The following is a 72,089-nucleotide window of genomic DNA, read 5'->3' on the forward strand; positions in this document are numbered from 1 at the left end:
TTAAATGTAGACAAATCAACATCTATGATATTCTGGAAAAGATCAAAACTAACTACCCAGCCCTCTCTGAACTTGTCAGTCAATGGGTTGCAGCTAAGACAAGTGATGCAAGCCAGGTTACTGGGCGTCACCTTGGATTCTTACTTGTCTTGGTCAGCTCATATTGATGGAATGATAGCTAAAATGGGGAATGGTATTGCAATGTCCAGAAAATGTATGTCATATATTCCTATGTCCATTGCTAAGCAGGTTGTCCAGTCTCTTGTTCTGTGCCATTTAGAAAACTGTCCAATTATATGGTCGTCTGCATCACAAAAAGACCTTCGTAAGCTTCAAGTGGCACAAAATAGGGCAGCGAGGACTGTCCTCCAGTGCTCTCTTAAGGCTAACGTGGCCCTGATGCATACACGCCTTTCTTGGCTTACAGTTGACGACAAAATCAAACTACGATTAACTTTAATATTGTGGAATGCAGTATTTATGAAACAGCCACAGTTTCTCTCTGAGCAGCTTGTTTTTGTAGGAAGTGGACACTTATATGCCACCAGGCAGGCACTAGGTGGTGACATAAAACTTCCGCTTCCCAGGACAAATTTTCTGAAACGCACATCACTTTACAGAGCAATATCTATTTGGAATCGACTCTCTGTCTCATCACGCAGAATTCAGAACAAATACAAATTTAAGAGGACAGTAACCCAAGAACTGCTGCAAATGATCTTGTGAAAGCTGGAAATTGTCATGTTCTTTCATTTCGTAATATTTTGAATGTAATTGCAATGTTTGAATTCTTTTGATTGTAATTTGTGTTGTTATTGCTTTGTGTAATTTTATGTTGTGAATATTTTAAAGAGGACCCCAGGAAGATTAGCTGCCATTAAATGGGCCGCTAATGGGGATCCTAATAAAACAATAAAACAATAAGCTCGGTCTCTGCGGTCCTCAGACAAGGACCTGCTCGCTGTCCCTAAATCCAGGCTACGGACGTTTGGTGATAGAGCGTTCTGTGTGGGTGCGCCATCACTCTGGAACAAACTTCCTCATGCCATCCGCTCTGCACCTACCCTGGCAACTTTCAAAGAACAGCTTAAAACACACCTCTTCGCTGAGGCATATGGGCTATAGCTGCCCTGGTTTTACTCCCCTTTATTACCCCCCCCCCCCCCTCCTCTTTGCTGTTTGTTAAGCGTCCTTGGGCTTTGTGAAAGGCGCTATATAAATTAAAGTTATTATTATTATTATTATTACGTAAATTTGATCAACTTTATTACATACATTTGTAATATTTCACAATAATTTTAGTTAAGTGTCTTATGGGCCATTGTAAAACAGTTTCCACATTACCCTGGTGCTCTTTCATTTGTTGATGCACTTGAGACCTTCAAGATTGTAACTTATCTTTTTTTTTAAGCACTTGTAATTTCCTCATGCCTACCTTAAAAGCTCAGGAAGGTTTTTTTGTTCTAGCACTGAATCTCCTGTTGTCACAGTGGGCTAAGTGAAATAAACTAACAATAAATCATTGCGTAACATGAAGTATCAGTAAACTTAAAGGGGGGGTGAAATACTTTTTCATGCATACTGAGTTTTTTACACTGTTAAAGAGTTGGATTCCCATGCTAAACATGGACAAAGTTTCAAAAATTAAGTTGTACGTTTGATGGAGTAAAAATACTCCTTCCGGTTTGTCACAAGTTTCTGAAAGTTTTTTTCGAGTATGGGCATATGTGACGTCAGACGCGACGGAATTTCCTTATACGGGTCCTAAGGGCACTTCTCCCGGAAGGGCGCGCACGCACCCGTAGACCAGAGCGAGAGGGCGAAAGCAGTACGCCCATCAAAGCGCTGTGCTCGCTGCAGTCACAGGACTTTGTTTGTTCCCTGCATTTCGACGATAATTGTTTTATAAACAAGGCCCAGTTCGACGCCGGATTTGCAGATCATCTAATGCTTAAGGATGGAGCAGTCCCAACGATAAAGGTTCACGGTCGTGCGTTGGAACCGCAGGCGGTGAGTAAAACTGCTTCAAATGTCTGTGTGTTGTTAGCTATTGGCGCGTAAGCACCGCCCACACGGCACGCCTCCAGCCGCTCATTTTTTTCCGGAAAGACTCGGTACAGCCTATTTTTCTTCTATAAATATAATAAAACTAAAGACTTTTTGGAGAAATGAAGGATGCAATATTGCATCCTTCATTTCTCCAAAAAGTCTTCAGTTGAAATAGGTACTATTTTACTTAATAAAATAATTAAGTATTTAATTTATTTAATCTTTACTCTATAGGTACTCAAGATTAACATGAGATTGACTGAAACTGACCCCCCCCCCCCCTCCCTTTAAATAATTTAGTAACCTTAATGTAAGTAAACATTGTTCTGTTAAAATGTACCAAAAAAGAGCTTACCATCATATTGTGCTGTGAGACACAGGGAAATCAAAGCCCATTTAAACATAGTTGTTCTGTGCTGTAAAAGAGCAGAAAGAACTGTGCTCTCTCTGTGCTTCTCACAGCTCTACTTTAAAGGGCACCTATTATGACCCTTTTCACAAGATGTAAAACAAGTCTCTGTCCCCAGAGTATGTATGTGAAGTTTTAGCTCAAAATACCCAACAGATATTTTTTTACAGCATGTTTAAATTGTCATTTTTTGGGGCTCAGAAAAACTTGCCGTTTTAGTGTGTATCCCTTTAAATGCAAATGAACTGCTGCTGCCGCCGGCCCAAAAGGCGGAGCCTCATGAGCTCGCGCTCAGAACCAGGACAATCTCATCTAATGATATCAGACCTGAAACTCTCAGTTGCTGTGTTCATTTCGACTCGGAGTCGGACAATAATGCCCACAGAGCCAGAGAATATATACTGTATGGAGATTGAACAGGTGTAGTTTAGCTTAATTATGGTTATAACTTATTTGCCATCTGCTTTTATCGACTATTAATACAAGCCTGCTGTAGCAGACCTCGTCCGAATGATGACCAAAATATACTGATGAGTTCAATTAAGTTTATTGTACATGACACAAAAGATGAAGCATTAGTTTTACTCCAGAAAATCACTATTCACCTTATTCCGGAAGTAGCACTGGGTGGCGCCATCCGCGTAATCTCACTTCCTGGTTTAGCTACTTAGCGCTTTGTTTGCCCTGGTCCAATCTGTTATCTGTCTTGATATAAGTAGTAGATAGACTATAATATTATAGCCAAATGCGTTGGCCTATGGTTATTAACAGCTGCTGCAACGTACTAAAGTACATTTCACTTGAAGCTTTTGAAACAATGCCACAATCAAATTATTTAATAGCTGTGTATTTCTAATAGCTATTACTTAGTTATGAAGATGTGCACAAACTACATGTAAAGTTTGAAACATTATTACACCACAGTTTGTTTGCTTAATCACCAGATACATTTGCAGTGTATAGCCAACAGATGAGAAAAAAATAGCCACGAACTGGTGTAGAAAGAAAGCCTCAACTAGATGAACAAGAGGGTAACGTTAGCTTAGCTAACTGCAATTTCTTATGCTTTGATCTCTAACACAAGTAATGGCTGTAAAATAAATCCAGCGACTGAATTCTAGAGGACCATAGCTTTCAAACAAGGTATAGCATGTGTATGTGTCCTGTAGTGAGACCATTACAACATTAGATGTTTGTGGCTAATGTAGGCTAAACACTACACATCGGCCGGGCTGCGATCAGACAGGCAGACGGGTCATATAAACACCTAAAAGTCGTTTAAAAATTACCCCGAGAAACAGTGCATTGCTGTGCTGTTGGTACACACGTACATAGCACATTTGGCACAAATTAGCTTATCTTATGTGACATTTTATCAGTGAGACTTCTCTGCAGTTCTCCTCGAAATTGAATGAGGGTCCGCTAAACCGGAAGTTGGTTTACAACGGAAGTACTGGACAGAAGTAAAAGTGGGCGGGGCGGAATAAGGTGAATAAGAGCAGCTAAATAAACACAGTATAAGATGTGAGCATTTAAGTCTTATCCAAAACTCTCTCTCTACCTTTCATTAGTTAGTTAAACTTTATTGTCCTTAAAGGCAATTCTTTGTGTAGACAGCAATAGGAACAGTAGTATACACATACACATATTAACAACACAACACAACACAACACATCAATTACCTTGAATTACAAAAAATCATTTAAAAACTTAATTGCCGCCGGTATGAAAGAATTTCTATATCTATTTGATTTACACAGGGGGAGTCTAAATCTCCGCCCTGAAGGAAGGAGTTGAAATTCAGCACACAATGGATGAGTAACATCAGAAAGCACTACCTGGCCCTTCCTAATTGTCCTGCACTCATAAATCTGTGAGATAGTCCTTAAATCGGTCCCCACTATCTTACTGCACATTGTCACAATGCTTGTCAGCTTCCTCCTGTTCTTTAAATTAAGGTTACCATACCAGCAGACGATGGAAAAACTTAAAATGGCTTCAATGAAGCATGTATAAAACATTTTCATAAAAGAAACATCCATGTTAAAAAGTCGAAGTTTCCTTAAAAAATGCATACGCTGAAGTGCTTTTCCTCTAATTATATCAGTGTTTTCCTCAAATTGTAGTTTATCGTCAATTATAGTCCCTAAATATTTATATTGTTTGACTACTTCTACCTGCTGTCCCTTTATGATCAACCCGTTCTCATCAATCTGCGTATAAATAACACGACTTTACACTTTCAAATTGCGTGCAATGCATACGCCAAAATCCAATTTTGCGTGCATATGATACGCCAATCCTTCCCATTAACTTCGATGGAGAGCAGATGCGTCTAAATACCACGCATCACCTTCAACTGCAATGACGTCACCAGCGAGGCTCAGTTCGACCAGTTTGCCTGCACCTGATGCGCGTACCGTTACACCTTCAAACAGGTAAGTAAGGGCACAAAACCTTTTTTTCTTTCTTTTTTTTATGAGATCACGGTGTTAACTGTATTATTTTAATTATTTCAGTGTTTCTGTGGCCATGTGTCAAAATGGCAGCGTAATGCGTTAAAATGAGTTGTTAGTGGAACCGTGGGCTGCTCCGTTAGCACAGATGGTATCCTACCATTGACATTAGCCTAAGCTAACTTCTACTGTATGCCTGTTGCAGTTTGAAATACATAAAAAAACCGTTTTTAATCATGTTTTGACATGGCTGATGACAGCACTACAAAACAACAGACTGAATTAGTGTTTGCTAACGGTTTTAGCTAAAGTGGTTAGCCTAAGCCTACGGGACCCCCCAGGGGTCAATAATATTGTGGACTAATCAGTGCGCATGGACTTCTAAACCGGATTTATTCCCAAATTGTGGGCAACAGGGACTGGGTGGGTGGGAGGGAGGGAGGGAGGGAGGTGTTTCTCTAACGCAAGATCCAGGAGGCGGGGTTGGATCCAGATCCAACTCCTCCCACCTTACATAAACCTAAACCTACCAATCTACCAATCTCTACCCCCTGGATCTCGTGTACTGCAGTGAGGTGCTACTGGGAACCTCCGGGAGACTTGGGATGTCTGCCATTGTGTCATTCCCACTATTTCACAATAGTTATTGGGTAACATTACTGTCACACAACCTTATCTGTCCTCAAGAATATGGAAGTTCCATTAATTAGAGAAGGTAGTAGTAAGCCAATGCTTCCAAAGTATTACTTAGTGCATTGCTTCAATTTCTACATGGATGTAGTACTGTTATAATGCTACTAATTACACATTTTTGCCAAAAATGTACACATTAATATTACAAAAGTTACTTGTCATTTCCATAAAATAAGTTACTTTGTGATATTACCCTATAATGTGTGTTGTGAAAAGTGCTACCCATACTCACTTTGTATCACACACTTAGCCTACTTTACTTTGCAGTTCAATATCATTAACATCAATTGGAATACTTAAGTTTATATGCAGTTTGTCTGATGTGTTCTATGTCACCCATCCCTAGGTCCAACACAATTTATCCATGGTGGACAATAAAGACAAATTTATGTCGTTTTTTATCTTTATAGCGACATTGGAAAGGCATAGGATATGCTCACATCAATCCCTCCCACAGAATTAAATATTTTGTTACGTGGCATGTCGATAATTATAATTTATTTTTGTTTTGTTTGTAGTGAAAATGCCAGGTGGATCAACTCTTCGACAGTGCACCCATTGCCTGGAAAAGATAAATTGTGCCAATAGAAGATGCACCAAGGTAAATAATGTACAATAGGCTATTGAACTGTCTAACTGCTAACCCCCATTTTCATGCATTAAAGCCAGAGTCATTAAGTCCAAATTAAAATAAACTTTATTGGCATTAAATATCTCAGTATTTGTTTCCCATGCAATAGAGTGACAATAAAACAGGAGTTTGCAGTGGAGACATTAAGTTCATCATACAAAAGACAGAAAGAGTTTTTTTTGTTACTCTATAAATTTGCATCACAGTAGGTATTTTTCAAAATGTTACATTTCCCACCTGATGGAAAGGTACCTGCTGTTATTGAAATTTTGACTATTGGTTCCTTTAAATAACATCCTCTTACAAGGCTACATATTTGACATTGAATCTGTCTATTACAGACAGTACTTAGTATTGCGGTGAATCTCAACTGTGGTCACTCAGTTCTTTTAGATTATCCATATTTTAAGAAAATGGCAAGATCTCCACTAGCGCATATCATAATGACAACTTAAAGGGATAGTTCACCCAAAAATAAAAATTGTCATTGTTTACTCACCCTCAAAGTTGTTCCAAACCTGGATGAGTTTCTTTCTTCTGCTGAACACAAATTAAGATATTTTAAAGAATGTTGGTAATCAAACAGTTGAAGCACCCATTGACTTCCATTGTAGGAAAAAAAAATACAATGGAAGTCAATGGGTGCTTCAACTGTTTGATTACCAACATTCTTTAAAATATCTTCATTTGTGTTCAGCAGAAGAAAGAAACTCATCCAGGTTTGGAACAACTTTGAGGGTCAAAATTGTCATTTTTGGGTGAACTATCCCTTTAAGTTATAATGTCTGTGGCCAGATAATGGACATTCGTATTTTCCATTAAAATATGGATGCATATCTAACTAGGTTTTAGCATTATGCCTTTTAATATTATTAAAATGTGACGGTGCATTGACTCAGCTGCATATTTAGTCTGTCTGTTCAATGAATTGCATAAACTTGATATCCAAGTTATTATTTAGGCCCTTGTAAATAGAGGGCTAGAAAATCAGCATTGCTTGATCAACTGGACCCCAGTTTAGATTATTTTTTTTTTTAATTCCCGTGAGTCATGCCGCTCTCTCTTGTCTCTCTCCCTTACTCAGTGTGGGAAGCTGCTGGACATGAAGCCCAGGCAGACGGCCCGTATGAAAGGATTCCGGGCCAGAGCCAAGGAATGGGCACAAAAAGTCAAAAAGTCCCGCAATCAGGCAAAGATTTTTGACAACAGTGCCCTGCTGGTAATACAATTTTTGTCTTTCTCTTTTGGTCAGGCATTTCAGGTTCCTGTCAACATTACAGAAATATAGAATTGTATTTACATTGTGCAAGGAAGCAGCAACTATGGTAATGTCATGCAGTTATGTGTCATGATGTCATCAACCCAACTGCATTTGCAATATTTCAGATAATAATGAGCTAGTCCATATATAAATATTAAAACAATACACAGAATTTAGCCCTGCCTATAACTTGTATTCATTCAGCCCCAGTATCCAAGGCCACTTTACACTAAGAGGTTTTTCTTTTGGTTCACTGCACTGTAACAAAAAAAAAAAACTGTGAAATGTAAGCCAGCACAGGGTGCCGAACGTTTACCATTAATTAATGAAAATATTGGTTAAAGATCGTTAAAAAAGAAATGGTCAATGACTGCCAGAAGCGTTTGCAAAACAAAAACTGTAAAATTAAGGTAAAATATCCTAATTCATAAGTGTTTTACAAAAAACAGTTATTTTACAGGTAGTTCCAAGATGATTATTGTGAAACATTCTCTATAAAATGTAAATCTCTTGCAGTTAACAATTAGCTAGCAACAGCACATATGAATGAACTGATATAACTATCATTCCATCAGCAACTACAGGACAAATCAGTTATTTCCTGTAAAATTTGGATTTTTTTTTACAGTGTGGTCATGCAGTAGAGTAGGTTAAGACACTTGCTGATGCAGGGGCAGTACAGAATCTTTTAGAGAGAAAGTTTGATTTCTTACAGGAAAAGATACATTTGCATATGCCTCAGTTACTCCAGAAAGGACATTCACCCTTATAAAAACTAGGGGTGTAACAATATATCGTGTCACAATAAATCGCAATACAAAAATGCAACAATATGTATCGTGGATAGTGACAATATGTATTGTGTATAGTTAGTGTTAGTCAGAACTTCATGAAACTACTATATAATGTTGAATATAATGTATAGTGATGCAATGGGAGAATATGTGTGGGTCCTGATAATGTCAAATGTCTGATGTTACCAGTAAAAAGTGGCCAACATTTTTAAATACATCTAGTCAGTAACAGAGTGCAAACATATTCATCTAAAATGATTCTGTATTTTCAGCTTCAGAATCATAAATATTTTTTGTCCTGTGCATCAGCACCAAGGCCAAGCCTATTAATTACATCCACAATATATTAAATTTATCTTTTAATCAACAGCACATTTTTTGTTAACCTTGTACATGTCTTGAAGTATCGCAATAGTATCGTATCGTGAGTTCAGTATCGTGATATGTATTGAATTGTAACATGAGGGTATCGTTACACCCCTAATAAAACCCATACTAACTTTTTTAGACAGCTTGTATGTGTATAATAATAATAACGTCTTTCTTGCCTTTGTAACCCTGTCTTAGAAATATCTGTGTGTTTGCTTATTGTTTTTCTATGTTAAGGTGGAGAAACTGAAGGCCCTTGGGTACTTTCCCCTCCTGCTGTGGGGAAAGTACAGACCACAAAACAAAAAGTGGATGGCCCAGCTCCAGTTCCCCTTTGAGCTGCCAGTGGTAGCGCATGCAGTCCTGGAGAAGATATTGTGCCTATTTGAAGGTTTGTTAGAAGGTAGGTCACATCACAACATCAGTACATTCATGACTCTCTATTAAGATTGATCCTGTATTGTGTACCTATCCAGTTGGATTGGTTTTAAATGTCAGTACAGAGAATTTTTCACACAATCTAGATTGCTGGTGGTGGGTAATTTTGTTCTACTTATCTTTTGTCTTAAACTTTTTATATTTTTCTTTGGTTACTCACATTTTGAACCACATACTGCATCTTAAATGTCTTGTTTTGTTTTATTTTTTTATCACAGCATGTGATCTTGAAAGAGAGGAGGTGGGACAGCAAGAGAGGACAGGAGAAGAAGATGAGGCAGAAAGAGAAATAGATGATGAAGACCAGAGAGGACATGAGGGGCAACGTGAAATAGGAGAGACTGAGAGGAGGGACATGCAGGAGATGGAGATAGAGGCACAGGAAGACAGAGTAGAGAGTGAGAGAGTGAAGAGAGGAGAGATAGAGGTACAGGAAGAGAGAGTAGAGAGAGGAGAGATAGATGTACAGGAAGACCAAGTGGAGAGACAAGAGATGGAGAGACAGGAAGACTTCGAAGAGCTGGGACTGATGGAGACAGACAAGCAGAGAGAACAGGCAGAGGAAATGGGGAAAAAAGAGATTGAGGCGAAGAAGAAAGTAGTAGCAGCAAACAGGTAAGTGTCAATACAGAATAGAAGAGGCAGAGCATTAAGGGCAATCTTGACTATGTAGAATATGAGATACAGAATGGTAAAGAATGTGTCCATGTACAAAAAGAAGTAGCACACCACACTAGACTCGGAAGTCAGATGGTATTTCACAAGTTGCTCTTTTTCTAGTACTTTTTCTAATAACGTGGAGTTATTTGTATGGCAGTAGTTTGGCATCCGGTGTGCCATAATGCAGTGTGGCAATGCCCAATGGTGAAGTCATCAGAGAAAGTGTCAACAGATTGTCCTGCATTGCGGTGTACTCGCAAGCATTCACCTGGTTTGCAAGGCAGACACCACACACCTCTATGGCAATTTACACATGTTTTTTGTTTCTCTATACAGGAAGTCAGCTGTCAAGATTTCTGCTAAAAGGAAAAGTAAAAGAAGCCAAAACAATGATGATGGTAGGAAAAATGCTATGAAGTATTTTTAATTCAAAATTAATTAAATACTAAGTCCTAAACTCTTAACTAATCCTAATCTAATAGCTTTTTGGCCCACAATATAATATCTTTTTATTGCTAGTTTAGTACATTACAGGCCTGATAACAAATTAATAAAAATAAATAAAACTATTAACGTAATATTAGTTGAAAATGTTTTTTACTTGCTTAATTGACTCATTTTACATTGGAGTTTTTGGGGCTTCGGAATAATCCAGGGAAATTATGATGTGCATTTACTTCTGGTCTTATATTTCAAAGAGAAATGCATACAATACCCTTTCTGTGGGTTTATATGGTTACATTGCAATGGTTTGTACTTAATTTGTTAATTTTTCTTTATAGCTTGCCAGTATCACAGCACATTGGACATTTTCCCAGTGCAATATGTGTCCAAGACACGTGAAAAAAAGGTGAGCAGCTATACGGAGAACATTCTGTATGACTGTAAGTGCATAAATTGATACTATACTACACCAGGAGAATAGTGCTGAAATTGTTGCCTTTTGTCAGAAAAGTCTAAATAAAAAGTAGTTAACATGTTAAATCATTTGCTGTTAGAGCATTCTAAATATTAAACCAAAACTTTGATGTTTTGGTAATTATATGGCAATTGATTTTTAGAGGCTGGGACGAAAAATTAAATGAAATATTTAATTATAAAATAAAAGTATGACTTTGGTTTGTCTTTTACCCTCTTCCCAAGGGCTGTAAAGAAGTCTTGGTCCATTGGCTCCCGTGTCCGTCATGGTAACATCAGCTTTCTTGTTTAACTGTCTTATGAGTTGTCCTTAAAGGGACAGTTAACCTAATTAAGAAGCCTGTCTGATTTACCATGAATTGGGAGTTATTTAAGTTTATGTAATAAGCACCTGGACCAGTGTTACATTTCTTTTTGGGAAGTCAGGTGGGCTGCTTAATTCGGATGAACTAAGGCCTCTCCACATGTGGCATCTGTTTTTGCCTACAGAGAGATTAAGCTACACAACTACAACATACATGTACAGTTTAAAATGTCATTACAAAGTGACAATAATTTAATTTGGATATAAATATACATTCTCTTCTGCTTTCTCCACCCCATTCTGTCAGGGAAATATGTAGAAGCCTAACAGGGTTTAGAAACCATGTCAGAGGCTATCCTTATATTTAACCTATTTCAGAAATTAAATACATAATTTCTGTACGTTTTATTTTGCCATTTCTTTCAGCCTAAAGGCCTGGCCCCCATCTTGGGAACCGCAGGAGAACATCAGAATGACTGTGTCATAAAGGAAGGTCTGCTAAAAATACTGTTGTCACATTGATGGTGCAAAGAAACAAATGTTGTGAAACATATGAAATAACACTTATTTTTAACAATAAAAGTTCTGTTGTGGGTTTTGTTGTTGTTGTTTCTCCCTCTCTGAAAACAAGGAATTGACATTGTTACTGGAGTACTTGAGGGTGTATAAATATCTTTTCATCATCCAAAAGGCCAATCGTTGTATTGTGCAGTTTGCCTTTTCACAACCTTCCACCCAGAAAAACTAGTTTGCATTGTCTGGCACTTCCTATGAGCATTTCACAATAAAAGTACTGTTGCAGGTTTTGTTGTTGTTTCTCCCTCTCTGAAAACATGGAATTGTCATTGTTACTGGAGTACTTGAGGGTGTATAAATATCTTTCATTTTGTCCTATGAGAAAGTTTCATTTTCACCTCATTCTGGCCCCATATATTCAAGCTAGTTAATAAAGCACAAGCACACCTGCATGTACAATAGTAACCCCCAAAACCTTCAAATACCAAAATAATAGAACATTACAAACAAATAGATATCCCCCTATATTCATATTGAGCAAAACATATGACATAACACTTATTTTTAACATTTACTGTATTTTAAGTCTGTTGTAACCACTTATTGTAACTCATTCCGTGACTGGGTGTATATATGTGTGTATAATACATTCACATTTATGGGAACAGGTATGTGCAATATATGTACACAATAAAGGATAAAACTTTGTGAAAATTACATGTAATGCTATTTTTGTCTTCATTTATAAATATTTAATATGTATCAATATATAGCCATACATGGTCAATGCATATATTGCAGTGTTTTGACAAATATAAGCACTAGTTGCGCATATGTATATATGAAAGGTATTATGTCATATATTAGGCTATTATATTTTGCAGTATATTCCCATAATTTTTTGTTTCGTAAGGGTAACCTTTTTAATCCTTGTAGTACTCAAGGTATATAGCCAGCTTTGGTGTTAAGAATAACCTTACAGTTGCATTTTGTTTTCATAATCTTCGTTCAGTGAATGCATATTATCTTTAGTTGTATCTTCGTTGCTATGGTGGTTGCTATTGATGTTGCTATCGCTGAAACCACGTAGCTTGCATTACGTAGGCTACTTCCGTCTTCACAGACACCCGCTTTTTTAATGATATCTTCAACATTTCTCCACAGAAAAACAAATTGATAACTCAACAATACGTTATGTTCATGTTAAGGCTATCACTTTTAATAATTTCTCCTTGGAAAATGAGAAAACAGTTTTTTTTTTTTCAGTTTTTGGTAGCATAGGGTTACGGAAGTGCTTTGTGTTGTGGGCGGAGTTTGCGCGTTATACTGTTTTGGCTAAAATATCTGAAATAAACCAACATATCTACTTTTTGTTAACATAGATCATCTAGATGCAGTGTAATTACTAGTTCGGCTGTACTAGATATTTAATATATTCAGTAGATATATCTTTTTACAACCCTATTTTACAACCCTACTTTGCAAACCAGAAGAACTACAACTGTAGAGCTGATTTGTATCAAGCTGCATGGTGTGGATATAAGGGAATTGTAGTTTTTAAAACATTAGTGTTTTTCTTACAATTGGAGGTTGTAAATAGTGAGTTGGGAGTATAGTGGGGGGTTTAGTGGGATGGTAAACACATCTATGTAATCAGATTTTAAATATCTAATTGTTAAATGGGGTCAAATTAATTAACCCATATTTTATCCATATTTGGTTAACTGCCCCCAGTAGTTGACTATACTCAGGTCAAAAGTTCTCTATAACAGTTGGTATGGGACCATAAGGGGATCTGTAGCCCCTTTTGTTGTTGAATTATAAGCCTTCAAACATGCACCGAGGTGAAGTTTCAAAGGTCAGTGTTTCAAAGCAGGAGCCATGTAGAATCTTCATACTAACATATGTTACTCTCCAGGTCACGGCCTTTCCAACGATGTATTTGGTTCAGCTATACAACAAAGTTTTAATTTTCTAATTTTTCTGACACAAGCCATCTCAGGTCTAGTTTCAGGGAGCATGCAGACTCAATATATAAAATAAAGCTTTTTGTTTGTTTCTGACTGTGTAAACATATTTACACACACACGCACACACACACGCACGCACACACACGCACACGTTTGTATCTATCTTTGTGAGGACATTCATTGACAATGCAATCTCTATGTCCTTACCCTAACCTTACCCATCACAACTAAGTGTCTGACCTGAACCCTGACCCTAAACCTGCCCAAATCCTCATTATAACCTGATCCCTAAAACCAGCTCTTGACCCTCAAACTGACCTTTACATGCTCTCAGAAAGTGAGGACCGGTCAAAATGTCCTCACTTTACTCTCTATCCTCACTCCGATGGTCTAAAACTCAAACTGGTCCTCACAAAGATAGTTGTACAAGTACACACACACACACACAGCTTATATGAATATCTATTTATCCTAATGCTGCTATGATGGTTAAAAACACACACACACACACACACACACACACACACACACACACACACACACACACACACACACACACACACACACTAAAAGACCATGGTCTATGATGGGTAGTCGTCTCCTCTTGTACTTAGAAACATTATTATTGGGATTTAAAAACAAGAGTTCATTGCACATACTGTTGGCCCTGTTGCATCCTCTGTATTTATTTCTGTTTAAAGGTTTTTTTGATCTCTACGAAAAAGGGCAAATAGTTTTCTATTTACATTTTCCTCCTTCCAACACCTGTCACTGTGAGAAACTACAAACCCCATTTCCAGAAAAGTTAGGATATTTGTGCATCAGTGCCCATTGCATGGGTGAGAAGGTAAATTGCATAACTGATTATTAATATTGCCATGTTGTTTGTATTCAAAGCAATCTGACCCAACCCTGCTAACCGATCATCTGTATAACATGTGATTAACTATATGGTTGATATATATTTAGACAATAACTACAATGGTTTTACATAGTCAGTATTTAAGTATATTACACTGCCAGTAACTATCAGATGTATGAAACTTACATACTGTACACTATCTTAATATGTGAGCTGGTGTGACTGTGACCTCTACTGTTCCAAAATGTTGGCACTTCAGGTTGAATCTGAAAGCTCCCAGTTCTCTCTTTTTGTAAGGGTTGATGTGTGATGAGCCAAAGTCAACTCATTAGTCTGATGACAAATCAAATTTGTATTTCTGTTTCCATACACATATATACAGGTATCAGCAAATATTTACAGACATTATCAGTTGCAAACATAACCATGCTTATTACATGAGTATAATCTGAGCATATGTAGCAAAATACAGATAACTGCAGGAACAAACAACTGAGGAGTCACTTTGTCACTTTCAATCTAACTCACTTACAAAAACAGGATCTTTTGTCAAGACTTTAGAAACCTTTTCAAGTCATCAAAGTACAAGTCAAAGCAAAAGGGATTACAACTGTGACTTGAGTCCCAAGTCAAGTGACTTGAGTCCCCACCTCAGCATCATTATCTTCCTCATCATCATCATCATCATCATCATCAGCTGAGGTCACGTTGCCAGTCCATTTCCTCCATTTCCCCTTCATCTTCTTCCACCAGCCTAGGAGTTGGTTCGAGAATGCCTCTGTATGTGCATGCTACAGTCTGCTGCTTGAGTCTGAGGTTATGCAGTCTTCTCTTAAGTAGACTGATGAGGCCTTTGGACGCCTCCTCTGTGAATCCATTGGGATAGCCTATAAGTCCACAAATGAAGAGTAATGGAATTACCGTCACACTAAACATTTTATCAGAGAGAGCTTATTTATGTTAGAACAAATGTTAAATACAAAGTCAAACTGGAAAATAAAAATTGGATAAAATAATCTTTGAAGGCCATATATCCTTAGTTCTTGAGCCAATACTAGCATGATTGCTTTTTCACTTGAAAATAGTTTGACCTATGAATTTTAAAGTGCATAAAGCCATATAGTTTGATTTACACTTACTTCCTGTTTTTATGCAATCTGAAATGGTGGCTATCAGTGTCTGGACCTTTGCAACGGAGTCCTTAAGGTACTGACAGTGCTGCATCATCTCCTTCACAAGGATCTGCTTTTCTTCTGTCAGTCGTGAGACCAGCATTAGTTGGTCAAAAAGCTTCTTCTTGGCGAGAATGTCTATACCATCTGAAGGAATGAAAAGATCATACATTAATAAACTAATTTGATGATGATACATTTTAAATAAACACAAAGTTAAATATTAATACAACACCTGTGTTTTGTTCCTGCCAAGGCCAGATCATGCTCTCTGCAGCTTTGTTGGAGAGTTTCTGCACAACTGAGTGTGTGTCCACAGGATCACCATCAGGTTGTTTGTTGTATCTCTGGATCTCATCTAGCAAGCGCTTCTTTTCTTGGGCAATCTTCTGAGTAATCTTCTGACGCCTTTTGTTGCGATCTGTAATAAGAGCAAAAACAATGGTATTACAAAAGAGCTGCCATGGCATTTAATGAACAGAAACAATATAACTTCCATCTGCATCACATACATTTACTAATACATACCATTCTGTCTATAAAGGTAGTGCTTCTTCTGACAAATGCTCACAAAGAGTGCGTCGATGGAGATCTGCAAACCACGAGCATCAACAGAACTGGCTGCTGCATTTCCTAAATTCAAGTTAAGAAGAAAGAGAAAAGTTTCAAACACCCTTAAAGGTATAGCGGAGGATCTTTCCGAATTTTAGATAAGAACCGCCCTCTCCACTTTTTGAAAAAATGCACATGCGCAACACTCTACCTGCTCCCGAGAGGGAACGCCTATTAAACGTGTGCGAGGTTCTCCTCGTGCACGCTCTGTTTAAAAGTTGCTGTCGGCATCGCTCATACAAGATTACTTTCCAAAAGAAGATTTGCACTTTTTCTCCAAAAAGCATGCCAAACTTTACCTGTCGAGTAGAAACTTCGCGACTGAGGCATCAGTGGGAAGCCCAACCTGTGTTTTCAGAGCACGCCATCGTGTGAAACAATCTCCCAAAAACACTCTGATCTTGTTTCTCTCTTCTGAGGCCTTTCTCTTCTCATACAGTTCGTACAAACTTTTTCTCTTGCGACCCTCAGACATTTTCAAAGGACCCGGTGAAACGGCGAGCTTCAATGAATGGCTTAGCTCTAGCTCACCACACATAAACACCTGAAAGTGCGCATGCGCAGAAAGCGAAAACTAAGGGACGAGCACGTACGACGGCCTTACGTAAACATATCACCAGAATGATTGACACTTAGGTGGACCAATAGTTTACACTACCCACCCGGAAAAAGAAAATCCTCCGCTATACCTTTAAGTTTTCTTAATTGCACATAGTACAGCAGCAACAGACACACTTTAGGACAATGTTTAATTTGGACAGAAATATCTATCTCGTATGTTTTTCTCATACCGTACTGGACACTGACTGCATGTTTCAGCAACAATTAGGGACCAAGCAACATAGGCCAAGAGGCATAGGCATCTAATCTGTGTGATATCTTTATTATCATCACTTTTCAAGAGTCTGTGTTTATGAGAGTCCATAGTCCACAGTCTTTCTTTATGAAAGTCATTGATGGGGGATTATGTCCCCTATCCATTCCACACATCGAATTTGGTGACCCCATGACCTTTATTGTAGCTCCACCAATAGGCCAAACTTAAAAAAAAAAAAAAAAAAAACATCTCCTCTGAACTGACAGAAGTAACACGTGGTGCTCTTGCGGATTAAGAAAAAAGTGAAAACCTTAGGTTCATAGCTTCTCATTGGAAACAGAAACTAGATCTGTAGAAAACTGAGGGAGGGGTTCTAGCAGAACAATCACAGCGTTTGCGTCCGCATAGAATTGACGCGTTGTTACATTTTTGGAGAGGTGCACGTCAGGGTACGCTGAAGGGTACGCGCGCTACACACAGCCTACAACGTAGCTACGGCGGGAGTTCGACGCAGAAGTATAAATTGGGCTTTACTGGCACATTGTGCTTGGTCTGTCATTTCCTACCTCAAATAATATTGTTCCATTTTGGTCTGATTTGCATGAACATGCACCAATCATTCTGTTTTCATTGCTAAAATGTTTACTTTCTTTAAGTCAAAATACTAATTGAAGACTTATGACTTGCAAATAGTGCCCATCCCCACATCATAATTACAACCAAATTACTCCAACAGTGTTTATGTATAAAACAACATTGCCCTTACCGCTACTGGCCCACTGCTTGACATCAACAACCCACTGCTTTAGCATGTCATCACTGCAATGCAACTGGTCCTGCATCTTCTTCAGGTTCTCTGTTGCATCTAAGGTGTTTTCTACTGTCTGCAAAACAGCAATACACAACACACTTATCTCATAAAATACCAAAAAGTATATGTTCTTGCATGATTTAATATAATGACATATTTGACTACATATACATAGCTGAAGTGATACATTTTGGGTGGTCTTTAATTTCAAATTTAACGGTTTAAAATAGTCCATCCTTTTTCAATACATGAACATACCTTTTTGAATCTGGAAGACAAGGCAATGTGGAGGCCGTTCTCTTTACGTTGATTCCACCCAATAGCATGGACAGTAAGCATATCAGTTCTTACTGTAAAGAACAATAGAAAAATCACAATAAATTGTAAAATGTTATTGTGTACATTTACAGGGGAGCAGGGGGCAAAGAAGCTTACAAACCTGACTTGGACATGTACTTTGTGGTCAGGGCACATCTGGAGAGAAAACTATTGACTTGCTCCACTTCTTCACCAAGAGTGGTTCCGGCACCTTCCTGGTTCCTTGCATTCCACAGAATCTACAGGAAGCAGTGGACTTGTTAAACAGGGTGGACAACAGGGTGATCAATATTGATGCATATCCCAAGGTCACCAGCTGTACAGGAAAGCACATAGGGGCTCATGTACAACTCAAAACACACTCCTGGGTTGTTGTTTGGGTCACAACATCATTCATTGTGGTACTTTACATAAATTGTTGGCTACAGCACTCTGAAATGTAAAAGTAGTTAAAAGCATCACCTCGCATTTTGTATTGTGGGCTTTGGCATGCATCACGGACAAGCAATGTTTCATTTTCTTAAGAGGTTGAAGATGAGTCAGGGCCTCTGACACCTTCTCCAGGTATGGCACATAACGGCAGGTCACATCCATGGCCAAAAATGCAGCACCCTGGAACTCTTTTTGGAGAAACATTGGATATGCAAAGATTTCTCCTCTATACATATTCAGACCTTTTGGAAAAAAATAAAAATAAGTAGAGAGCACATTGCACACTGAAGAATAGGCTTCAGATGTTTCATCAACAAATAATTTTCATTGCAATTTATCAAGACCAATACCAACCTTTGAGGAGGAATCCATGCCTGCACACAGCAATTTCTACACCTTCTTCATCTAACTTGTTGGCCTGCTTTGATGTCTCTCTTGCTGCTGTCCAGTGGGATTCCCCACACATCGCTCTTCCTGCCGTCTACCAAAGTAAAAAGTTAAATAGCAGGGCTGCACGCTCAAACACACCAACAATTACAGTCTGATTAGATTTTGTCTTTGATTGCCTGACCCATCTTCCATCTGCAACTCCCTGGAGTATAACAAACCAATTGAAATTATTTGCCATTTAGCATGCAGAAGGATCATTGCAATAGTCTAACTTTGTCAGAAATTGTGTCAGACATACTGTATGTGCGGCAACCAATACTATACTATAGATTTACTGTGCCCTCTGGATTAGAATCTAGTTGTATTTTTTTTCATCCAGCTTTGCAACTTCACTCTTTGTGAAAGTCCGATTGCATCGCTAACCTCAGCAACCTGCCATTGCCATCTCAACACCTGATCAAAGATTCCCTCATCCGAACACATAATAAGGCTACCGTGTTTCCAAATTTACTTCCAATTAGTTATAAAATAAGCCAGAGATACCCGCTGCTCAGCCTGACTGAAAACTTACACTCTTGACAGCCCCCCGGACTTCCTCAACAAAACTGGACACTTCAGAGTCTTGGGATAAAAACACTCCATCAAAGAACCCTGGCTGTTCACTCCTACAACAAAATGTATTCTGGATAACCACTGTAGTAAGAAGTTTTACATAATAATAATGATAATGATAATAATAATAAATTATAATAATTGTATTTATATGACACTTTTTAAAAAAAAACAAGGTTATAAAGTCTAACATGGATATTATATTCAACAGCTACAGTATCAACAGCTTAATTTTAAATAACAAAATGAGAACCATATTATTATGATAATGTTAATAGCAAGTACATACATTAACTACATTGGCTGTTTTTAATGTGTACACAAAACTCACTGGTTTGCTTTCTGGAACCTGTAGAGTTTTCTGTTGCCATCCACTGAAACAGCCACCATTTCAGGACTACAGGCTGGACAGACAAATGGCTCCTTTTCCAGAATTTGGTCCTCTTCAGAGTTGCAGTACACATATTGCAGAAAGCTCCTCTGAAAAGCATCTGCATTCACTTTGCCAGTCTGAAAAAACATTTATAGAACAGCTTTAAATGACAATGAACTACAAGGTCACCCCATTTATGTTTTGTCAATGTACCTTTTCAAACCCAAGAAAGGATGCAATTGGCAATGCTGTCTAATATGGTCTTCAGTTCAGTTAATTTCAGTAACCTGAAATATTACAGCCACTTGTGGACCTTGACTTCATATGTGGGTATATTTAAATTTGCACCCTATTTGGACTCGAACACCCTTTTTGCCATACTGTCCAGCCTTACAGCTACTTATAATAATAACGAATGCATTTGTCTTTCAGCTTCAAATTTTCACTCACTCTTCCAAACCGCTTTGTTCTCTGGTCCAACATTGCTGTGAAGGCTTTCACTGACATTCCTGGAGCTGTTGTCTTCATAGCTTCAAAGGAATGGAACAGATCTTGGTGGAAAAGTGTCTGTGCTTGCATGGTACCGGGCCAGTAACCACTCCTTACAAAGTCACTGACTTCTGGAGCCCATTGCTTATTGCAATGTTTGCATGTTAGCACCGGAACGTGAAGATTATAACGGCCTGAGAGCACATGAAAGACAAATAACTAACAAGGAACTAAAGTAATGTTAGATAAACAATATTTTTTTACCCAATCCTACCATTTATGCAAACCAGTATGATGGATCTACCAACAGAGATTGCAACATCACCAGTGTCACAGGAGCATATATTTTGAGGAAAGGCTGTTGGCAGCAAACAATCTGCAAGAGCAAAGGACAATCAGGATGACATTAAAGAATGTTTGGATTGTTAGCAAGTACTTGGAAAACATAATGAATCATTTAATAATGTTGTGTGTTGATGAAAAAATGCAAATCAACTGAAAAAGAGACACCAACCTTGTTCACAGATGATGTACTTATCATCATGGAGTTTCACAAACTCAGTTGGGGGAATGTATTTATAAAAGCCATACATGGTGGTCTGCCTACTGTGCAGAGTGTGGCGTTTATGTACCAATTGATCACAGTCTGCACAAAACCACTCTGAGGGCAAACATTCCCTGCAACGGATGATGGCTTCTGTCACGTGACAGTGGTTGCACTTCATCTGGACAATGTTCTCAGCAGACAACAAGTTGTGAATGTTTTGTGGCCTCGCCTGTTGCCAACATTGTTGGACCCCTTTCTGTCTTTGACACCAACTGGACAAAGATGGCTGCTGAGCAAAATCTTGCCCATCAATGCTCTCTGAATCTCGTAGAAGGTCCTCAAGCCTCTGCATATTAAAATCTTCAGAGAGAGAAAGAGAAAAATAAAAACATACTAGAAATCCAACATTGCAATTCCACTACCACTGACTTCTTTTGAAGCATTTCCATTGGTTTTAATACAGGGACAGTCCAGTGATAGCAAAGAAGGCAGAGGGTGAAAGGATAGTTGGAAATGGGCAATCAAATCCATGACCCTTAAGATTCTGTGTAGGTGCTGGCTGTCAGTAGTGTTGCCCACTTAATTGTGAAACTAAACAACAACCATGTGATTTTGCTGAGAAACAGTGATGCTATTGTCTAAAGTGTTCCTATTTCTGTCATGTTGACAGGGCTTGATGCACTAAATTGTGGTAACTTTAATATTTGAGGCATGTTAGGGGACTGTGGAAAAAGCATTTAGAAAAGGAACATCGTTAGATGACTAGGCTAGTTACTAAACATAGCAAAAGTGCAGGTATAATGAGGTTTCCTTTTTACGCAACTCCTTGTTTTCATTTGAAGCATACCATAGTATGAAAAGTGTTTTTAAAGTAGTTTTTCTACTTACCAGGATCTTGGTAGCTAGTACATGAAGCTGTGATGGTGGAACTAGCACATGAAGATGTACTGGTACCAACTGTTTGGAAGTAAAAATAACATAAACCACATTAGAATTCTTATTAGAGTACAATTCTTTCAAACTCTTTGCCAGATGTACAAAAATAAAAGCTGAAACCTTTGGCAAATTTGCAACATGGAAACTATCAAACCTATGTATTTGGCATTATAATGTCATTTACATTATGAATGTGCAAGCATACAGAATATTGAGTAACAACAGCATTATCAAACCAGCACCTACTCTAAATCACACATCATCACTCTCCATTTTAAGTATTTGACATAAATTTGATAAGATGTACACTAACCAGCAGATGAACCTTTTTTCCTCCGCTTGCTGGTGGTCACACGCTGCCCATCACGGTCCCTCTTCCACCAGGTCACTTTAGATCGTCCTGTGACTTCAGCCTTCTGAGTTTGAAACTCTGTGTTACGTTTCTTTATGCGCATGTAATGAAAAGTAGATGGGTGAAACATAGGCATTAACTAACTGGAGTTAATTAATTACACATTTGTGTATAACAAGAATGAAACTTGCCTGTATCTCTTCAACAAATGCATCCCCGAGCTGAAGAACAGCTTCTAGTTTGTTCTTATTTCCTCTTGACATTGTGCTTAAACAGAAAATAAAGGTGTCAGTTAGATCTGAGATAACTTGCTGACTACTATAATTGAATGGAAAGTTTGGACCACATCAGTGATATGAGGGTAAAGGTTCATTTTTTTAATTTTCCGGTAGAGGATACTAGTGGTGTCTGACTATTTGCAGGAGAATGCAGATTTTCATTACAACCTTGGGTTGTAACTATAATGATATTTATGTATTCAATTGTTTATTTTACCAAGGCTACAATTGCACACAAAGGGTCTAGTCAAAGGGTCTATTCTAAATCTTGCTTAATTTTCCTTTACATTAATCATTTGATGCTTTTATCTAATGCCACTTACAAATGAAGAGAGCAATAGAAGCAACCAAACCAACAATGTGCAGTTTAGGTAAAATGCACTATATATGATTACATTAGAAATCAAATATCTTGGGGATAGGAGTCTAATCCAACCCTACAGTATCATGCATCTGCAAGCAACTAGTAATGTCTGCGCGTGCCTGAATTATTCCATGCGCACTAATTAATCCACATTATTGACCCCTAGGGGGTCCCGTAGGCTTAGGCTAACCATGCCACTTTAGCTAAAAACGTTAGCAAACACTAATTCAGTCTGTTGCTTTTTAGTGCTGTCATCAGCCATGTCAAAACATGATTAAAAACTGTTTTTTATTTATTTCAATCTGCAACAGGCATACAGTAGAAGTTAGCTTAGGCTAATGTCAATGGTAGGATACCATCTGTGCTAACGGAGCAGCCCACGGTTCCACTAACAACTCATTTTAACGCATTACGCTGCCATTTTGACACATGACCCCATGTAACAGAAACACTGAAATAATTAAAATAATACAGTTAACACCGTAATCTCATTACAAAAAAGGACTGCTGCCCTTACTTACCTGTTTGAAGGTGTAACGGTTACGGTACGCGCATCAGGTGCAGGCGAACTGAGCCTCGCTGGTGACGTCATTGCAGTTGAAGGTGATGCGTGGTATTTAGACGCATCTGCTCTCCATGGAAGTTAATGGGAAGGATTGGCGTATCATATGCACGCAAAATTGGATTTTGGCGTATGCATTGCACGCAATTTGAAAGTGTAAAGTCGTGTTATTTATACGCAGACTGATGAGAACGGGTTGTTATGATAGAAGGCAACACAGGTGCAGAGCTCTTCTTACGGAAGTCAATAAGCATCTCTTTTGTTTTTAAAGCATTAATATTTAAAAATGAATCATCACACCATTGAATAAAATTATCGATCACTGGCCCAACATCTGGCTCAGACTCAGTGAGAAGAGACACAATCACAGAGTCGTCCGCAAATTTAACAATGTGTCTCCCATTAAAAACACTACGACAATCATCGGTGTATAAAGAAAACAAAAGCGGAGACAAAACGCTACCTTGTGGCGTACCCGTGGAGGACATCAAAATATTCGACACCACTCCATTGACCCGTACTCTTTGGGATCTATTTGTTAAAAAATCCACCAACCAGCACACAGTATTTAGATCTAGTTTAAAAGTATCAATCAATTTCTTTGCCAAAATGTGAGGCTGAACACAATTGAAAGCAGAAGAAAAATCTATAAAAAGCAAACGTGCATGACTTTTCTTGCCTTCTAAATGTCCTAAAACCATATTCAACAAAGTACAAGTGGCATCATCAACTCCTCTACCAGATCTATATGCACACTGCATAGGATCAAGTGCTGGCTGTGTTAAGGTTAAAATCTCCTTCCTTACTATTTTTTCAAAAGATTTCATAATCAAGGAGGTTAATGCAACAGGCCTGAAGTCTTTAAGAGAAGAAGAATTTCTTTTTTTCGCAATTGGTACCACAATGGCATCTTTCCATAAACGAGGGACCTTAGAAAATTCCTATATGGGGAGGCTGCAGACCTGGAGCCGGTAGATCTACGCCCCATGGCAGTTTTACGCCCCTGGCAGTTTTACGCCCCTGCTGTTCCTGATGCGTCCAGTAGGGGGATATACTGCGAAATAACACCATTAAATCGACGCTCAAAACTTACACATTAATAACCTTCCCGTTCATAGACTTTGCCCAATTGTGTGTTTTTTGTTAATTTAAAAATAAACGTTACAGTGTAGATCTGCACTATGGATTCAAATATCTGTAGATATTCAGTTGGGCTTCACTCTCTTCACTCAGCCTACAGAAGACTATTTTCTTGTGAATTAAAAAATTAACATGATAAGACTATGTTTTTGTGAATTAAAAAATTAATAATACACATAGTTGGATCAGATGACAAGTAATGATATATGACCTACTGTAGAATAGTTCATTGAATATTGAATATAGAATATATTTTTATAAACAGGAGACTGAGTGAAATATGTTATTGTGAATTTATATAAAGTTACATTTAGATATTAACCATATTTAGCCCATTAGACATACAGCACCGTGTAATCATATAGATCCTCGATTATATATGCTGTACTATTCACTATTGGTCATCATACAGCTACAAAACAGTGTCCTATAGCATTTTATGAAGACAAACACAATTTATCCCTTTTCTAAAATTCCAAGGGCCATTTAAAAGAAATAGACAATATTGTTGTCCACAAAAACATGATTTATCAACACCATTTATGAATTATGATGACTCCCCTATGGCTTGCCACTCTTCTTTAACTGTTTTTCTATCCTCCTGTCAAAGTGTTTCTGCTCACTAATGAAAACATTTTTTAAACATTAAAAAAAAGGACATCCATGGTGAATTTGATCTTGTCAAATTCACACGCAGCAGGACTCACTGTTACATTTTGTATACAATTCCTGAATACTTAATTTTTTATCACAGCTTTGGTACATTTCTCAGATCACTACTGAAATTCTCATAACTACTTTTGAACAAATTGCCAATGCTTTGGTAAATTCATGCAATTGATTATGAATTGCTTTGCTGCTTCCTAATTTATCAATTCATTATTTCCTTCATTAGTGAAATTCTAAATACACCTCTGCAATTCATCAATTCAGGACACATTTACAAAATAAAGTCTAATAGAAATGTATTGAAAACATGCTTGACAGTTTATATAGTCAACCATTTTGCATTTAATGACTTATGCAAGGAACTAATGCCTATGTTTTGAGAAGTATGACAATTCAACAGAGAAATAGTATAATAGGCCTATATTTTGATCAACATGACCTAAAGAGTTGATAATGTAGGAAACAGCAGACAGTTGTACATTATCAATTGCATGAAGGTACTGAAGCATTTGCAATTTGTATAAAATAATGAGAAATTGCTTTTATGATGTGCACAAGTGACAAGATGATGTGATTTCAGTTGTGATCTGAGAAATGCACCAAAGCAACTGAGATAAACTATAAGACTTATTGGAGACCCTGCAAAATCACTGTAGACCCCCTAAAAGTCACAGACCACATAAAAGAAAGTGTTACGAGAACACAAACTGCCTTTTTAATTTGAGTTTCATATCTGTGGGTATTTCATAAAAAAAAAAATAATAATAATAAAAAAAAATAAACATTAAAAAATGTAAAAAGGACATCCATGGTGAATTTGATATTGTCACAGTGTGTGTGGGTGTGCTGCCCAGAATTTATGTCAGGAGAGTGTGGATTGCATCAATTTGCTCCTGATCTTCAAAGTACAACGGCACAGGCACTTGTTGGTGGAACACTTTTGGAAAAAGTGTCAAGACACTTTTATTTCTTTTGGCCACTGATGATGAACTGTGCAGAGAAAATTGAAAATGACATTAAAAACATGTCCATGTATGTCTCTGTAAGTCATTTATTTACTAGAGAAGCTATTGGTTTGGAATGCAGTTAAAAAAAAGATGGGATGCAAGTTAAAGAGAACTTGGTAAAGACAGAGTATGATAATTCCCACATTAAGTTCACACAGACTACATTTTAGTCCAGATCAGTAAACAATTTTAAGAAAAATTTAGATTTAGATTTAAATTAGATAGTTAGATCATCTCATTTATAAGAAACAACTCAAACCAGAAAGGAGTAAACAAAGTCTAACCAGAAGAGGCCATCTCACGCAAGATAAAGACAGGCAACAAAAGAAAATTAATTTTGAAAGTGAGTAGAGAAGACTAGGGCAGCTAAACTTACACGTGGTTAGCTAAGTTTAAGCCAGACAGAACATCAACCTGACCGTCCAGAACTTTTTGCTCTATCAAGCTAATCGTTTATAAATAATAAATGTTGCTTCATTGCTAAACAACAATAACTTTAGCAGATTATTTAATATACCTCAATTCGTGTCGCTGTACAGTCTCCCCCTACTGGACGCATCAGGAACAGCAGGGGCGTAAAACTGCTGGGGCGTAAAACTGCCTGGGGCGTAGATCTACCGGCTCCAGGTCTGCAGCCTCCCCTTACTCGAAAATGTTAATGATTCATTAAAAATAAATGAATAAATCCCTGAAAGCTGCTCTGCACAGTTTTTCAACAACCTACCACCAATGTGGTCAGGGCCTGGACTCTTTCTAACCTTGACCTGACTAAAACAGCTACGTACATCAGCCTCATTAATTTTAATTTTAACAGGAGTATTCTGAGTCACAGAATTTCCCCTATATTCAGACAATTCTCTTGAAAAATCATGATTGTCAAAACGTACATAAAACGAATTAAAAGCATCTGCTAATTCATAATCAGATTTCCCTCCAAAACTAATACATTTTCTCTTCTGTTTAGTTCTGATAATAGACTTCACTCCGTCCCAAGCTACATGAGACTTTCCATTTGTAAATGTAGCAGCACGAGGATGGGATAGAATGACTTTAAGCATAAAATGATCTCTGCTAACGACTACGCCACCCTGGAATCTTGCCAGGGACAATAAAATATAGTTTGTTATTTAAGGAAACACAGGTTCGTCCACAGTAAGGCGGCAGGAGACGTGGGTACAAAAATATAAATTTGTTTTATTAAAGATAAATAATCAATATAAAATGCACAAACATCAACAGCACTCAATGTAGACAATTTTGTGGTTCCACAAGCACACATGGAGCGACCTGAGTCAGCAGGACAGGAGCCGAGGCAGAGCAGTGGATAAGGGCACATAAGGCCTCCACGACAAGTCATTCTATCCCATCCTCGTGCTGCTACATTCTGGCGCAGTCGGCAGGGTTCCACGGTTGTCAGGTGGAGACGTGGGTAATCATATTGGTTTATATTTGGTGTTTTGTGTTTTCTTCCCATATGGAAAAGGTTTGCTAAAAAAACGTGTGATTCTTATATGTTCCAACAGAATATTGTAAGGGACATATATGCTGCAAAAAAAAGCATATATAAATTGCATAATATTAATGTATGTTTAATCATATATGTCCTACATACAACTAAAGCCATAGTTTTTCATGAAGTAAAAACATAGGAAAATAATGCAAATTTAATATGAATGTCCAGCGTATTAAGACTTGTATAAAACAGTGCAGTTTAGCAGCATAAGGCTGTACTTAACTCATGCTCATGTCCTAAATTGAGCCCCTATAATTAAACATGGTCATCTACTGTATCTATCTTAGATAAAACACATTTAAACACACAAGCACACATTTTAATTAGAAAATTATTTATTAGTGTATTCTACAGTTTCATATTTCATATATCAACAGTTTTCATTTTAAATCTTGCATCACCAGATTTTTTATGTTCATTTGTCACAATTTCTCTAAACTTTAGTACTAATTACTAAGTTACGTTACAACAGTTCTATTCTTAACCTACAAACATAAATCTTTCCAAAATGTGAAGTGATTATTATGCATATCACCACCAGTACATGTCACATATACAACAATTTATTCCAGCCAATTTTAAACATTTTAATCACGATTCATGAAACATATTTGACTCAATTCATTTGCAATAATATGTTCTGATTGGTTCACAAATAACAGACCCAAACTGTTCACAGTTTATGTAAATACACGGCCTCACAATGTCATTGCTGTCAACTGCTCTTTCAAATCCTGTAGGAAAATGAACAGTCCGCATAAAGGTCAGTGATATTTTGACAGCAGATCCTCGAACCAGCTTCTGCACTGTACAATTTCCAAATTTGCCAACTGCATACAAGTGATGTTGGTCATCACTGACACAGAGAAAGTGTGAAACCTTGAAAATACTGCCATCTTTCAATATCACAACCGAGTTGTTCCTTTTCTTTGTCTTTGTGTATGTTTGGCTGTGAATGACCTCTCCGTTGACAACTATTCTGTTGTAGTACCTGCCAATAGAGGTCTCAGGTACATCTAGCAATGCATGCAATGCATTCATATCATTTTCAGACACTTGCCTGATCTTTGGCACTCCAAGTGCAGTCACGCTATCATATGTAGCATAGTTATTTACATGATGTTTACCAGAGGTCATTTCAGTGTAGAAAGATTTAATTTCTGGTGAGACATCATTGGATAAGCAGGCCTTAGCTATGCGTGGCAATGCCCGAGACCATGCTACTCTTTTGCAAAGCTGCTGAGGCACTGCATTACTGCTTTTGACTTGCTTGAGCAAATAGCCATTATAGCTCTCAAACATGAAAGCAGACTGGGCCCAGAGAGGACCCAAATTCTCCACAGTCTTAGTCAAATGCAGAAGTGAATGCATATTGTAGGTCATCTACAATACGTCCTTCGGTCATCTACCCTCGTCCTTCGGAAGAGACGTTAAACCGAGGTCCTGACTCTCTGTGGTCATTAAAAATCCCAGGATGTCTTTCGAAAGAGTAGGGGTGTAACCCCGGCATCCTGGCCAAATTTGCCCAGTGGCCTCTGTCCATCATGGCCCCCTAATCATCCCCATATACTGATTGGCTTCATCACTGTCTCCTCTCCACCAGTAAGCTGGTGTGTGGTGGGCGTTCTGGCGCAATATGGCTGCCGTCGCATCATCCAAGTGGATGCTGCACATTGGTGGTGGTTGAGGAGATTCCCCCTTCCATGTAAAGCGCTTTGAGTGCCGAGAAAAGCGCTATATAAATGTAATGAATTATTATTATTATTATCTGATCTTCACCGTACAAAGACTGAACTGATTTAACATAAAACTCAAGAGCCTCATGAGCATGGTCAATATCCTCTTGGCTAATGTCTGAACCTAGCAAAATGCTCACACCCTCGACAAGTAGAGCCCAGTGGCAAAGATACTTGTTTGGAAGTATCCCCTTCAGGACTGGCAAACTGTAATATAAAAGCCAGTTCTGCCATTCGTGAGCCTTCCAAAACCTTCGCTCAACAATAGACCGTGGGATTCTGGAAAAAATGCTTGGAGGCTTGATTGCTAAAAGATTTGCATCCACTGTTGCAGTGTTCAAACCAATATACCATGGTTTACTATAGCTTTTAGAATCAAACCATAAAGTGGCTATTTGCCGGCAAACCCCCAGCAACACACAATGCATGTAATCAGGGACCATGCCATTGATCAGGTCAAAATCTGGCAAGTCCAAAATTGGAGATGGCCCTTTTATGCCCAAAATGCTCTGTTCATTATTTTTGGCAATCTCACCTATTTGCACAGTTGTGTCATGATCTCTAAGGTCTGGCATCTCCTCTAAACAAGGATACACTCGCACAGTCCCATTGCCTTTTCTCACTTGAACACCTGGATGAAGACAGTGCCCACACCCATACTCTCCATTAAACTGTTTGAAATTTTGCAGTAAAGGTCGTGCAACAGCATCACATATGGCACATAATGCATAAACCTTTGTCATTTTGATTGAGTTATCTACTGGATCCTGCCACTGAAGACCTGTTTGTCCAAGACTTTTGCATTCCTCCACAAAAGGTTTGAGGAAGCTAGTCATTTGTGGTTTTGATGACCCAAACCACAAGGCACATAGTATGACATTTTTATCTCTTTCATCTGGGGGTAATTCATTAACAGAGCATAGTAAGGGCCATATGCTATATTTAGATGACTTGAACACTGGCACTCCGTCACAATTGAATGACAGGGAAAAGAATGGATCACTAACTGATTTCAGATATTTGTACAACTTCCCATCTGAAATATCTGTTATTCCATCTCTGTTTTGGTCATTGTAAATATTTGGAATAGGCTCATTCTCCAAAAGAGCTTTAAGTTGATGCCTCAAAGGTATACAAATAAAAAAATTACCCAACTCTAAACTTTGTCTCACAGTTTGGGTTGATGAGCAAATCTGACATTTTAATTCACCGTCCTTTGACACTGAGAGGCCAATGTAAGAGCTGCAAATACCACAATAATGATGGTATTCTGATTTGTCTACATAATCTTTAAACTCCTTCTCTAGCATGTATTTGCTACTTGGGATGCTTAGAGGGTCCCCACTACATAACCTTAACAGCTTCAGTAGGTCCTCCATTAAAGCGCCTGTTACATTGTGCTTCATGGAAAATGCGAGGATGTTCAGCCAACTGGCATCTGTGACATGGTCATTCGAGGGACCTGAAGACGCATGGTTCGATTGGTTGGTATTCTGTAACAAATAAGAAATAATCCAAATATGAGTGATCATAAGCGAAGTGTGTACCAAAAGAAACATGTTTTACTCTAAATGTTGATATTCTTGTTCAACAATATGGCAAACTGTTTTGACTTTTATTAATACCCAGGAAGTTCATCAAGATTAAATCTAGTGGTCACAACCCACCCCAACATCTGCTTGTATGCTCCTTTCACTTTTACAGACAGAATAATAGATTACATTTTAGCATTGCTGTAGGGCTTAAATTTATATTGGTGTCTTTTAGTTGGTATAACATTACTTTTTCAGAGAAGCCACCTCCATAGGCCACAGAGGAATATTGTATTATTACATACGATTATTATCCATGCATAATATTTTACTGACACTAGCTAATGTAACATGTTAAAATACATTTACAGGTATCAAGAATTAACATTTCAACTAGTGAAATTGAGTTATTGATAACAGAAATATATATATTTACTAGTAACAAAGTATCACTATACATTTTTTATTACAATTGCATTTCGGATATGTGAAATTGGAATCAATAATTGATATCAACAACTGATTTTGAATGGCAGCCTATGGTGACATTTAACTAGTGAAAATTCAATTGAACATATCAAGAATTATAGTTTTTACTATTTGCAATTCTAGTCTTGATATCTAGAACTTGTATTTCTGCGAGTAATGACGTCATAGCTGATATCAAGAATTACAAATTTTCTAGTTGAAATCTAATTACTGATATCAAGAATGAGCATTTTTACTATTGAAAATGTAATTGTTGATATCAAGAATTCATATCCTGCGAATGATTAAAAAATCGAAACTGTTATCAACAATGAATTATGCTACGTACTGATTTAAGCATCTGATCTCAAATTCAGCTGTCTCTACACATTTAGGGACAATTGTTATACACATGTACGCAACACAATTTAAACCAAAATGACATACACCATTCCTTATTTACATATAGTCTGGGGTAAATGACTTATTTACCAGTATTTCTGAAGAGGTTCCCTCTTCTGCAGTCTCTGGTGAATGTGACATAGGGCTGTCTTCCTAAAAAGATCAAGACTTTTTAATATATATATATATATATATATATATATATATATATATATATATAATTTGAACTATCAATAGTAAATATAGCAATAAAAATGAATAGAAATTGAACTAAAAAAGAAATAGGCAATGTTTACCTGTATTTCTTTGGACATAACCTGCCCTGTCCTCAGCGGTACATTGACCTGGATGTACTAAATGACAAAATTAACTAATAAATGTGTATGTGAAAGAGAAGGTTCATTAAGAAAAACCATTTGAAGTATTAAGAGTTATTTTCAAAGGAAGAAATCTTACATTAGTGTCTGGTGATTGTGACTGTTCTTTCCTTTCTGGGAGGGGTAACATTTCCTAAAAGAAGACAATAAATCAACTCATAAGAAACAACAGAATAGCTTTTGGTCATCCTCAGTATCCATATGCCTTACTGACAGCTGGAGGACATTTAAACAAAACTTTTCCTCACCTGTTTTTCTATGGATGGCAAATCTCTTGTGGTCTCTGCTTGTAATAATATATGGTCCTGAAAGAGGAGAAAACATTATTAATTTATGTGAAAGAAAAAAACAATAGGCCCATATCAATAGATTAATGTAATTTACTCCAATCATTTCTACCTGTAGATCTATATATGTGAGGGTGGATTCTTCAGTCCCTTTTGGTGAATGTGAAACATCATCCTAATATAGGGCAGAAGGAAATATACAAAAGAGGAAGACAACAGGACAATCAATTTTAATGCGGATAAAGTTGACTTATTTCTTTTAAAAAGATGAGAAACCCTTAAATTTAATTGTGCCTAATAAAACTTGCATCAATTTACAATTGCCACCATTTTTTTTAAATTGTAGCCTCACTTGTGTGATTTATTTTCTGACTTAGTACTTACATCATTATTGGCACTCTGGAAATGTACCTCCTCCAAGTCATGCAGACAGTTTTCAATGTTCCTGTACAGTTTCAGACACAACATAATATAAGAGAGACAGCTTTACAACTCTACACTACTTATTGTTAGTCTAGATCTGTGGTTCTCAACCTTTTTTGAGTAACAACCCCTGAGAATGATAATCAGATTAAGGCTAGTGTTCACAACCCAACCCACCATTTACCTGTATGCTCCTTTCACTTTTACTGACAGAATAAAAAATTATATTTTAGCATTGCTGTTGTGCTTAAAGTTATATTGTTGTCTTGACATGGAAACCACAGATGAATATATTATTATGACATAAAATTATTAGCCGTGCATAATAATTTACTGACAGTACTAATGCCAGGCTGCTAATTTATAGAATGCCTGTAATAATAATCAACAATAATTGTTTGGCAATGCGTATTACAACATTTTAATCAAATAACCTTAAAACTATATAACTAAACATTATTTGTAAAATTATGTTAAACAATAGGCTAAGCATAATGCATATTTATGAATATATTATATCATATTTAATACACACATTTATAGGGAAAAAACTTTGCTGGAAAAACAAGGTTTACCTTCTTTTCCACCTGGTCCGAGTACGAATAGGAATCATTCTTTCTTCTCCTCCGTGGCTGTTAAAGCAATACAATTTTCGTTTCGGCATTTTGTATTAGTCTATTTTCTGAACACATGTATATACCTACATGTAGGCAAGTGAATTAGGTCCATGTGAATCGGTAAAATATGCCGATTGGTTGATGTTTGAACTGCTGCGCGGGATCCAATAGAAATCCAGCTGAGCTCACTGATTAATTTAAGCTCCCAGAGAGCGGTAAAACGGGCCATTGCTCAAGTTTCAACAGAGTTTTTAGATCAAGTAAACGTGGATTTCTAGCGTCACCCGAAGACATACTACACAAGTAAGTTATTACTCAGTCATTTGTGTTGATTCAGGTTGGTTCATTTAGTAATTTCTAAGCAAATTAACAAGTTGGTTTGTTCAAATTTGTTAGCCTATAAGACTTGCAAGAGTTAAGGTTAACTTAACGTTGCTAGGAGCTTATACATCCAGCAACAACTTTGAAATTGCCCTTTCTTCGTGTATGGTAACGTTAACTGAATGTATTTTTGGTTTATGTATTGGTATTAGGCTATACCATTAACATTAGACGACTTTTACTTTTTTATATTATTTCTAACTTTAGGGCTGTCAAGCGATTAAGTTTTGAATCTATTTAATTAACGTTACACAAATCTACCTATTGGTCAGGGGCAGGTGGGCTAATTGAGTTAAAATATTTTAATCGTGTTATTTTCTCACAACTAACGTTAATTAATCAGATTACTGCGTTAAATCGACAGCCTTAATTATCTATTGTAATGATCTTTCACAAATCTGCAGATAACTTGCATGCATCTGACATTTAGCTGGCCTAGCAATATGTCTGTGTCTGGCAAACTGTTATTACACAGCAAAAATGATGCCCATGACGCTACAATCTGACTTACAAGACACAAAAATGTGATCTTCCCATGTGAGATCTGATGAAACAACCTTATATGCCGTAAACAACCTTATCTATCTAAATTCGCTAAAAGCCTAACTCTTTTAATGCCCAAGGTGTGATGAGAAAGTTTGCAGTGGTCCAATGGGTCAGTGGGGAGGATGCAGGGATGTACAGCGAGGTGAAAACCGAAGCCATACGTAAATATGATGACACCAAGATGGATGATGATGGATACCCGCAAACTGACTATTCAGCTGCTGTGGAATGGCAGAAAGGGAAAAAGCCAAAACATGGCTGGCCAGTGTATGCTGCCTCTATCAAGTTTGTGAGCAGTAAGTAGATCTATCTTATGCATTTTTTTTTTTTAAATTTTACAGTGTCAGGTCCAATAAATAATGTGAAGCAGTTATGATGTGTGAAGTTACGACTACTATCACACAATAATATGCACACAAATTATTAAGTGCACTAAATATTGTTTTCTTTACTGTAAAGTGCCTTAATCTGATCTATCCTCCAACTTTGACATTTTCATTTTCAGGCAATCGATTTCATACTAATTCTAAAATTAGGGAATTTCTACGGTTGGAGTCTGACGAAATGAACAACCCAATGCCTAAGAAAAGGCCCTCAGTCCCGCCGTCAAGATATACAGATTCAGATGAAACTGATGTTGAGCATACACCGGTAAGACTGTTTGTATTCTACTGTCACTGAATGAATTTCATGCACATAATCACACACCATTTATTTAAGTACCAATTTACATAATAATACATTTGAAATATTTGCCGACTTAATAAACAAAGAGATCTGGTATTATATCTAGGCTAAGTCCTATTGTTATTTAGAACATTAAACCAACAGTGACAAAAAGCCTATGCAAGGGAAGTCAAGTCAACTTCATTTATATAGCGCTTTTAACAGTATGAATTGTTTCAAAGCAGCTTTACAGTGATAATATGAAATTAAAGTAACATAGATTGTTTAGGCTTTACAGCTGTTCTGGGGCCTGTACCATGATGATAGTTGAACAAACTCAGAGTTACAGGATTAGTTTCGAGTTGACAAAACCAAACCAATCCAACCAGGCTTTTTTGGTACCATGATGCTGATCATCAACTTTCTCTGTCAACTCAGGCTTTAATCCTGCATTTAGGAGTTTAGGTGTGACATCAGTAGCGAACAGCCAATCACATGCTGAGAAATAGTGAAACTGCGATTCATTTCTCACGAGAGAAGCGAAATACACTTAATAAATAAAAGTATTAAAATATTAAATATTTAAACAAATTTACAGCAAGAAGAAAGTTGTCTATAAGAGGAAAGCTAAAGGTAAAGGTCTTGCTACTGTAAATCAGTACAAGTAAAATTTGTGAAGTTATTTTATACAGTTGATAAAGGTATATAGAACATGTAGTCATTTTACATCTTCATCTATTGAATCTAAAGCGTATTTATATTACCTTTATATATGTATACATTTAAACTCTGCGTAATAATAATAATAGATGAACTAAAATTGTACCTGTGATCGTTTAAGGGTATAATAATTACATAAATAATACTTAAATCATACAAATATATTATTCAAAATTAGCATTACTAAAAGCCAGACGATTTTGTCTTTAAAAAATCATTTGCTATGTCGTGACCTTTAATTTGGAGTAGAAACAGGTGAAGTGACTTTATCACATCAGACATGTGTCACTTTGCTCATGGATTGGTCAAACTTCAGTCTGAGATCTTGAATCCAGAACATGACCAGCCCAGGAGCAGGTTAGCCGTGCAGTGTAACACTGGCGACGAACACCGATTAAAGCCAAGCTACTTTCATAGTACCTAAAACTCAGGGTTGGCGGAAACTAAACTGAAACATAGCTGGCTAGCCACCTAAACCAGCTTAGTGGTATAGGCCCCCAGAATAAAGTTATTGTCCAGCTAAAGTTAGTTTTGATTGACTGATTCACTTACAGTACATGCAAAGATCATTAGTTATTAACGACAACGTTTTAACAGAAAACCCTTAACACGCTCTGGCTGCCCATCCGCACAAAACAGAGCCTGGTGGCTCGAGATCGCACTCCCGGAAATAGGTTCCAAGGTGCAAGCGATTATTCGTTATTTATGCTCAAACATACGCAACCTATGCACAAACACCGACGTCGTGGACATGTGTACAAGGCAAGATAACCTTGTTTTTGCTCCTGACTATGTCCAAAATATGCATGCCATTAAGAACTCTGGTAACACTTTATTTTAATAGTCCAGAATTATGCATTAATTAAGCATTAAGCAAGTACACTAGTAATTAATGATTAACAAATAGTAAGGACATATTACCCATTATTAAACATTTGAGGGATGGAATGTACATGGAATGTTTATGTAACATGCACGCAGGAAAAAAAAAACTTTATCCACTTTATCCACGTTCAATTTGTAACTGTAACTAATTACTTTTTTAAAGTAAGATGACCAACACTGGTAGTAATGTACCTCACACTCTGTTATGTTTACTAAACAATTTGAAGCTAGTAACTGCTAGTTTTACATTAATAAATTGCAAAAAGAAAAATAAACATTCTTGTTAGGTCACATTGCAGAATAACTGATAAACAAACCAATAGTGTAAATAAGTGTTTTGCAGCGGAGACAATATCTGTATTTGTAACAATTTCAAAATTATTCTTATCTGTATTCAGATACATCTGGAACTGGGCAGGGCTTTAATATGATTTAAGTAATTTCCAGAACTTGAAAAGTATTGAGAACATGCCCTCAGATGTTCATTCACGTTTATTCTGTAACTATTATGATAGGGGAACAGGTGATCACGCTCACTCGCTCCTGGAGCTGTCGTTCTAACCACACAACTTTGCTATGCAGTTTGCGAATGTTCATTGGAGCGATGTTTTCGGGAAACAACGACTTGTTGAACAATGCTGATAATGACAGAACTTGCGACAATAGTTAGCTAGCGATACTTTCTGGAAACGTACCCCTGGCCAGGAATTTTATGTCAGTCTGTTTACATTTACAGAGGTAAGAAGACAAATATGTATCATCTCCATCTCTCGTTTCTTGTTCCTTGACAGACCCAAAAGAAAAGGAAAATGATTCCCCAAAAACAGAAAAATGTTGCCCAAATGGTTGTGGATAAGTACCAAGACACCACCTTGACGGAGAGTCAGAGGCAGCTAAAAGAAATGGAGGAAGAAAACAAAAAATTGAGAAATGACAACGAACAATTGAGAAAAATGCTCATTCAAGGCATGTATTACAGTTACTCCCTGTTGTGGTGAATCAGCTATCAAACTGTTTGATGGTTTAGATTTGAACTTAACTTGGTTTATTTTTTACTGTCTTTGCACTTAATGGTGGTATCAGTGATTTCAGGCCCAAAAAAAAAATCACATTCATCTAATCTTTCCGAACGATCCGCTAGCTGCCGCCCCATAAGCATGCCGTCAAAAAAACGCTCTCTGTAGGCAGCCTAGGCTCTGAGATCTGCACACAAAACTATTTGTTTTGGTTTTGAGTGGTTGGTGAAACCATTTGTTTTTGTGTGCAGATCTCAGAGTCTAGGCTGCCTACAGAGAGCGTTTTTTGACGGCCTGCTTATGGGGCGGGCAGCTAGCGGATCGTTCGGAAAGATTAGATGAATGTGATTTTTTTTTTGGGCCTGAAATCACTGATACCACCATTAAGACTTTAAATTATTGTTGAACTACCATTCTGTTTCAATATTATTATTTAACTTGGTATGTACAGTTAAGACAAAAATAATAATAACTGGTAATAGTTCATAATTATATTTATATGACAAGAAACCTGAAACATTCAACCTCTGTAACATGCATGAGCATATGTACACATAGGAGTTAGTTGAGTAGGTAAATCGGTATTGCTAATTCTTTATAACTTTTTTTTTTTTCTAGAGCTACCAAATATGATAAATGACGTGAAAATGGCCCTGAAGTCTCAGTGTTCATCAATGTCGTCATCAGTCAGCTCTGACCTTGAAGGTGGACAATGTTTGCCACAGAGTAATGCAGAGCCCTTCCCACCGAAAGGAGTGTCTAAAGAACAGGTAGTGTAGTAGTTTATTCTGGGCAATAAAGACTGCACTTTTCAATAAACCATTTGGTAATCAGTATCTATATAAAACTATTGCAACACTGCATAATTAATTGTTTTCATACTCTTCATAAAAACAGGTGGAAATTTCTCCTGGATCCAATGTATTTGTTGATAGATTGGCTTGGGCTGTGGCCCAAAATGCAAACTCTGCCTCCTGTTTTGTGAGAACGCTCCTGACTGCAGTGTTCCCAATTGATGTGCTACTTGTGAGCAATCTTCGAGGAACATCCAGGGATTCTGGGCCACAACGCCAGGCTCTTGATAAATTGAAAGTTGAAGCTATCTACAGTAAGTTTCAAATCAGTTCAGAGTATTGTAATTATTTAGAAGTGAGTATTTGATCCATATTATATTGCTGCACTACAGGGTTTAACCCTAAAACTGGCAATGTGATCTGGGAGTAACATAGTTTTTGTTGTCTTTTTTGGGGCGTAAGAATGATTTTTTCATCAAATCCTTTTATCATTTATCACAGCCTGGTCTGTCTTGAGTATGCTGGTCACATGATTTGTTTAAAATGTTTTGAGATTAGTCAGCCTGACCTAAATCCAACATGGCTGCCAGTGGTGCAGGACATTCAGATTTTGAAGAAAGTAAATATATATTAAACTTACTTTTCTTTTGAAAAAAAAAATAATACTAACACTGCTAACATTAATTATGAACATTATCTTAAGGTGCTGAAAAAGAAAATTTATAAAAATGTTGTTCATGTGGTTATTTAGCACGTTTTGAAATATATGTTACTCCTGAGTCACATTGCCTGTGTTGGGTATAAAAAAAGGACCAAGTCATTAATCTGTTTTTCCACTGCATGTTTAAAACAATTATATCCTATTCTATCTAAAGTTGACAAATTATATATCATTTGAAAGCTTACAAACTCAGAATTCATCCTGTTGAAATTGACATTGGACGTTGCTTTACCATAGAAACGGTACTCTAAATTATTTTATCTGGCTCCTCCACTTTTGAACATCATCATGTTTCATAATTTATGTTCAATACCTTTTCTAATCTTGACAAAACACATAGCCTATTGTCAGAAAGGTCTGAGTCTCAAGGTTCCATATTTTGTGACAGAAGTGATATTTGTACAGAAATGTATTAATTTGTTATGGCTGAATGCATACATGTGGTATAGTTAGATATTGTGCCTAAACAAAATCTCATGGGATATCAACTTCAAATTTGGAACACAACTTGGTTAGATATATGGATTTGATTTTATATCAATTTTAGAGAAAAAAAAAAAGGTAAAATATATATTTTATATAAAATAAAAAGTATTAGGTACAGTATTTTTGATTTACTTTAAACTTCCATAACTTTTTCATACTTTCATTGAAGTGATTTCACTTCATTAATAAGCTACTGAGTGTTTTCTTTAAAACAAGACCAAACTTGGGTCTAAAGCATTCTTGAATTACAACCATTTAAGTTTGAATAGTGCATTCTCAAAAGAGGGGGTGAGAGTTAAGTGTAAAAGTACCATTTTTGTGATAAAGCAAGGTCCAATTTCAAAACAAGGCTGAATCTTGAGTTCGTAAGCTTTCCAATGATATATAATTTGTTAACATTAGATTAGGTGAAGTATAGGATATAATTGTTTTAATCATGCAGTGGCAAAACAGATTAATGAACTGGTCCCTTTTTATACCCAAAACAGGCAATGTGACTTACAGGTCACACAACTCATACAATCCAAAATATATCAAATATTTCAAAATTTATTTTTTATATGTTTTACTTAAGTCCAGATGATATAAAAAATGACATGAAATTATTTTTTTGCTTTTCATTTTCCACCCTTGCCTTTTTTAAGAGTTAATTAGGGGTTCAACCACCAAGTGCTTAAACCTTAAGTAGCTTGCTCAGGGCCACAATAGTGGCAATCCCTATCAAACACAACTTTCTGGGGTTCCATTTGGAAGCTAAAAAATATAATTTTATTTGGAACCCTAAACACTAGACCACACCCATGCTGCTGATGATTTATCTAACTTGATATGTTGTCATGAACTGTGGGCCACCTTGCTTCCTAACAACATCTATGTTTTGCTTTTTATTAATTTGTCTCACAGGAGCAACGTTGCAAAAGTGGCCTCATGTGGTGCCCTCCAGCATTGGTGCAGCCATCAATGCCAAACTTACTGAAATCAGAGTGAAGAAGAAAACACAAAAACATCCAGAAACCTTAATGCTCTTTGATGACTGATGACCATGACAATGTGTCGAAGGTTTGTTGTTGATGGTTTTTTTTTTTTTTTTTGTTCTGAGCAAAGTTCAGTTTGCTATCAAGGTGGAATTCTTAATTACTCATGTGGAGTATAATTTGATTTGTGTGTTGTTACTTTGATTTTATTGAAATAAACGTGTTTCCATAGCAAATTTGTGCAAGTCATTGACTGAAATCATATATGATTAGTATATGCAAGTCATTGACTGAAATCATATATGATTAATATATGCAGAGGTGTAGTATTATTGAATGAAAATCATGTATTGTAATTATATTATAAATATAGAAATATTATAGCTGTAATATGAGGAATTAGGTAGAAACATATAAAAATCAAAGAGCAGGCACACCATTTTCCTATAAAACAAAACATGAAATCTTTATAAAATACATATAAACAAATTACACAATATATATATATAAATCCTATATGACTTATATTTGACTAGCATATGATTCAATATAAGAACTTTAAATGATTTGTATATGAAAATCATGTTTTTTCTACTAATACCATATACCATTGCATACTTTTTTCATGTAAAAGTCATATAAGACTTCTTACAGTATTCACATATAATGCAAAATTCCCATACAAGTTGTATGTGTGCTTTTTAGTATGAAAGTGGCCATAATCGGTCTGATTTTGTATAGGACATGTATTGTCCTTACATGAAACACAGAGGGTAATTCTATCCGATTTAAGTAAGGAAGATATATGGTTGCTGTATATGAACCATGCAGGTTTTTTTCATATGGGACTGAATATTTAAGGAAATCCGAGCCTGGTCTCTTTTGTCAAAATTTTTAGATAAAAGATACGCTGTCTTTTTGACATTATGAAGCAACAGTGTGACAGTGATAAACTGATTTTTAGATGCACTCCTTTCCCCGGGAGGTGAGGAAGGAGGAGCTAAACATATTTTACTGAACTTGACAGAGACCGTCATAAGATCATTCAAGCTGAGACTGTGAGCACACACACAATGATCCTCCATTCAGTTATTCTGTTCTCTGCTTTAGTATGTAAGTACCATCACTTCAATGATGTCCTTAAATTATCACAATAAAGTATGTCAAGTAGTTTTTTATAATTATATATTGTCCTATTTGTGGCCTTAATATATTAATGTGCACTATAAGTGAATTAACTTCTGAAATGCACACATTTTACCAGTATAGTGATAATATTTGAACCCTCTGAGACTATTTCACTTTTCTTTGCAGGTGCCAGTAATGGAGATACTATTACACCAGCCAAAACACAGGAGTTTGCAGCCGAGGGTTCAAGTGTTAAATTATCCTGCAGTTATTCTTCTGCATGGTCTTTACTTTGGTACCGTCAGTATCCCGGATCAGCTCCTGAATTCCTTGTGCTCATTTCAGAAAGTGCAAAAGATGTGAAGCCATCTGATGTAGATCAAAGATTTACTACTAAGATCAGAAAAGACAATCAAAACCGTGTGGATCTGGAGATCTCCTCTGCTGAAGTATCGGACTCTGCTCTGTATTACTGTGCTCTGACGCCCACAGTCACAGGAAACACAAGAACACTGTTCAAAAACCTACTAGTGTTCCACAGTTCAGGAGAAATGGCACCCTTAAATCTTGAATTATATACAGACCCCTCTGGAATAGAAGCATCTTCTTGTCCATTCAAAGCAGCAACATTAACTACAAATGCATGAATATTAGAAGTGTTTAGTTTAGTTTAAAACATTATGGCAGAAATCACCCATTAGCATCTACACAGTCAAGGCACACCTTCTTCAGATAATTTACAATAATCTTCTGCAAAGAAAAAAGAAAAACAGGTGCATGATGCCCAGTGGTATATACAGTAAATGGCTTTACAATTATACACACCTAGAGATGAGTAGAGGGGATCAAGCATGTGTTCAAAAATATTTTAGGCTAATCCTACTTTTGTGAAAAATTGTTCTTGGTTTCCAAAAAAACACATTTTAAGTAATTTTAAACTTTATCCACAAGAGGTCAGAATTGCTCCCTTCGTGTATGAGTAGATCATGTGACATGATACATTAAAGTAGATCTCAGTGAGACAGGAACAGAGACAGAGTTTTTTAAAAGCACTGTTGAGTGAATTTCAGTTCTTTTACCTCAGAGAACAACTATGCTTAAATGGGCTTTGATTTCCCTGTGTTTCATAGCACATTATGATGGTAAGCTAAACATTTGATGAAAGAGTTTACTTTCATTTAGGTTTTTAAATGTTTAAGTTTACTTTGCAAATAATTCATGTCAATGACTTTAACTTTTTTCTTTTTCCAGTGTCCTCGGGACAGGACAAAGTTGAACAGTCTTATAGAGAAATGCCTGCAAGTGAAGGAGATCAAGTTATTTTAATGTGTAATTATACTACAACTGATCAAAATCCATACCTCTTCTGGTATAAACAGCTACCAAACAGATCACCAACATTCATTCTAAATAAATATACATTTGGTGGAGGAACTACGGAGCCTGAATATAAGAAGAGATTTTCTGCAACATTGGACTCCACATCAAGATCAGTTCCTCTGACAATCCAGGATGTGTGTGTGTCTGACTCTGCTGTGTATTACTGTGCTCTGAGGCCCACTGTGACTCAAACACACTCAACACTCATACAAAAACAGGAAGTGCTCAATTATATGACAAAGTTCAAATCCACATGCTGTTGACTTCTTTCCCATGGGAATAACATGCATAAAATAAATAATTTAAATTTGAAATAAATTGTCTAATTTATAACTGGGCTTTTTATTTATGATCATTTTGGTCTGCACATCAGCAGTGAGATCTTCTCTTGACAATATATATATATATATATATATATATATATATATATATATATATATATATATATATATACACTCACCTAAAGGATTATTAGGAACACCATACTAATACTGTGTTTGACCCCGTTTCACCTTCAGAACTGCCTTAATTCTACGTGGCATTGATTCAACAAGGTGCTGAAAGCATTCTTTAGAAATGTTGGCCCATATTGATAGGATAGCATCTTGCAGTTGATGGAGATTTGTGGGATGCACATCCAGGGCACGAAGCTCCCGTTCCACCACATCCCAAAGATGCTCTATTGGGTTGAGATCTGGTGACTGTGGGGGCCATTTTAGTACAGTGAACTCATTGTCATGTTCAAGAAACCAATTTGAAATGATTCGAGCTTTGTGACATGGTGCATTATCCTGCTGGAAGTAGCCATCAGAGGATGGGTACATGGTGGTCATAAAGGGATGGACATGGTCAGAAACAATGCTCAGGTAGGCCGTGGTATTTAAACGATGCCCAATTGGCACTAAGGGGCGTAAAGTGTGCCAAGAAAACATCCCCCACACCATTACACCACTACCACCAGCCTGCACAGTGGTAACAAGGCATGATGGATCCATGTTCTCATTCTGTTTACGCCAAATTCTGACTCTACCATCTGAATGTCTCAACAGAAATCGAGACTCATCAGACCAGGCAACATTTTTCCAGTCTTCAACTGTCCAATTTTGGTGAGCTTGTGTAAATTGTAGCCTCTTTTTCCTATTTGTAGTGGAGATGAGTGGTACCCGGTGGGGTCTTCTGCTGTTGTAGCCCATCCACCTCAAGGTTGTGCGTGTTGTGGCTTCACAATTGCTTTGCTGCATACCTCGGTTGTAACGAGTGGTTATTTCAGTCAAAGTTGCTCTTCTATCAGCTTGAATCAGTCGGCCCATTCTCCTCTGACCTCTAGCATCAACAAGGCATTTTCGCCCACAGGACTGCCGCATACTGGATGTTTTTCTCTTTTCACACCATTCTTTGTAAACCCTAGAAATGGTTGTGCGTGAAAATCCCAGTAACTGAGCAGATTGTGAAATACTCAGACCGGTCCGTCTGGCACCAACAACCATGCCACGCTCAAAATTGCTTAAATCACCTTTCTTTCCCATTCTGACATTCAGTTTGGAGTTCAGGAGATTGTCTTGACCAGGACCACACCCCTAAATGCATTGAAGCAACTGCCATGTGATTGGTTGATTAGATAATTGCATTAATGAGAAATTGAACAGGTGTTCCTAATAATCCTTTAGGTGAGTGTATATATATATATATATATGTATATATATATATATATTGTGCCGTTGAATTAAGAATTTGTTCTCATGTTTTAGTATTTAGGCCTACTAATTCATTCCCTCGTTTTAAGTGAATCAAGTGCAATATATTTAAGTTCCCTAGATTTAGTAAATTTTGGTCACGTTGTACTTACGCCAACTAACAATAAGCAACTTATCTGATTTAGTGAATCGAGGTATGAATTATTCTATTGTGCACATAATTTAGGCCTATTTAAAACAAGGTAACGAATTAGTAAAATGCGTTGATGTACAGTAGGCCTATAATTAAGTTGTGGGAATTAATTGTTAATTTGTATCCATAATATACCTATTTTTCCTGCATGTCATGTGCAGGGCTCCTTAGCCTATAAAGAAAAAAAAAACAATTGTAGAAAAAAGGACATTGCACTGAAGGGGGTGGATTGGAATCCACTGCTGCTTCAATGTATATGTAATGAGTGATTATTATCAAGGTATTAATCAATATTTTTCCTTCTAAATATCAAATGAGTTGAATGACTTCTCTGGAGATTTTACTTTGTTATAGAAGTTACCAGTGTGATCACTGAAATGTTCTTTTCATGTATTCTTTAATGTCAGTATTTGATATCTGAATGCAGTAACAGTGCTTTCTCATTTAACCCGGCTTCCAGAAATAAAATAGGGAAATGTTTTGTGTTTGAGAAAGGTCTTCAACATGTTAAAACACATAGGGGTCGTTGAAGCCAATAGTTTAAGGGACCATTTCTCAGGTAAAGCCTTACTTTCCAGTTAGACTAAAATGTAGCTCTTCTTGAGATAGAATGCATTTTCTTGATGTTTTGAGACGGGACTCCTATTTATAGTTAGAGCCTGGCCAAATCCAACCTTGGAAAAGCTGTGTGTCGGTGTGTGTTAGTCTTCTTGGTTACAGGTTAAGGAACCACTGGCATTGTTGGAGATTGACTGAGTTGTTGTTCGAGACATGCTGGCACCCAGCAACCCAAATCTGCGACCTGAAAGGTCACGGCGTGCCTAACTTCAGGGTCCGAGTGTCAGCTGCATAATCTATGGAGAAATACTTCTGTCTATCTGAATATGTGTGGAAAATTACTATGTTTATCAATTTCTTAGCCAATCAGAATCATTCAACCTGTAAGCAATGACGTAGCTTAGACCATGGAAATGGTATAACTGCTGTGATCTGTAAGCGGGGCGGCCTACAAACTCCTGTGTGAGTCTTGAAGCTGACTTCTGCTGATGAAACTGCAAACTATCTTCAGTAAAACTTTTCTTCAATTTTTTATAATTCTGACTCCGGGTCTTCTTTCAAACATCTGGTCCTTGGGTCCTAAACTGTTAACCCCTAACAGCACTCTTTGGTTTATATAAATAAACAATCACATATTATTCCAGTGGTTACAAAAAACTGGTTAATTCAATTAATTCACCACTAGGGGGAACTATCTCTTAAATTCTGGTGTGACTGTGCAGTTGCTGAAAATAATCAAGAGAAGCTACTAAGGATAGAGAGATTTGCCATAAGGAGAGACTTGCATTAGTTGTTTTTCTCTCACACTCTCCAACTCAGAGCAACAATGTCAAAATTTGCAATAATTACTCTTTTCTTCATGGCACATGATTTAGGTAAGAAGAACAGTCTTTCATCATTTACACTTTAATTGAGTATCTGTAAATGATTGTTAATTTATGCTTCATCTCCTCCAGTGTGCCGGGGACAGGACAGTGTTGATCAGCCTTTGAGAGAAAAGACTTCAGCTGAGAGAAATCAAGTGACTTTATGGTGTAATTATACACTCATGAGTTCTGCAAATGCTTATCCCTTCTGGTACAAACAACTACTAAACAGATCACCAACATTAATTCTGAGTAAATTTACAGTTGGTGAAGGAACTACTGAGGATGAATTTAAGGAGAGATTTTCTGCAACATTGGACTCCACATCAAGATCAGTTCCTCTGACAATCCAGGATGTGTGTGTGTCTGACTCTGCTGTGTATTACTGTGCTCTGAAGCCCACTGTGACAACAGGAGATTCAGTGCTAGAACAAAAAACCTTCCTGGACTGGGTTTCCCGAAACCTTCTTAACGCTACGTCGTTCTTAAGTTACACCTTAAGCTGTACCTTATCGTTAATATGTGTTTCCCGAAACGTTCTTAGTTAAGTATATCTTCTGTAAGTCATACATTCGGAAGGTTGGTCTGGACCACTCCTAGCTTTATCTTATCACTGTTGCAGGTCTATACGAATATAATTCTGAAGTTTTAATACACCCAGACAGTGTTCAATTAGGCTAATTCAAGTGTTTTCACGCAAAGAATAAACTTGTCATTACACTGATTGTTGTTAGAATTTTAATTATATTATTATATATATTATATTATTAATTTAATAAAAGAGCGCTTTTAAGGCCAGTGAAAGCACAGGCCACTGTCAGTTAAGTCCTATTCGGACGCTCAATTTTTCTCATGGGCTTGTCCGGTATTTTAAAAATGTACAGGGGTAAGTTGGTGATTTGCCGTCCGAATCCATAATATCAGTGTTTTTTCTCACCCAACCCGCGTAAAAATCCCTGGCCAAATTAGTACCTACTGTTTTTTTGACAAACAGGTCGTGTGGTAATTTCCGTCTGAATCCACATCTCTGAGTTTACAAGAAGAGATTCAAAATTCACTGTTTAAATCCTTTTTGATCACTGCCGAGCACCGTACGTAAGATGTACACTTTTATTACTGAAATGCTGGAAAGTATTTACAAGAACAATATTTCATCGCAGCGCCTCAGCGAACAAAAATGGGAAAGAGATGAAAGCACGTAAAAATTTGAAATGGTTATCATGGCAGCAATATATGATACAGTTTTAAAATATGTAGGCTAGGCTATAGTTTGGATTATTATTATTTTTTATATCCCATGAGTCCTAATAAATGCAATTTCAACTATTTCTAAAGTGCTTCTTTTATAAAGAACACTGCTTTCTCACATAATGCAGTGAAACAGCCCCTGCACGAGAGATTAATTGATTCTCGACTCGAGCCATCGATATCAACCAATTCAGCACCATCGCCACGGACAGCACCGGGTAACGTCACACGGTATATCTTTATTTATTTATTTATTTATTTAAGCAGCTTATAAGGTATGGTTCGGGGAACACGCCTAGCAATGGTATACCTTCAGTTAAGTTATACCTTAAGAGTCTTCATAGCGTGCTAAGAGACAACGTTATCAGGAAACTCAGCCCTGAGCTTTTAACGTAGGCATGAGAAAATTACAAGTGCTTAAAAAAAAGATAGGTAAAAAAAAAGAACCTCCTTTGAAGGTTAAAGTCATCATGAAAACAAAATTGCCATTTCTTATTTTTTATGTAACATTGAAACATTTACTGTATTATAAACGATTTATCCCAACCCATTCTCACTCCCAAGGCGTCAAAAACTGAAGCATGGTCAAGCTCCCCGGCGTCACAATGCCGACGCCACAGGCGCCCCTCGGCGGCTTTCAATGGGAAACCTGTGGCGTCAAAAACAGACGCGAATTTTAAAACAGACGCGATATTTGCCATCAGTTCACGTGTGCCAGATGTTGGTAAGTAGCCTAGTGTAAATACGCTGTCCTAGTAATAATGTTTGATATATATGTATGTTCTGTTTGTCGATATTAATCAGATTAGCTCATGTTCAGTCACTGCATTATATCTGTCATCTCCACAGTTTTGCGTTTAATTACTTTCTAATTCAAAACAGGGTGAGTAAACATTGTCTGTCACGTGACATAGGCTATAGGCCTAGAACAAAATAGGCCAAAACTTTCCAAAAACAAAATAACACATCCAAAATTTTGATTTTAGACTTTCCATTGTGTTTATAATTTGTTGTTTTGTTTTTGGATTTGTTATTTTGTTTTTGTAATTGTGATTTGTTTTGCACGTCTCGGCCACCTACATTTAGGCTATGTTTACATAACAATTTTATTGTTAACAAAGTTTTTGAAGCGCATGTGGGCGAGACTCGCCTTAAAGATCAAAGACATCAATCTAAGCGCATGTTTAGACAAATATGGAGTTACAATGCAGTGGAACGGGGAGAAGGGTTCTGGGTCCTAGCCCATGCTCCCGCAGACTCAATCGCAAGCACAGCTGTCAATCATGACATTACACCCTTTTTATAGTATCGTAACCTAACTAAAACCCAAACTTATTGGGAAAACAAACACATGAGCATAGGTCTGCGTGATGAGAACTACCTAAAATGACAGAAACGGTCTTTGGAAAAATTTTACCACAGGGGCAACATAATCTCACAAGTTATGTTTAATCCATATTTTACAAGTATTTACCTTATGTTTCCTTATGATGACTAACAAGTTAATTGAATGTGGTTAATTCCAATTAATAATTAATAAAGTAACCCCAAGTGAAAGTTTATAAATTTTCTTGCTTTGTGTTATTTATTTTTTAGGGTTAGTAAACTTTGCATTAGATATATATTAAATCTGTTTTAAAATATGGTTAGGGTAAGCAAAAAAAGAAAAAAGAAAGAAACAATGCTTTCCATTTCATTTTAAAGCAGAGAACATGTTTCATATTTCACTAACCACACCCACATTATCAGTATACAGCAGAACTTCACTCAGTGCTTCATTCGTCCATCAGCCTTTCATTCATTTTCAGTTAACATGGTTAATATGGAGGACAGACAGATACTACTCATGATACTCATCACGGTTTCAGGTAAAAATACATTAATCACTAACTAACCCCTACAAGAAATCTGTATTATCATTGTATAAAAATGTTATATATTTAATTTCAGGTGGATTTGCTGATAGAATTGGACCAAGAGAAGGAAATCCCGATATTATAAGAGAAGAAAGAGAGTCTGTGACACTGAGCTGCACATATGAAACTAACAGCAATGATATTTGGCTTTACTGGTACAGACAGTATCCAAACAGTGAACCAATATTTTTACTGTATAAAGGTGCTCGATCATGGAGTAGCAATGAAAATATACCAGATGGATTTCAGTCGACTACATCACAATCGTCCACCGAACTCATTATTAACAGTGTAACTCTGTCAGATTCAGCTCTATATTACTGTGCTCTAAGAGTAGGAGCCCAGTGATACAAAATGCCTGAGAAGCTTTACAAAAACTCATACAAAATTAATTCTTTGAAAAAGTCTTTAATCAATCAGTATCAAAACACATCAAGTTTCTGTAAACCGCCAACAGGAAATGTGGTAACAGCTGTGAATTTGGGAGGTAAAAAGGTTACATAAGGGCATGTGTACGTAACTTGTACATAGCTTCTCATGTTATCTTGTTTGTTGTTATCTCTTTTTTTCATATTATGTTGTAATTCCAAAAGATGTCATTAAAAAGTATCTTCAAAAACTATACAAACTCACATGTATGAGCAAAATGGCAATACAATATAAACAGTAATCTGCACAAACAAAGAACATAAAAAACTAAAACAAAGAAATAAAATAAATAACCATCAATATTTAAACAGCTATGCTCATTTGATTTTTTCTTCGGTGTCTTGTAATTCAGATTCAGTGTCATGACAGGAGGAGGAGTTTAGCACAGACACTATACAGCTGTGTAAAGATGAGCTGTACAACACTGTGGAGCAGCTGCTGTTCTTGCCAGTTTAGTGAATGAACATGTTGATCTACATTATGATACTGCTGTCATCAACTGAAGGTATAATATTGTGTAAATGCATTCTATTGTAATGGAAGTGTTTGAAAATTACATTTAATGGCACTTTAATTTGCAGGCTCCAGAGCCACAGAAGTCATCACTCCAAAAAGTGAGAGAGTAATTGCACTTGAAGGTGACAATGTGACACTCTCTTGTAACTACAGCGGTTCTGTTCGTGGAGTTCACTGGTATCGCCAATACGCAGGCTCACCACCACAGTTCCTTATACTGGAATATTCAGGGGCTGATCCACCCGTTCCAAGAGTAACCATCAGTAACCATTGCTTTTGAGGGTCGGGCATACCAGTACAAGTTCCTCCCCTTCGGGCCGTCTCTGTCTCCCTGTGTCTTCACGGAGGTCACAGAGGCTGCACTTGCCTTGTGGTCGTTCACGTTCTCAACTATCTCGACGACTGGCTTTTTCCCATAACATTTCCCATAACACCGGCGATAAGAAGAATGGTATCTATGCTATTGTTAGTCTGTCTGTCTCATTCTTATCCTGACAGGATGGCAGTGTACATACACATACATTCACATATAGAGAAACATAAATTACACAATTACATTATACATTTATATTGTATTATAATAACCCTATAAACAGAAAACATGACCCTATAAATAGAAATGAAATAATTAGATTATTAGATTATTCATATTTCCTGATATTTCCATGCTTATAAAAATTCTTTAAAGATCGGTGCACTAAGGAATAATGAGTCGCTTCACAGACAAATTTAGCTCATACATAAACAAAGAGGAACAAAAAAAATTATAAAATTAAATGAAATGGTGCAGGTCTTTTATTACATTAAAGTCAGCGTGAACCGGAAGTTGCAAACGACTTTTCTCCAGTGTTGTGACGTATTTCCCAGTGAAACGGAATATTGAACAGAGGGCAGGGTTTTACTCTAGCGCTCCTCCTCTCCATCTCTCACTCATAGCAGACTAACGGTTTGAGGAGAGTGGTTAAGCGTTTCCCAACCCAAGCCATCAAACCCATAGATATCCATATAAGGCTAGATGTCTTAAGGCGGAGTCACTTCCGGCATCACCGGCGGCCATCTTGCCACAGGGAAGCTGTGAATTAAGGTGAGTGATCAGCACGCACACAAATCCTCTTATCTCGCTGAAATCTTGACGGATTTACAAACGGTTTGGTTTCTTATAAACGTTATTAACGTGGCTATAATTATTTAATATGGAAGTCCATTGTTATAATTATTCATATGTATGCAGTCAGTGTCATAACTACATCTCTGACGTTTATAACAAACCAAACCGTTTGAAAATCGGTAGAAAATTGAGCAAGTTATGGTTATTTAAAAGTACACTGTCACGATCCACACACACAAAAAGGAAAAGGGAAAATCCAAGTGCAGTATGTAATGTTTATTTTAAGGGGTAATCCAAATCATAAACGTCCAGGCAGGGGTCAAAAATCCAAAAAGCAGACCAAAACATAAAACAATAAACAGGAACAAAGCAGAACAGACCTCACGAGTGGTGTGATGAGTAACAAGGACACCGTAACACATACTAAACAGACAGGGTTATATACACAGGGAAAACAAGCTAAACAAGATAACAAGGGGGTGTGGTAAACTGAAACACCTGTGAAGACTAATCAACATAACGGGGAACAACTGAACATGACAAGACACATGGCAGGATCACATGACAAGCAGGGAATAATATGACAGACACTAACAAGGAACAAGACACAAAACCCACACCGTGACATAACCTCCCCTCTACGGAGCGGCTACCAGACGCTACAAGACGTGACAGACCAAACAAAAATCCAGGCGGGAGGTGGAGTGGTGGAGGATCAGGGGGAGGGAAGGGGGGCCAGGTCCATGGAGGGAAACGGGGACAGGGAGTGACAGTTCATCTGGCGGCCAGGGCGGAGCAGACAGTCCATCGGGCGGCCAGGGTGGAGCAGACAGTCCATCGGGCGGCCAGGGCAGAGCAGACTTTCCCTCGGGCGGCCAGGGCGGAGACTTTCCCACGGGCGGCCAGGGCAGAGACTTTCCCTCGGGCGGCCAGGGCGGAGACTTTCCCTCGGGCGGCCAGGGCGGAGACTTTCCCTCGGGCGGCCAGGGCAGAGCAGACAGTCCATCGGGCGGCCAGGGCGGAGACTTTCCCACGGGCGGCCAGGGCAGAGACTTTCCCTCGGGCGGCCAGGGCGGAGACTTTCCCTCGGGCGGCCAGGGCGGAGACTTTCCCTCGGGCGGCCAGGGCGGAGACTTTCCCTCGGGCGGCCAGGGCGGAGACTTTCCCTCGGGCGGCCAGGGCGGAGACTCTCCCTCGGGCGGCCAGGGCACAGGAACAGACACCACCGGCTCAGGAACTGGAACAGACACCACCGGCTCAGGAACAGGAACAGACACCACCGGCTCAGGAACTGGAACAGACACCACCGGCTCAGGAACTGGAACAGACACCACCGGCTCAGGAACTGGAACAGACACCACCGGCTCAGGAACTGGAACAGACACCAATGGCTCAGGAACTGGAACAGACCCCACCGGCTCAGGAACTGGAACAGACACCACCGGCTCAGGAACTGGAACAGACCCCAACGGCTCAGGAACTGGAACAGACCCCACCGGCTCAGGCACAGACACCACCGGCTCAGGCACAGACACCACCGGCTCAGGAACTGGCACAGACACCACCGGCTCAGGAACTGGAACAGACACCACCGGCTCAGGTACTGGAACTGGCACCAACGGCTCAGGCACTGGAACTGGCACCAACGGCTCAGGCACTGGAACTGGCACCAACGGCTCAGGCACTGGAACTGGCACCAACGGCTCAGGCTCAGGAACGGACACCACCGGCTCAGGAACGGACACCACCGGCTCAGGAACAGACACCACCGGCTCAGGAACAGACACAACCGGCTCAGGAACAGACACAGGTTCGACTGCAACCATCTTGTCAGGGGACACAGGCTCGGCAGTCGTGACGTGAACAGCCTCGGCGGCGGCCATCTTGTCCGAAGACACAGGCTCGGCAGGCGTGATGTGAACACTCTCAGCGGCGGCCATCTTGTCCGAAAACCCAGGCTCGGCAGGCGTGACGTGAACAGGCTCAGCGACGGCCATCTTGTCCGAAGACACAGGCTCGGCAGGCGTGACGTGAACAGGCTCGGTGGCGGCCATCTTGTCCGAAGACACAGGCTCGGCAGACGTGATGTGAATACTCCTGGGAAACTAGGATCTTGAATAGCGTCGAAAAATAATCCAAGAGTTTTTCAGCCGCTATGGCAACAGCGGGCTGCTCGAGCACGGCCTCCTGGATGACAGCGGGCTGTTCGGGCACGGCCTCCGGGACGACAGCGGGCTGTTCGGGGACAACCACCGGAACTGGGACCACCGGAACTGGGACCACCGGCACTGGGACCACCGGCACTGGGACCACCGGCACTGGGACCACCGGAACTGGATCCACCGGAACAGTCACGGAGGGAGTCCCTCTTCTCCTCCTCCGTTTCGGGACCACCGGAACTGGGATGCACATCCAGGGCACAAAGCTCCCGTTCCACCACATCCCAAAGACGCTCTATTGGGTTGAGATCTGGTGACTGTGGGGGCCATTTTAGTACAGTAAACTCATTGTCATGTTCAAGAAACCTATTGGGTTGAGATCTGGTGACTGTGGGGGCCATTTTAGTACAGTGAACTCATTGTCATGTTCAAGAAACCAATTTGAAATGATTCGAGCTTTGTGACATGGTGCATTATCCTGCTGGAAGTAGCCATCAGAGGATGGGTACATGGTGGTCATAAAGGGATGGACATGGTCAGAAACAATGCTCAGGTAGGCCGTGGTATTTAAACGATGCCCAATTGGCACTAAGGGGCCTAAAGTGTGCCAAGAAAACATCCCCCACACCATTACACCACCACCACCAGCCTGCACAGTGGTAACAAGGCATGATGGATCCATGTTCTCATTCTGTTTATGCCAAATTCTGACTCTACCATCTGAATGTCTCAACAGAAATCGAGACTCATCAGACCAGGCAACATTTTTCCAGTCTTCGACTGTCCAATTTTGGTGAGCTCGTGCAAATTGTAGCTTCTTTTTCCTATTTGTAGTGGAGATGAGTGGTACCCGGTGGGGTCTTCTGCTGTTGTAGCCCATCCACCTCAAGGTTGTGCGTGTTGTGGCTTCACAAATGCTTTGCTGCATACCTCGGTTGTAACGAGTGGTTATTTCAGTCAAAGTTGCTCTTCTATCAGCTTGAATCAGTCGGCCCATTCTCCTCTGACCTCTAGCATCAACAAGGCATTTTCGCCCACAGGACTGTCGCATACTGGATGTTTTTCCCTTTTCACACCATTCTTTGTAAACCCTAGAAATGGTTGTGCGTGAAAATCCCAGTAACTGAGCAGATTGTGAAATACTCAGACCGGCCCGTCTGGCACCAACAACCATGCCACGCTCAAAATTGCTTAAATCACCTTTCTTTCCCATTCTGACATTCAGTTTGGAGTTCAGGAGATTGTCTTGACCAGGACCACACACCTAAATGCATTGAAGCAACTGCCATGTGATTGGTTGATTAGATAATTGCATTAATGAGAAATTGAACAGGTGTTCCTAATAATCCTTTAGGTGAGTGTACATGCACCATGTTACGAGTGAGCGAGCTCCCTGTGGCAAGATTGGCCAGCGCGGACGAGACATCTAGCCTTTATTATATGATATCTATGGTCAAACCTACATAATCAGCCATTCCAGACCGGAAGTAACTTTTCAGACTTTGATTAAAGATTACGACGGCAAACAATCTTTTTCTGTGTATTAACTTGCACAGATTAATTTTTCACCACAAGACTAGTAATATGCGCTAACAAAGTAAATAGGGTCAATTTTGATTTCAGTTGGACTTTAAGATTGAGATCCATTTATGCAATACTTGCAGTTAACCATAAGAGGGCAGTAGTTACTCAATATTACCTTTGACTACAGAACCTTTCATGGGTATTCACAAGCTCCTCCTTGGATCATCATTATAATAGCAAAAGCAAAACTCTCATATTCACTGATTTACTTCAAGGTGTCTTCAACATAGACACAGTCATGTCACACAGGTTGATGAATATATTTCTCTTCACACTATTCATTTTTGGTATGAATCTTCATTTAATACATCTACACATTCATTAAATTGCTTAAATGTTGTATTGTATTGTTCATAAAAAAACATTTCTTAAACTTTTGCAGCGTGCAGATCAGAGGACACAGTTGATCAGCCAGACAAACACGTGACTGAAGCTGAAGGAAGATCTGTGACATTACAGTGTGAATATAAAACAGATTCAGCACAAGAAAATGTATTTTGGTACATCCAGAGAGCAAATGACTTTCCTAAATACATCCTGAGGAGAAGCAAATATGGAGGAGAAAATGGCACTGAGTTCCAGGAGAGATTTCACTCTGAACTTTCATCAAATTCAGTTCCTCTGATGATCAAGGATGTGTGTGTGTCTGACTCTGCTGTGTATTACTGCGCTCTGCAGCCCACTGTGACAAAACTGAAGTTAAACCACATACAAAAACTCATGAGCTGAATCTCAGCCAAGACAGTTTAACATCCTCTTCAGATCATGAAATAGTGCTTTTGAAGAATCAATTTATTCACAAAATTCTATAATAAATAGTGTAAATGTTAACACAGAGAGGGAGTCAGGAGACGAGCGGTGAGTCAAGTGCTGCATGACTAACTCCTGTTTCTCATTGCAGTAATTGGCATGTAGAGACCGGATGTAAGGCCGCTGACTATGTGGGAAAGGGGGAGAGAGACTACGGCAAACTAGTGTGTGGTGTCTGTATTGTTGAAAAAATAAATAAATAAAGCACTAACTATTGTTTGAACTGTCGCTTTATTAAAGATTGTTCAATAAAATAATTTACGAGTTCGCCACAGCCAAGTTCTTCCTTACAATGAATCTCATCACAAACATATTCCAAAATCACACATAAACACATTAATAGCACAGAGAAAACAAGAGAAAACACTGATGAGTGTGATGTGTCTCTTTCTTCTGTTTCCCATGTGTGAAATATAGACATGATGTTGCTCAGAGAGGAGGGACTCAGAGTTCACAGATCTGACATGATCTCATCGTGTCTGAAAGAGACTGAGGACGAAACGATTCAGTCTGACTCTTCTCACAGTGAACACTTGAACAATGGATCTTCTTTCAGTTATTCTGTTCTGTGCCTCAGCTGGTGTGTGTTTCTTTAATTGATTGATTAATTGATTGACTGTTTACAAAGAAATCTTTCAATAAAAGTAACTAATTTCTCTTCTGTTTCAGCTGCTGTCTTTGGAAATACCATCAAATCAGACAAAACAGATGTTGGTGCTGATGAGGGAGAAACTGTTAAGTTGTCCTGTAGTTATTCCTCCACTGGGGTAACAGAATATCTCTTCTGGTATCGTCAGAATGGAAGATCAAAGCCTGAATTTCTTGTATCGACCCACAGTGCTGCAAAAGAGCCTGAGGTGTCTGGTGTAGATTCAAGACTCTCTGTTAATACACTAAAAAAGGATCAAATCCATGTGTATCTGGAGATCTCCTCTGCTACAGTGTCAGACTCTGCTGTGTATTACTGTGCTCTGCAGCCCACAGTCACAGGAAACACAAAAACACTGTACAAAAACCTTTCCTTATTTAATCCAATGAGAACAAGCAATGCAAAGAGACAAAGACTAAAAGAGAATCTGTAAACTGCAGATGTAAGTAATAAGTAGATTACTGAATTAAAATCAAACTGATAAAAAGCTTATGAATCACAGCAGACAGAAAGATGAACTATTTAAATCAATATGACATTCAAAAGTGAATGAAGCATCCTCACATTGTTAATTATTAAATCCATACACAAGTAGTTTCAATTCATTATCACATGTAACAGATTGTGCAAGTACAATGTGCCACAAGGTGTCAGTGTTCTCAGACATTCTGCAGCAATGAACAACAGAATAAATGTATATTTGTACAAAATTGTAAGTAAAGAGCCTGAAAAGAACGGACTTGAAAAGAACGGACTATTTATTTTTTATAAATAATACTATTAAACATACTATTAATGAAGGTTTAAAGCTTTGGTTTTACCCTCAGAGATCAGGAAGTGTCTGAATGTCTTGATAAGTGAACAGCAGAAAGCATCAGTAACACACAGTAAGAGCACAGAGCACTGAGAGCTTTAACACACAACTGATCTGATCATATTCACCATGAACAAATACATGCTGCTGGTTTTCATTATGGCGTCAGGTGTGTCATTTATGTTTACTTCAGATCATTTAGCAACAGCTTAAAACACTTTTAAAACACTGTCTGTTATTTTATTGATTTCCTTTCAAAACAACTGTACACTTTACTGATATACAATGTTTAACTTAAGACAAAAAGAGTTAATATTGTGCTTAATGTTTGCAGATGTGACGGCTGTGGATAAAATTGAGCCAAACCGAGGGACCGATATCATCAAAACAGAAGGAGAGTCTGTAACGCTGAGCTGCTCGTATGATTCAGACAGTGAATATGTACGTCTGTACTGGTACAGACAATATCCCAAAGGACAGCCTCAATATGTATTACGTGAAGGAGCTCGATCAAACAGTGTTAAGGACAGCTCTGATCCTCGATTTCAGTCAAGTACTTCTCGCATATCACTGAACTCATTATTAGTAGTGTGTCTGTGTCAGATTCAGCTCTTTATTACTGTGCTATAAGAGTTGAGGCCCAGTGATACAAAACATTAAACTACTCGTACAAAAACTTACAGCCTTTTTCACTTTGAAGCTCTTATGAAAACCAAATCAAAACCTCAATGTGAGATAATAACTGCAAACACCTGTGTGAGGTTGAGGTTGGTGAATTTTTTTTTTTTTATAAAAGGAATAAAAGAGCAAACAAAGCTTTTCAAAAACGTGCACATGTATTAAAATAGGCTATAGGTGTTGAACACTTCAGCTGTGTAAAAAAAAACTAAAAAGGGCAATGGCTTCCAGTATTACACTTCATGCACAGATACTGGATTTGAAGGAGAATCATCATTAGAGGGTTCATACAGCACAGATTTAACACAACCGAGCTTCTTCAAGCAAATGACATGGACCTGATGAAAATGGCACGAGTTTCAAGAGAGATTTCACTGTGAAGTGTTATCAAATTCAGCTCCATCGACAATCAACACATTTGGTAATGATACATTGTTAAATAGTAATACTGTTCTGATTAAAAAATAAAATAAAATAGAATAACAAGGGTTATTTGTGTTGGAAAATGCAAAAAAGAAATGTTACAACTAGTTTATATTTATTTTCAAAGTTGATTAGACATTTTTCATTTGTTTTTTTATTAGATTCTGTAAAGAAATTTTTATTTTATTTTATATAATGGTCCAAAAAAAGAGAGATTTAACACACTGAAAAGTCAGAAATGATTAAATGCTCATGAAAAGGAGGCAAAACCATATAAATTGAAAAAGATTAAAGTGTGACCATTGAACAAGCGCAGGGTCACAAAAAACAGGTTAAGTAGGAAAGATATTAACTGCAAAAGACACCATTGCCACAATTTTACAGAACTGCAACCTTCATGGAGTCTCCAGAAGTACAAGGTGTCAGGTTCTCAGAGACTTTGCTAAGGCAACAAATCCTGAAACATGACCCCCACTTAATAAGCATTACAAGCTGAATTGTTGTAAAATACATGAAGATCAATTTTTTAAGGCTTTATAGACCAATATGTTGAGAGTGACTCTTGAGGTACAGCACCAGTTCCAGTATTGCAAAAGAGGCCAGCTTGGCATGCCAATTTTTCAAATGCAGCTTGAAGTACTTTTAAGTTTTAGCTCCATGTCGCGTTGATCTATACACCATTTCATGTTGTAGCTATTTTTATTGGCTAGTCATAGATGTACGTCGTGGCAGCAGTGCGATTCATCTTGCTCTATTTGTTTACCACTAGCACATGCTGATGATGCTTTCTTAGCATGCATCGTAGCCTACGATTCAATAGGTGTCATCATACAGTATACATTCATGTCGTATATATATGCTTTTGTTGGCTATAAAGGACTCTGGATTTTTTATGCACTTGTTGTGCTTTTCTGTGTTAAGTCTGATGCTTATGCATTTGATGAATTACTTGAAGTTTATTACCTGAATGTACCTGTTTTTGCCTTGTTTGAAGAATAAACTTCAGTCCTAAACTAAATAAACTAAATAAAAGTCCATATATCTCCCTGTGGTATCTATATTGTCACAACACTGATGAACAGATACATTAGTTTCACATAATAGCAGTAATGAGCCAGGCCCAAAAATCTCTTCATTCAAAATAATGCTTATTTTGTCTCAAAGTATCAAAAGAGGAGGGACTCCAGATCTGACATGATCTCATCGTGTCTGAAAGAGACTGAGGATGAAATGATTCAGTCTGACTCTTCTCACAGTGAACACTTGAACAATGGATCTTCATTCAGTTATTCTGTTCTGTGTCTCAGTTGGTATGTATTATTTGATTAATTTCTGTATTAAATTAATAAAAACACTAAACCTACAAATGTTCCTCTTTCTTTTCAGCTACTGTCTTTGGAAATGTCATCAAACCAGGCGAAACAAATGTAGTTGCTGAGAAGGGCTCAAATGTTACATTGTCCTGTAGTTATTCCTCTACAACTACAGATAATCTCTACTGGTACCGTCAGTATGGAAGATCAAAACCCGAATATCTTGTACTCACCTACAGTAGTGCAAAAGAAGCTCTGGTGTCTGGTGTAGATCCAAGATTCTCTGTTGAAGTTGAAAAAAAGGAACAAATCCATGTGTATCTGAAGATCTCCTCTGCTACAGTATCAGACTCTGCTGTGTATTACTGTGCTCTGCAGCCCACAGTCACAGGAAACACATCAGCTCTACACAAAAACCTGTTATAATGAGAGAAGAGAGAGAATCACAGAGACAGAGAAAATGACAGTGAGAAAAAAAGCTGTAACTGTCAATTACAGTAATATAGAGATGCTTGTTTTTTTTGTTTTTTTTATTCATTATTACAATATGTGTCTGTGTGACAATATGAAATATGTGTTACATTAAATCCCAATAATACTGCCCTTTAGTTCACAGTGAAATTCAGAATATCTATTTTAAAAAAAAGTCAATTGTAACAAATATTAAAACATCTCAAATTATTGTAATGCATAATATATATAGTGCAGGTAGGGTCTGCACAATCATATACATAAGGTGTACATAAATTCTAATAGAGAAACATTAAAATTGCGTTATACATTTATATTTTACAATCTAAAAAATGTTGGATTGTTTCAACACATGGACTAACCCAACCACTGTTTTAAATTTATGAATTACATTTTTAAACCCAATGGTTGGGTTTGTCCATATTTGACCAAAACATGTTGAAACAACCCACTTATCTATATTAAAATGATAAAAATAGAGATTTAAATGTATTCATATTTTTTTAATTTGACAAAAAACACATTAGCTGAATCTCAGCCAAGAAATTTAACATCTGCTTCTCCTGGTCAGATCATAACATTTAGATTTTAAAGGGATCATTTTATACACAATATGTCAAGTCAAGTCAAGTCAAGTTTATTTATATAGCGCTTTTCACAATACAGATTGTATCAAAGCAGCTTCACAGTATTAAATTAAAATAATACATCAATGTTTGTTTCTAGTGGAAAACGTCCACGTTTGGTAATGCTGATCAATAGTATTGTTGATTGATTAATTAAATTAAATATCCCCAAATATCCCCAACTGAGCAAGCCAAAGGCAACAGTGGCAAGGAACCGAAAAACTCCATCAGGTGACCTAATGGTGTCCTAAAACTCCATCAGGTGACCTAATGGAGAAAAAAAAAACCTTGGGAGAACCCAGGCTCAGTCAGGGGCCAGTTCTCCTCTGGCGTTTATGATGAACTAGAGGTCAGATTTAACTGTAAGATTAAAAGTATTATATGAATGCCTGGCTGAAGAGATGCGTCTTTAATCTAGTTTTAAACTGGGAGAGCGAGTCTGAGCAACGAACAGTATCAGGAAGACTATTCCAGAGTTTTGGAGACAAATGTGAAAATGCTCTCCCTCCTGTGGATCTAGAAATCCTAGGTATGACCAAAAGCCTTGAATTTAGTGATCTTAAAGAGCGCGATGGATTATAGGGCGATAGAAGATCCGTTAAATAGACTGGAGCTAAGCCGTTTAGGGCTTTATAAGTCAGTAGCAATACCTTGTAATTAATACGGAACTTTATATAACCAATGCAGTGATGATAAAATTGGTGTTATATGATCATATTTTCTTGATCTAGTAAGAACTCTAGCGGCGGCATTTTGGACTAACTGTAGCTAGTTTATTGCTATAATAAACTTTTTTATAGTTTATTATAGCAATAATAACTTTTTTTATAAACAAGTTTATTGCTTGTAATATGCTATAATAGTGCAATTATTAACACAGTTACATACAAACAAATACAATATATTATACAGTATACAGCATATGGATGAAAGTGAGTAGCAGCAGGAAGTTCAGTGAGGAGGAAGTTCCTGTGTGTGTTTCTGTGTGATCTTCAGTGACTTACAGCTCAGAGAACTGAGAGCCTCAACAGAGAACTGAGCTGATCTGATTCAACATGGACAGATGCCTCATACTTATTCTCATTGGAACAGGTACATTATTTACTGAGTAAATGATGAAACTCAAATATTTACTTTGTTTTTAATTCTCAAACCCCAAAGGCTAAATTTATATTAATTTAATCATCTGTATTTTTATAAAACATTATGTGAAATGTGTTCTCAGTAATATTTTGTCAACCTTGCTTTCACATTTTGCAAAAATAACATTTTATTGTTGACAGGTTTGGTGACTGGAAACAACATTGAGTCAGATAAAAATACAGAGATGTCTAAAGAAACAGAAACTGTCAAGCTGAGCTGCTCATATAGTTCAAGTAGTGATAATGTTTATCTTTACTGGTACAGACAGTATCCAAACAAAGAACTGCAATATTTATTACGCAAAGGTGCACGATCAAATAGTTATGCACACACCTCTGATGATCGGTTTCAGTCGAGTGCATCACGAACATCCACTGAACTCACTATTACTGATGTACGTCTGTCAGATTCAGCTCTCTATTATTGTGCTCTGAGAGTTGGAGCCCAGTGATACAAAACATGAAACAAGTCGTACAAAAACCTGAAGCTCTTTTCACTTTGAACCGCTCTAGTGAAAACCACAATCAAAACCACAATCTATCCAGCCCCAAATATAATAAAATATGTGGTAACACCTGGAATTAAGTCTTTGTTGTAAGGCATACAGTACATGTAAATTAGAAACTTCAGAAAAGAAGCATTAACAGTATGCCCAGATATCATATTCCTCATTTTCTATATAATCTGCATTCTTTTGCAAAAACATAAATTAACCGCTTTCTCTATTTCTTAGACGTAAATGCAGTTTTTAAAATTCCTTAAAAGTTAATATATTACCTTTGGTAACACTTTATTTTACAGCATCCGTGTTACATATGTTACATGTATTTACTCTAGTAATAACTACATTAGGAATAATTACAAACAACTAACCCTAAACCAAATCCTAACCCTATACACTCTTAGAAGAAAAGGTTCTATATATAGAACTTTAAAGGGTTCTGTCAAGCACATCATATAGAACATTTTAGGGTTCCTTTGTGGAATCATTTTATTGATTTAAATTAAATCATTAAATTAAAGAATTAAACAGCTTGTAAAGATTGTAAAGTACATAAAGTACAGCTTGTATTTTATCACGAGAAAAAAATTAAATAACCAGTTAAACATGAATCATTTAAGACATTTCTCCTTATATAGAACCTTTTTGGCGTCAATTGAGTCAAGACCCCAAGGGTTCTCTACTGAACCCCATTGAACCTTTGAGAAAGAGTGTTAGTACATTTAGTTAATTAATATAAGGACACCTTAAAATAATGTGTAAATTTAACATTAATTGTATGGATTGTCATTCCACTTCCTGATATTCTAATTCCAATTCAGCTTCCAGTGGAGTGTGACTAATTCAATTTAAATTCATGAAAGCGGGCCAGTTTAAGTTCTGAATTTTGTCTAATGCTGTTTGATATCATTTGATTTAATATGCAATAACACAATATATCTAATATCATGTTGGGAATGGAAAATTACAGTAAATAACCAGAGTAAAAATGTATATTTCTCAAACTTTTCAAACATAGAATTCTTTGTAAATGTATTTTCAGGACAATATATTTCCTATTTAAAACATATTCCAAAATCACACACATTAAAGCCCCACTAGGTAAGATTTCCGTTTTGGTCAAACAACGACCCCTAGAGTCGCTGTGGACTACTTGTATTTAACGTTACTGTCGTAAATACCACTCACGCAGAGCAGTCTCTTCACTCACGGCCTGATCCCCTCCCCCCTGTATACCAGTCCCTGTTCAGTCGGATGGAAGCTGTAACGAGTGGAAATAAGGTGTGGCCCCTTTAAGAGCTGCGCGCGCCCTGTTTAACTGTCGGCAGTCTGTATAGAGATCGCTAAGACATGTGACCAAATGGGCGGCAACCTCTTCAGAACGTAAAGAATTATGGGTATGTTTGGCCAGGCTGGCATAGCCAAGGGTGCAGCGATTTGTATTATTTTGAAGCACCCCCGGACGCCGCCATTGGCTAACGGAACCCCACCTGCTGTTAGCATCCCATTGACTCCCATTCATTTTGGCGTCACTTTGACAGCGCATAACTTTACATCTGAGGCGTTTAAAGACTCCATTTGTCCATTATTTATTTCTAAAGAAACACGAAAATGTATAAAAGGCTCCATTACCTTGTAGCTTACGTTATGGCCCTGTAGAAGCAGTTTTTGTAAAAGTAGGCTAACGATTGCGTCACAGCCACGCGACTCTCTGTCGCACAGTAGGAAATTACCGTATGGACAGGAGGAGAAGCTCGCGGGCAATCGGAAGGACGTCGAGGCAAAATGACAAAGTAATTAATCAGAACACCTACAAAAAGTTTCTCCTGCTCCAAGATCATGGACAGCTCCTACTCACGCTCTCCGTCTCTGCGAGTTTCGGAAGGTAATGATTCAGATTGATCTTGGCACAGCTACTAGAAGACAGACGGTTTGCTCACGTCACATCTACGTCGTCGAGCTCAGTTTGAGTCTGCGCAGTACGCTGGACCCCCAGGAAGTAAACGTTTCTAATGGGCTTCACTTTGTCTCCGTTGAATCCAATGGGGTCGCTGTGTCCATTTCTTTTACTGTCTATGGGCATAGCAGGCAAGTGTTCTGGCATGAAAATAATGAAAAATTAGCGTGAAAAACAGAATATAATCCTACAAAATGCAGGCATCTTGAACACTGCGTTCTTCCCTCCATGCAATGAAGTTTGGCACCTTATGTTTGTGCCGCGGATTCCCAAAATGCTTTGCGTTCACCACAGGGAATACGTCATGATGATGTCACATTAGCAATCCTTATTGTATGTGTGCCTCGAACACCCCGTAAGCTGGTTGTTTCTATTTGATGCTCATTGTCCTATTTTTGTCTATCAAGTAATGCTGTGGACGGTAGAACGTGTGACAGACAGTTACACGAGTTCGATTGGGGAATAAACACAACGCGTTACAAATCGTCGGACATCGAACAAGCACAGCTAGCCTCCGAAGATGTCTAAGTTACTAATCCATCAACAAGATGGTGCTTTTTAGCTCACACCAACGAGTGAAAGCTTGTCCGAGTGATATACAATATAAGCAATATACTTACAAGTCCAACAGCATGTGAGGACGTGTTGGGGGAAGTGAGGTAGCCTATGCCGTAAAGCAGTCGAATTTTGTAGTTCTTTTGTGTGCGCGGGGGTTATACCCGAACCCCGAAGTTTAAAAGTACGATTAAAAACGATACAGACCCCGTCAGGCTATGGCAGACATGTCATTCAACCTATTGTAAGTCGATGTACCATCACAAGAGTCTTGGAAATATATTATGAAGGTTGAAAAGTAACCTAGTGCTGCTTTAATAGCACATAAACAAGAGAAAACACTGATGAGTGTGATTGGCTCTTTCTTCTGTTCCCCATGTGTGAAATAGACATGATGTTTCTCAGAGAGGAGGGACTCAGAGTTCACAGATCTGACATGATCTCATCGTGTCTGAAAGAGACTGAGGACGAAACGATTCAGTCTGACTCTTCTCACAGTGAACACTTGTACAATGGATCTTCATTCAGTTATTCTGTTCTGTGCATCAGTTGGTAGGTTATTTGGTTAATTATTATATTTTTTGTTAAAAAATATTTTTTTAATTAAAAACATCTCACTAAAAACATACAAATGTATATTTTCTGTTTCAGCTGCTGTATTTGGAAATGTCATCAAACCAAACAAAACTGATGTTTTTGCTGAGGAGAGTTCAAGTGTTACATTATCCTGTAGTTATTCTGCCTCTGGAAATCAAGATTATCTCCACTGGTATCGTCAGTATGGAAGATCAAAACCTGAATTTCTTGTACTCACATACAGTGCTGCAAAAGAAGCTCGGGTGTCTGATGATCAAAGATTCAGTGCTAACATTACAAGAAAAGAACATGTGGATCTGAAGATCTCCTCTGCTACAGTATCAGACTCTGCTGTGTATTACTGTGCTCTGCAGCCCACAGTCACAGGAAACACAGAAACACTGTACAAAAACCTGTTACAATGAGAGAAACACAGAGATGGTGAAAAGAAAGCTAGTCTAAAAACATGTAATGAATCTAATGCAACAATGTTTAAAACATTACAATTCTAAATTGAATCAAACAGCCAATTACAATGTGAATTTGTGTGGCAGCATAAAAGATCAATATTAAAACCATACAATGAGGTCCTTCATTCCTCTATGAGATGACTGTTTCAGCTATGCAATACTTGCAGTTAACCATAAGAGGGCAGTAGTTACTCAATATTACCTTTGACTACAGAACCTTTCATGGGTATCCACAAGCTCCTCCTTGGATCATCATTATAATAGCAAAAGCAAGCAAAACTCTCATATTCACTGGTTTACTTCAAGGTGTCTTCAACATAGACACAGTCATGTCACACAGGTTGAAGAATATATTTCTCTTCACACTATTCCTTTTTGGTATGAATCTTCATTTAATACAGCTTCACATTAATTAAATTGCTTAAATGTTGTATTGTTCATAAAAACATTTCTTAAACTTTTGCAGAGTGCAGATCAGAGGACACAGTTGATCAGCCAGACAAACACGTGACTGAAGCTGAAGGAAGATCTGTGACATTACAGTGTAAATATAAAACAGATTCAGTACAAGAAGATTTATTCTGGTATATCCAGAGAGCAAATGACTTTCCTAAATACATCCTGAGGAGAAGCAAATATGGAGGAGAAAATGGCACTGAGTTCCAGGAGAGATTTCACTCTGAACTTTCATCAAATTCAGTTCCTCTGATGATCAAGGATGTGTGTGTGTCTGACTCTGCTGTGTATTACTGCGCTCTGAAGCCCACTGTGACAAAACTGAAGTCAAACCACATACAAAAACTCTGAGGCATAAACATGTGTGATTGTTTCTTTACAATAAGCATTCCTGACATGTAAAAGCTATAATAAAATCATACTGAGGGTAAAAGTGAAATTAACTAAAATGCTCATCATACAATCAATTTAAAATGATTTATCCATCAATCTCAGAAACATGTATTCTCTGTAGAGTCAAGGCAATTTAATATTATCTCAATTTTAATTTCATTTAATTGCATTATTTTACTTTAGTTTTAATTTTGCAATAGGGTTCAGACGTTACATTATCCTGTAGTTTTTCCTCCACCGGATTTTCAGATAATCTCCACTGGTATCGTCAGTATGGAAAATCAAAACATGAATTTCTTGTACTCACCGAAAGTAGCCTACTTCAAAAGATTATCAGTTGTCTGCTGTAGATCCAAGATTCAGTTCACGTAGTATAAGTGCTTAGCGCTTCTGTGTTGTACGTCACACGTAGGCTCACTATTGGCCGACGCTGGTCATGTGTGTGATGCGTCTGACGTACAACCCAGAAGCGCTACGCAGTTATACTACGTGAACTAACTCGAGGCCCAGAGAGAAGGAAATGAATAGTGGAATAAAGTCGTTATTTTTGTTTGTTTTTTTGCGCACAAAAAGTATTCTCGTCGCTTTATAAACTTAAGATTGAGCCACTGTAATCACTTGGACTACTTTGATGATGTCTTTATTAGCTTTCTGGACATGGACAGTATACCGTGCTTTTATGCTAACATGCTAAAACCATGCTAACTACAATATGACAATAGGTTTGAAGGTCATTTTGACTGAAAAGTAATTTCATTTGGGCATTTTTGTGTAAAATGAGTCACACCAAAAGACAGCGCAAAAGGGAACTGAAGCAGGAGTGCCGGATATACTTGATTTTTTTTTAAACATGAAGAGAGAAAACTCACATTGTAACTTTCAGTGTCCTTCTGAGGTGCTGTTCTTCGTCCTGAAAGGAGGAGGACCCCCACACCCCAAAGGTCTCCAAACAATTGCCCGTTTAAAAAAAGGAATATGGCGTCACACCTAATGATATCCATTTTCTGGACAAAATGTTTTAGTTAAGGGCTGCTTCAAAATATTATGCCTGAACTTTTAGTCAAGCAGACTCACAAGTAGACATCTGGGATATCAATATATGATTGAATAAACAGAAAATGAATTCATTTTCTTGTTTTTATTCAAAATCAAAATTTGTGAAATGTGCTTGGGACAGTCACGCCATATGAGCTTATTCTGGTTTGGCTGAAAATTGTGAAAAAATGGAAGATTAAACCCATGAATGCTCTGTATGTCCATATAAAACAGCACTTTCTGAACAATATCACCACAGTTTTTGATATATTTTTCTATAATTTACTTAACATTGACACATTGGACCAAAAAAAGGCCATGTCATGTCAACCAACCATTGCTTAATGTCATGCTAAGTACATGAAACCTCATATGGTGTGACACAAAATCATAAGGTGTGACAGGGTTTTCTTGTCACACCATATGATTATTTTGTCACACTATATGATATGAATTGCATTTAAATACGTAAATAATGCTCTTAGATACATATTTTATAACTAATAGTTAAGTTTATTGAATATTTCGTCCTTTTAACACATTTTGATACTATATTATGTACATAATAATATCTATACACCAAATCAATTTGGTGAATCCCTACTATCCCATTTTCAAGCTGAATCCATGTTAAACTACAGCATTTTCTCACTCAAATGTTTCCCTTTATTTATTTTTTATTTTTTTCAGTTTGAGGTAGATTTCAGTAGATGGCGAGATAATGCGAATAAAGAAAGAACAAGGAAATGATACATCAGCTTGCTGTTCGGTCATTGTTTTACTCATCCTCATTTTGAAATGAATTTATGCATTAAATAAAAAAAAAGTTCTATGATTTACTATAAAGATTATTAGAATTCATGTAGTTAATATTCAGCAGATTAAAATAAAAAGTGCAACATCAAATGAATACAGTAAGTGGATTAATGAATGTGTTATAAACATGATTCTTTGCTACTTTGAGTAGAACTCAGTGTTTTGTGATTTTTGCTGTAACTGAAACAATGATTCACTTGTCAAACTAAGTTTGGTTGTTTGTTAAATGCAGCTAATACAGATTTTTGCATACAGATTGTTGTGTGGTGTGATATGGCGTGACACCATGTCATTTGGTGTGACATTTAGAATTTTGAAAGATATTAAGGCTTTTTGGTTATTAATCATAAAATCATCAATGTGACAGATGGGGAATAGTGCCAGCAAAGGTTACAAGCATTTTGGTACTTTTATAACAAGGTATTCCCAAATTAATTTGAAGTATATTGAAAGATTACAAGTAAACGTCTGTCTATGAGTGATGATGAAGTAAAATAATGCAAAATGTAACATATTTGCACATAAGAAATGCTATACTTTTATATAGTAATAATAAAGAATTAGGATAAATTGACTTACATTATCACATTATACCCCTTTTTAATTTAATACACAATAACATTCATGTCACACCATATGACATTTTTAGTCACTAAGACAGTAAACTAGTGAATAAATGTAAATGTTAGGACAAAATCTACAAGACCACATATATATTTGGAAATATAAGAGTTGGTAGAATACAACCCAATGAGTTCCATGACTTACATTTGAGATTTTTTAAAAAAAACTTTTTTTTAGCCAAATATGAGGGACAGAAAGCTCTCGGACTAAATCTAAAATATCTTAAACTGTGTTCCGAAGATGAACGGAGGTCTTACGGGCTTGGAACGACATGAGGGTGAGTCATTAATGACATAATTTTCATTTTTGGGTGAACTAATACTTTAAACTCCATGACCCATGCCTGGCACTGATTACCTGCTGCTGCTTATCATATGGACTATTTATTCAGTCACTCTCCACTCTATCACTGCAAAGTCTTGTTTTGCCCAGCCTGACATTTCTGAGCATTTTCCCTGTTTTTACTGTTTTCTCGTTTCCTCATTTCTGACCCTGGACTGCTTTCATTGTGTCGACCCTCTTCTGCATGCCCTGCTTTGTTTGCCTGGATATTCTCTACATTGTTTGTTGCCTGCCTTTTGACTACGTTTCTGTACTGTCTTGGATATCTCAATTGCTGGTGTTTGACCCCCGCCTGTTTGTACCACACTTACTGCTGTTATAAAAACTGCACATGGATCCCAACTCCGTTGCCTCTTCGTTACAATATTGTCTGAACTGTATTGAAAATATACTTGTATAATAAAAACCTAACCCTATAAATAAAAATGACATATTCTTTATGTAAAATTACATATTCTATATCTAATTTTCATTAGTTAATACATTATGATATGTATGCTTATAATAAATATAAGGAAACTAGACAAAGTGAAAAATACAGGAATCTAAAACAATATAGTCTTAATAAACTAAGAACATTGGTATAGTATTTCGGTGTACAGTGTGTTTTACTGGCGATAGTTGGACTTTATTGTGGCACTTGACTTTTTTGAACATCCATGTTTTTTTTTGTAAATACTCCCATTGCATACACTCTATGCACCATCATGGTCATCACTATCATGTTTGCACACATTCAAACAGCAGAACTCCATCAAGACATGTTTAATTCACATTCTTCTCATGTTCTGTGTTATATACAAAATTCTGTAATATTTAAAATAAAATCATAAACAGCAGCAGGAAGTTCAGTGAGGAGGAAGTTCCTGTGTGTGTTTCTGTGTGATCTTCAGTGACTTACAGCTCAGAGAACTGAGAGCCTCAACAGAGAACTGAGCTGATCTGATTCAACATGGACAGATGCCTCATACTTATTCTCATTGTGGGAACAGGTACATTATTTATCAAATAATTAATGAAATTCTGTACATAAATAATTACTTTGTTTTTAATTCTCAATCCCCAAAGGCTAAATTTATATTAATTTAGTCATTTGTATTCTTGTGAAAGTCATTTGTATTATTTTGTCAACATTGCTTTCAGAAATCATTTTTTTATTGTTGACAGGTTTGGTGACTGGAGACAACATTGAGCCGGATAAAGGGACAGAAAAAAACTCAAAAGAAACAGAAACTGTCAAGCTGAGCTGCTCATATAGTGCAAGTAGTGAATATGTTCGGCTTTACTGGTACAGACAGTATCCAAACAAAGAACCGCAGTATTTATTATACAAAGAATCCTGGAGTGCTTATGAAGACACCTCTGATGATCGGTTTCAGTCGACTACATCACAAACATCCACTGAACTCACTATTACTGATGTACGTCTGTCAGATTCAGCTCTCTATTATTGTGCTCTGAGAGTTGGAGCCCAGTGATACAAAACATGAAACATGTCGTACAAAAACCTGAAGCTCTTTTCACTTTGAACCGATCTAGTGAAAACCACAATCAAAACCACAATCTATCCAGCCCTGAATATAATAAAATATGTGGTAACACCTGTGTGAGGTTGAATTAGTTAAAAACATCATGGAAACAGTAGATTTAGATGTCACGTTCCATGTGGTTCCTTAAGCACTTTATACATTCTTAAAATAATTGCTTAATTGTCATCATGCAGTAAAAATAGGGAGCCAGCAGAGAGAGATCAGTTAAGCCTATTATTTGTTGTAGGGGTTCTGAGATCTCACATGATATTAGGACTCTTTGTATTTCTTTAAGCGACTGCGTCTCTCAGCACCACTCCTATTGAGTTAATGGCTCTGCTGACTCTCCAACAACATCTAACCAATTGTTGGG

General features: G+C 37.5%; 3 protein-coding genes across 4 annotated transcripts; 1 reads left to right on the forward strand and 2 right to left on the reverse strand.

The window, feature by feature from the left end:
• The first annotated feature begins 4,671 nt into the window (after window positions 1-4,671).
• Window positions 4,672-11,577, forward strand: LOC311292499 (uncharacterized protein). 2 transcript variants are annotated; one of them, XM_084412211.1, is made up of 8 exons: window positions 4,672-4,896; window positions 6,126-6,208; window positions 7,323-7,457; window positions 8,900-9,065; window positions 10,097-10,158; window positions 10,543-10,610; window positions 10,904-10,947; window positions 11,409-11,577. In XM_084412211.1, the coding sequence occupies exons 1-8, from the start codon at window positions 4,869-4,871 to the stop codon at window positions 11,411-11,413; spliced, it is 591 nt and encodes a 196-aa protein (XP_084268337.1). In that variant the 5' UTR covers window positions 4,672-4,868; the 3' UTR covers window positions 11,414-11,577. The 2 variants fall into 2 exon arrangements, with proteins under 2 accessions (XP_084268337.1, XP_084268338.1); XM_084412212.1 differs by lacking the exons at window positions 4,672-4,896; window positions 6,126-6,208; window positions 7,323-7,457; window positions 8,900-9,065 and adding an exon at window positions 9,076-9,715.
• Window positions 11,578-14,663: 3,086 nt separating this feature from the next.
• LOC311292788 (uncharacterized protein) lies at window positions 14,664-23,569 on the reverse strand. The gene is made up of 18 exons (XM_084412604.1): window positions 23,355-23,569; window positions 22,383-22,458; window positions 22,153-22,282; window positions 21,792-21,860; window positions 20,871-21,263; window positions 20,631-20,732; window positions 20,318-20,550; window positions 19,826-20,004; window positions 19,454-19,547; window positions 18,847-18,973; window positions 18,523-18,734; window positions 18,182-18,299; window positions 18,001-18,092; window positions 17,698-17,815; window positions 16,031-16,135; window positions 15,738-15,923; window positions 15,470-15,649; window positions 14,664-15,217 (listed from the first exon to the last, which is right to left on the reverse strand). The coding sequence occupies exons 1-18, from the start codon at window positions 23,423-23,425 to the stop codon at window positions 15,024-15,026; spliced, it is 2,679 nt and encodes an 892-aa protein (XP_084268730.1). The 5' UTR covers window positions 23,426-23,569; the 3' UTR covers window positions 14,664-15,023.
• Window positions 23,570-29,143: 5,574 nt separating this feature from the next.
• On the reverse strand, window positions 29,144-33,115 carry LOC311292920 (uncharacterized protein). Its single transcript, XM_084412756.1, has 7 exons — window positions 32,911-33,115; window positions 32,639-32,701; window positions 32,488-32,544; window positions 32,319-32,372; window positions 32,159-32,215; window positions 31,953-32,015; window positions 29,144-30,953 (listed from the first exon to the last, which is right to left on the reverse strand). Exons 1-7 carry the CDS (start codon window positions 32,992-32,994, stop codon window positions 29,376-29,378), a joined length of 1,956 nt encoding a protein of 651 aa, XP_084268882.1. The 5' UTR covers window positions 32,995-33,115; the 3' UTR covers window positions 29,144-29,375.
• Window positions 33,116-72,089: the final 38,974 nt, after the last annotated feature.

The sequence above is a fragment of the Rutilus rutilus genome (assembly GCF_951802725.1).
Source record: "Rutilus rutilus genome assembly, chromosome: 6".
Classification (NCBI taxonomy): domain Eukaryota; kingdom Metazoa; phylum Chordata; class Actinopteri; order Cypriniformes; family Leuciscidae; genus Rutilus; species Rutilus rutilus.

What these genes read in the sequence shown, in the direction of transcription:
- LOC311292499 (XM_084412211.1), top strand. Translation starts at nt 4,869, where the DNA reads ATGCGCGTACCGTTACACCTTCAAACAG. An exon ending in CCAATAGAAGATGCACCAAG is followed by an intron (nt 6,209 to 7,322) that starts GTAAATAATGTA and finishes TCCCTTACTCAG; the next exon opens with TGTGGGAAGCTGCTGGACAT. An exon ending in AAGCCAAAACAATGATGATG is followed by an intron (nt 10,159 to 10,542) that starts GTAGGAAAAATG and finishes TTTTCTTTATAG; the next exon opens with CTTGCCAGTATCACAGCACA.
- LOC311292788 (XM_084412604.1), bottom strand. Translation starts at nt 23,425, where the DNA reads ATGACGTCACCAGCGAGGCTCAGTTCGCCTGCACCTGATGCGCGTACC. An exon ending in AGGTTCCAGAAAGCAAACCA is followed by an intron (nt 19,548 to 19,825) that starts GTGAGTTTTGTG and finishes ATTTTGTTGTAG; the next exon opens with GAGTGAACAGCCAGGGTTCT. An exon ending in CCCACAATACAAAATGCGAG is followed by an intron (nt 18,300 to 18,522) that starts GTGATGCTTTTA and finishes TGCTTCCTGTAG; the next exon opens with ATTCTGTGGAATGCAAGGAA.
- LOC311292920 (XM_084412756.1), bottom strand. Translation starts at nt 32,994, where the DNA reads ATGTTGTGTCTGAAACTGTACAGGAACATTGAAAACTGTCTGCATGAC. An exon ending in TGCCATCCATAGAAAAACAG is followed by an intron (nt 32,373 to 32,487) that starts GTGAGGAAAAGT and finishes GTCTTCTTTTAG; the next exon opens with GAAATGTTACCCCTCCCAGA. An exon ending in CACAATCACCAGACACTAAT is followed by an intron (nt 32,216 to 32,318) that starts GTAAGATTTCTT and finishes TTTGTCATTTAG; the next exon opens with TACATCCAGGTCAATGTACC.